Source organism: Dendronephthya gigantea, unplaced genomic scaffold (assembly GCF_004324835.1).
Source record: "Dendronephthya gigantea isolate DGI-Jeju-01 unplaced genomic scaffold, DenGig_1.0 000189F, whole genome shotgun sequence".
Taxonomy (NCBI): domain Eukaryota; kingdom Metazoa; phylum Cnidaria; class Anthozoa; order Malacalcyonacea; family Nephtheidae; genus Dendronephthya; species Dendronephthya gigantea.
In genome coordinates this window covers 98,027-170,115 of record NW_021163199.1, presented here as the reverse complement: position 1 = coordinate 170,115, position 72,089 = coordinate 98,027, and the positions used below count along the sequence as shown (strand labels likewise).

At 36.2% G+C, this 72,089-nt stretch overlaps 1 protein-coding gene and 2 long non-coding RNA genes across 4 annotated transcripts; 2 read left to right on the top strand and 1 right to left on the bottom strand.

The window, feature by feature from the left end:
- Positions 1-25,134: 25,134 nt before the first annotated feature.
- Positions 25,135-26,964, bottom strand: LOC114538599. Of its 2 annotated transcripts, none has more exons than XR_003688772.1 (4): positions 26,790-26,964; positions 26,297-26,377; positions 26,060-26,153; positions 25,135-25,847 (listed from the first exon to the last, which is right to left on the bottom strand). It is a non-coding gene; the product is annotated as an uncharacterized LOC114538599 (long non-coding RNA). The 2 variants fall into 2 exon arrangements; XR_003688773.1 differs by lacking the exon at positions 26,790-26,964 and adding an exon at positions 26,618-26,659.
- A 3,733-nt stretch (positions 26,965-30,697) lies between these two features.
- Positions 30,698-37,326, top strand: LOC114538601. The gene is made up of 3 exons (XR_003688775.1): positions 30,698-30,822; positions 32,345-32,434; positions 37,221-37,326. It is a non-coding gene; the product is annotated as an uncharacterized LOC114538601 (long non-coding RNA).
- Position 37,327: 1 nt separating this feature from the next.
- LOC114538605 (angiopoietin-1 receptor-like) lies at positions 37,328-57,338 on the top strand. Its single transcript, XM_028559733.1, has 16 exons — positions 37,328-37,481; positions 38,217-38,558; positions 40,254-40,327; positions 41,737-41,801; positions 41,908-42,056; positions 42,523-42,810; positions 43,173-43,324; positions 43,903-44,149; positions 44,730-44,840; positions 46,056-46,231; positions 46,784-46,906; positions 48,528-48,598; positions 50,533-50,573; positions 51,525-51,621; positions 55,108-55,207; positions 56,717-57,338. The coding sequence occupies exons 1-16, from the start codon at positions 37,328-37,330 to the stop codon at positions 56,804-56,806; spliced, it is 2,280 nt and encodes a 759-aa protein (XP_028415534.1). The 3' UTR covers positions 56,807-57,338.
- The last annotated feature ends 14,751 nt before the right edge of the window (positions 57,339-72,089 follow it).

Genomic DNA, 72,089 nt, shown 5'->3' with positions numbered 1-72,089 from the left:
ACGTGAGCCTGCACTGGAAACTGCTGGACACTTGTAACTTTGAAGTAACTGTCCGCCATTTTTGTACATTGTCTTTACCGGCACATGGTGATTAACCCTTAAAAAGCACTACGCGAATCTACAGAACCACACTGAATTTATATGAAGAACAAACTGAATTATACTGCATGAGATTGTTTTTCTACGGAAAGAGTTTGTGCGTTAAGAGCATGACTGTATGCAGCAGGGCGTTTACGACACGCGAGACAATAGGTATTACGTAAATTGTGATCCCGTGGGTATTTTAAAGTCCTAGCAGTATCATAAGAGCTAACAGCGTCAGCGTCGTAGATCGTAAACTCCCTAGTAACTTCGCCTCAATGTCGCATTGTGTCCCTTTCCTGAATACACTGTACTGCAAACAAAACTTCCACCGTGGCTTTCTTCGTTAAGAGGTTATTGAGTCATAACATGGTTATGAAAACAGGGACCTTTTATTATTTTTATCATGGACATGCCAGCCGTTACTTTACTTTACTTTCCCCAAGGTTTTGTGAGAGAAAATCGCCGCATAAATACTATGTTTATAGTCTTGAATAATATAAATGATATTCTAAAATTGTTTTTTTAGATATTAATGAATGCCAATCGCAGCCATATTGTGGCTGTCAGTTAAATCCAGAAAAGTGCGTCAACACGGAAGGTTCTTGCAAATGTGAATGTGCTGAAGACATTCCCTCAAATGATACTGAATGTTTTAGTAAGTGCAGTATTAAGTACAATATTATTTAACCGTATGTCAGATATTCTTGTGCGTTCTAGCGAAGACATTGATAAATCACTGAATTGCAAAAAACTTTGTGTAACTGGAAAGCACTTTTGATATTTAGAATATCGCATACAATCTTCTAAAACACCTTTTACAAAGCCTGATTCGAAAAATATACGTCCAGCTAGCTTTTCAAGGAACGATAAAAATCTTGAAAAATTGAATTCATGGAAAAATGGCACGTCTTCTCCATGCATCTCTTGATATACAGCTAATAAGCACATTTTCGAGTCTGCTGAGAGAACTGCCAGAATGTTTTTCCAGACGCAGATCCAGCCTAAAATTCAGACAGGGGTATTCCAGCCAGGTGAATTTTAGAGAAGCAAAATACGAGACGCTTTAAATATTCATAAAAATCATACGACGTTCTTAATTAGACAAATTGAGCAAATTGTTGCCAAATCGCTCTTCTCTAATCAAACCACAAAATACCGATAAATATTTTTCTATGAATATTATTGATAAATATAAAATATTTACCAAAAAACGCCACCACCATGTATTAAGTGCAATAGCTTACAACAGAAATCCGTCGGGCAGAACTGAATATATGAACTTCTGGTGTATGAAATCAAGCATTTTGCTAGAATTTGAACTCATTATTATGCTAAACCCCCGGATGTGTAAACTTGAAAGCGGTACGCTTAATTTAAGCGCCTCAACCAAGTTACTATGCCATTTGTACATTAATACGTTAATCATGCATTCAAATTCCAACAAAATCGTTATTTCAATATGAGTAATTTTTTATACACCGTGTAGTTAACACAAATGTATATATAACACAAATTTGCGCACACAAATGAACACATATTAGGGGCGTGTGTTGCGTGTGATATCTTCACTAAGGTTGACTTGTCAAGAGTTTTCGACAAAGTCATTTTTTGTGGGTAGCCGCTGCGCATGCGCGGCTAACCACTATGTAGTTGAAAAGTGTCTGTGGGTCCGTGTGTTTGTCCGTCCATCTTCGGCCATCGTCGGACGTACGAAAGATGACGGACATACTCGCTCGCGCGTTCTTCGCTGCTTTCGGAAAACTTCGTGAGTTGTCTATTGATAAAAAATCAAGATATCCAGGTTAATTTATATCGTTTGAGCTTCGAAGGTATTTGCAAATTTGTTCTTCGTTCGAAGGTTTTGGCAAATTTTGAGGCCAAGGTAAGATATTTCTTAACATATTTGTTTATTTTGATCGCTAATTTATCCATTGTTCCATTGTGTTCGAGAAATTTCGATCACAAACGTACTTATATATACCAAATACGCGAATTGATCTTTTCAGACTTTTCGCACGAGGCAAACTTGCCTCACTAGTGTGAAGCTACCACAGGATTCACCACAGGATTCGCTCTTCCTCCGAGAACAAGAAAATCAAACATATGCGAAGCTAGCACGATATTCATCCGCACTAAATTCGATACGTAAACACAATATATTATTTTTTATTTTGCCGTTAAAAACAGGCAGTATATCAATGAAACTGGTATCGATAGAAAGCTTACATAACACAGATTCCGAATATGTAATTTTTATCCTGGCCCAAATTCGTTGTCGAATCTTACAGCTCCTGAAACGCAGACGTCTGCCAGCCTGAGATTCGAAATCGCATATAATGATGTACGTTAAATGCGCGTTGAAATACGAGCGAAGTACGCACCCAAAAACGGGTTCACATTCAATGAAACTAGTATCGATAGAAAGCTTACATAACACAGATTCCGAATATGTAATTTTTATCCTGGCCCAAATTCGTTGTCGAATCTTACAGCTCCTGAAACGCAGACGTCTGCCAGCCTGAGATTCAAAATCGCATATAATGATGTACGTTAAATGCGCGTTGAAATACGAGCGAAGTAAACACCGAAAAACGGCTTCAAAATTTATGAAACTACTATCGATAAAAAGCTTACATAACACAAATTCTGAATATGTAATTTTTATCCTGGCCCAAATTCGTCCTCGAATCTTACAGCTCCTGAAACGCAGACGTCTGCCAGCCTGAGATTCGAAATGTCCGTGAAATACGAGCGAAGTACGCACCCAAAAACGGGTTCACATTCAATGAAACTGGTATCGATAGAAAGCTTACATAACACAGATTCCGAATATGTAATTTTTATCCTGGCCCAAATTCGTTGTCGAATCTTACAGCTCCTGAAACGCAGACGTCTGCCAGCCTGAGATTCAAAATCGCATATAATGATGTACGTTAAATGCGCGTTGAAATACGAGCGAAGTAAACACCGAAAAACGGCTTCAAAATTTATGAAACTACTATCGATAGAAAGCTTACATAACACAGATTCCGAATATGTAATTTTTATCCTGGCCCAAATTCGTCCTCGAATCTTACAGCTCCTGAAACGCAGACGTCTGCCAGCCTGAGATTCAAAATCGCATATAATGATGTACGTTAAATGTCCGTGAAATACGAGCAAAGTACGCACCCAAAAACGGCTTCACATTCAATGAAACTGCTATCGATAGAAAGCTTACATAACACAAATTCCAAATATGTAGTTTTTATCCTGGCCCAAATTCGTCGTCGAATCTTACAGCTCCTGAAACGCAGACGTCTGCCAGCCTGAGATTCGAAATCGCATATAATGATGTACGTTAAATGTCCGTGAAATACGAGCGAAGTACGCACCCAAAAACGGCTTCACATTCAATGAAACTGCTATCGATAGAAAGCTTACATAACACAGATTCCAAATATGTAGTTTTTATCCTGGCCCAAATTCGTCGTCGAATCTTACAGCTCCTGAAACGCAGACGTCTGCCAGCCTGAGATTCGAAATCGCATATAATGATGTACGTTAAATGTCCGTGAAATACGAGCGAAATACGCCCCCAAAAACGGCTTCATATTTAATGAAACTGGTATCGATAGAAAGCTTGCATCATTAAATATAAATAAAAATTAAGTAAATATAAAACTTCGGTTAAATGTGTATCGATAGAATAATGCATTTTTAATAAACTAGTGTTTCACTATTTGAAATGTAGTTAAGAATTTTACACAACTGTTGTAATGTTCTATATAATGCGCGATTTGCCATCTAGTGACTTAAATGCAAAAGACGCAAAAGTTTGAGTGCATCCTGCATTGTTATAGCCGAACCCTATGAGTTGATGTGATTGGATATGACCAGTCGGTGTACACTATGCGACTTTCCTTGCAAATCGCAATGCAATTATATTTCAGAGGCATCTGCAAATGCGAAAATTTTCTTTCAGCATTTCAAAAAATCTTTATTAATGAACATCACTCAAAATTATAATTGCGTTGCAAGTTAGAAGGAGAATTGCATAGTACCAGAATAAATTTTTAATTATGTATTTTTTCAATTTACATGATGAAATGACATTTTGAGGATATAATTAACATTTTAAAGGGATAGGGCAATAAAAAATAAGTACTGATTGAAAAATGTCTCGAGATCTAGAATGACAATATTTACTATTTTGGATGTGCAGGTCAGCCATGTCTATAATGTGTATGACATCATGAACCATGTAAATTTTCGATTAAAAACGTCAACCCGGCCTTTGACTTCATGTAGTTCAAGTCTCTTAAAATCAAATGTGGTCTACCGTTATTTTATTGTCATATCCCTTTAAGTCAGCATTTTAAATCTAAATAAATGTTATGAATGTATAATTGCATGAAAATAGGTACACGAACTATAAAGTCTACACTGACGCGACGTTGGAGGACTAGTTAAAACTTCTTTGATACGTTCTTAGCAACATCACAGCGATGATATATCTGAAAGAGAAATGCGACAAAACGCTTTTGTTAGCATGACATGATAATCTTTCTGAATGACACAACTTCAACTGATTTCAAATGGCGGATTGTAATTTTACCAGAACGGTTTGCTTTTACTTTTGTAGTCATTTAGAATGAAGAAACAAATTCAGGTTGTTTTCACTCCGTTTTAGAATGTGCACGCTTCATCTTTCCTTAGAGAGAATTTTGGATAGGAGATTTTTTCATAATTGATTGAATATAAACTTACTTCGTTTGATAAACGCGATATTTACACCAAGATATGATTTTGCATACCATAATCCATATGGAATAGTTTTGTCGTCCTTAAACGGTGGATAAGCCAAAGTTTAAAAATACTCTCATACATCAAATAAACTATACACATTGAAATACAAAGATGCTTACGTTTACACCACACAAACGTCACGTATTCGTTGAACCATAATTATTCATTCTTTAGATTCTTCTGCCTCTGACCTGCTTCTGATTGCGGGCACACTTCGGTCTTTGAATATGAACTTGAACCATACAGTCTAAAGAGCAATAAAGAAACATACTTTCGCCGCTATAATATCTCTACACTTAAGTTAACAAATAATTCCGGAATAAGGCTTAACAAAAAGAGGTTTAGATACAAAAATCACATGTATGTGAAAATAAAATGGTCATCATTACGAATGTTATGGTCAAGTGTTATGGTCAATATTGTAACCTCATATATAACTTACCTACATGGATGCGAATATAGAGGACGGAGGTTATAAGCAGGTATGGCAGGTTATTTTTTCCGCGCGATGGAATTCAACACTCGCCCGTTACATCAATGGTTCTTCATGTCACTACCGCAACGGCACTGGATTTTTTTTCTCCAGTTAGAGACGCCAGTTGCGCAGCGCAGTGTTGATCCTGACTCATCCTATCGCGCACATTAACACTCGCCCGTTTTTCAAAGGTTTTTCGTATTCTATAAACGCAACGGCCTCGGAATTTTTTCAGTTGTAGAACCGCCAGTTGCGCAGCGCAGTGTTAATTATCTCTTCTGTGATATCATTATCATAATTCAATAACATATCTCTCCAGAATTTTCTTCATTTAGATCTAACTTCACAGTGACATGAGTTGATAACCACGCCGTTCGCGTATGTTACGCGACAAAAATATGTACCCACATTGTCTTCTCGCAAAAGCATTCTGCACGTTTGTTCGCAAGAAACGTTCTTACTTTTAAAAAACCATTCAAACTTCAATGGTTTTTCTCCCGTAAATAAACATCTGATGGCAACCATTTTATCGATCCTTTGTTCATAAACCGTAGGTATTATACACCCTCTGTTGGAACTGGTTGGTACTGATGAAGTCAACAAATTTCGGTTTACGAGTTCATATGCTATTGTCGGTCGTGATGCATTGATAATATCGCTGTTTGGGATACCATTGAACAAGTCCAATCTGTATCTTGCATATGCCAATATGTAAACACCGCATGATATGAATTCTTCTTGAATAGGAAATCTATCTTCCCAATATACTTCAAATTCTGAAACGAACTTTTTATGATTTATTTCTACGTTGTATAATCTGGATAGATATACTTCTTTAAAATAATCCTTGACCATTTTCAGTAGAGTTATATGTTGTACACCACGTTGTAAAGGATCGTAGAAGAATATGAATTGTTTTCGAGGATCGATAACAATTATTGACCAGTGTCGTCCATTGCCGATATTAATTGGTATTATCATGGCATCTTGCAAATCGAAGTATACAGAACGATAATGCCTTGATATCATTTTCTTATATTCGTCTTCTTTACCTGCTGTAGTAACGGATCGTAGTTTGGTAATGAACTGTGTGGTAAATGCATAGCATTGTATTCCCATGCTTCTACATTTCTCTACCAAGAGTGATAAGTAAGCATCGATTATTGCATCATTTAGCCATCCTGGATCTTCTAATGTGTAAGATTCATTCGATTTTTTTTCGACTAATGGTTCAAGCGTTTTAAAATCTTTGCCATATAGTTCATATCCATGTTTATCTTGATTACAAATAAGTTTATGTCGAACTGAGACATCACATAGTTGGAAAAATTGCTTCTTCATATGTACGATCTCAGAATCACCTGGCAATAGAAAGGTGCTCTCTTCGATACCATCCCCTTCTGATTTTTCAGACTCATCGTCAATCAAATTCACATATTCAACTTTTTCTCGTTTATCTGGCAATAGAAGATTCCCTCTTCCAAAGCATCCTCTTTTGACTTTTCAGAGTCATCGACAATCAAATTTACATATTCAACTTTTTCTCGTTTCTGGCAAGGCGTGGGATTGCATTCATCATTGACATCGTCCATATCCAACTCCACCGTTGCCGTTTCTTCTTCAGAAGTGTAAAATGCCAAGTACACGGAAGCTGCCACAACGTCTTTCCATGAAGATGAGATGTTCCTTACAGTTGTATCGTCAATTTCATAAGCTTCATTGCCTTTAAAAATAACAGCAGTGTAATGCCCACATTCTATGCGTTCGCCATGATGAAGTGCACAAGAAGATAAACTGTAACATTTACTCGATCTTTCCACTGAAATACGTAAATTTGAAGGCAAAAACACGCTGGTGTCACTTTTTTGGCCAACATTTCCATTGTTGATAAACCTTTTAAAAACTAAGTAATCGTTTTAGGCAAAGAAATAAAGAATCCAATGCGAACGTGAGGCGTTTCAGTTGCACAGTTGTCGCAATTCATCTCTACACCATCGACAAGATTATCTTCAATGCTCTCAGCAAGGTTCGTAACTTCGTCGTCTAATGAAACGAATAGGGTGTTGAAAGTTTCAGGACCAAGTTCCTCTTTTTTGTAGCATTTTGTGCAGGTCTTTGTGTACTGATATATCCCCGCAAAATTCTCTGTCATCTCTCCGTCTGTACTGTCGGAACACAAATCGGTGTAACTCTCGTGTATGTCTTGTTGTCGTCCTCTCGTATATCCAAATTGGTTTCTAAAGACGTTGTGAAGTTCTTGTGGATAAAAGGGATATTTATTGTTGCTATTTAATTTCCTCAAGGTAGACTCTAAAGCGGCGGTTATCTGGGTTCGAGATGAGCTTGGATTTTTAGTAAGTACATTCTTAATCGGTAATCTGTTTATGCATTGAACAAGACTATTCAGCCAGCAATCATTAGCTTTATTCTTCAGACCTCTCGTTACATCGTTAACGTTGGTTCCGGTATGTTGTTGGCTATTGCTTTTCCTACAAAAATCTGGTATCTTCTTTTGCTTTCCTCTGCCACCTGCCTCTTTATAACTAGTTTTCTTTCTCTGTTTCCTTAATGGCTTCTTTCTGAATCTCGTTTTGTCTTCTGTTGGTAAATCGTGCCAAAGCTCTCCGGCTTTTTTCGCTAAATCAGACTGCTTTCGTCGCCCCTTTGCTCTATTTTTCTTACCACCATTATGGAAAAAGTTAAAAAAAGAAGAAGAAGTCCCGCTGCGCTTCTTTTTCTTAACGTCAGGTGTCTTGCTGAGGGGAACAGAAGGTGACTGTTGAAACTGTCCAACATTAGGATTTCGCCTTGGTGTAAGCGGATCTTTCTTCCCCCATGTTTCCGTCACGTTTAAGTAATCATTAGTAACGACCGTTGGTGACTTGTTATCGCGGCATAATGGCTTCTCGTCAGCAGCATTCACTTTCAAAGACTCGTCAACTTCAGTTTTTACTGTAATAGGTGTCTCTGCGTTATTTGGGTCGCTGCTAGAGATGTCCTTTGTAACGGATTTCTCGTCAATATTGCCGTTTTGTTTGTCGTGCGTTCTCCGCCTTGAGATTTTCTTACTTACAACTCGGTCGGAAAAATCGGTTAATCTTCTTCTAATCCTTGAGTAGTTTTCCAACACAAACGCGTCTGGTCGCAATCTACGTCTTCCAGGGAAATCCTCTTGCTTTAAATTTCGCATCATGCCTTCAATATAACCTTCGGTCCTTGCGTTGGCGGACTTGAATGATAAATACGGGTAACCGTCCAAATTGTCGTAATTAGTATCACTCTCACATATGTATCTATCCAAAGAGCCTAAAAGAACACCAGACAATAGAGGCATCTCCGGGAAATACGATTCTAAGGTGTCAAAAAATTCTGGGCAGTAGCTCCGATTCTCTGAAAATTCGCATTCATCACTCATCTCTGTGCATTTATTCTCTGACGCCTGTTCTTTACACTTCGTAATCAGCTTGCCATAATGTGTCTTAAACGGATTTCGAGATTCTTCAACTCTTCTATTGATATTCCCGTCATCCTCCTCATCGTCAATTTCTTCTTTTACGCAATCATTCTGTACATCAAACACTATCTCTCTGTCCTCCATGTGATGAATCATATCCCATAACCTGGTAAACGATTTTAAAACATCGCTATTTTGACGCTCGTTTAACAAGCACACCGCAACATTTTTAAGTATTGAATCAAATTCATTCAGAGTTCTAGAATTTACCAGTAATGATGCACAGTACATGTTAAAACGATACCACACGTCGTCATGGTGACTGGATTTGGAACCTTTGTATGAGCGTATAATTGCTTTCAATTTTCTGTGAATGATGCTCATGAAATGACTACACCCGACGTGTATCACCGTAAATTCGAAATCTTCTGTTGATGCTTTTTTTTGCAGTATTTTAAATACTCTAATGAGAAAGTCGTCCAGAGATTCACCATTAAATTCTTTCAAAATGGCTAATATTAATGCTTTGGAATAATCTGTATTTATTTGTCTGGGAATTTGTTGTTTTCCTTTAAACACTTTTGATTCATCTCTTCGAAATCTTTCTATAAAGGCACGGATACTAGGCGCACTGTGATCATTCGTTATCATTTCCGCAACCGGTACAGGAGGATTGTTCTTTCTAGGATGTCGGACAATGATGGCATAATACAATACTCTTTTCCCCATAAAGTCTCTTACAATCGTTCCTGTCGCATCCAAATAAGCTATATCTTTGCCACACAAGTGGTGCCACAACCGTATTTCGTCTTCAGTCCACATATAAACATGGAGAGGAAAAAAAGAAATAGCATGAACAAATCCTTCTATAGCATTTGGTGGCATTGCACGCTCCCTTTCTCTTTTCATCAACTCCTCTCTAACTTTTTGTAATGAGTGAACAACATCTTTATCAAGCTGTGTCTGTTGTTGTCCTTCGCTTGCAATCTTTCTAATAGTACTCGGTTGATTCCACAACCAGTCCTGTTACCGGATGCTTTAGCGTTAACTGACAGGTTTTCCTTTATTTCCTGATACACTTTGGACGGTTTATCTGGGCCTTTATGAAATTTGGTCGCCATTTCTTTTCGTGTTTCACTTTTTATAAATCTTGATTGTCTCTCTCCGGCGGCATGTTTCACAGATCCTTCGTAAAAAACTAAGATTTGTTTGGAAACAAAATTTTCACGCCGCATTTGCAACTGGAATGTGCAAGAACAATCTTCAAATATGCAATGACCCGAAGCAGAAAATACAACAGGAGTGTTTCGCTTTCTGGAATTCTCTTTAATAATATAATGTCGTTCGAAGTGAAAAGTACAAAAATCGTTTGATTCCTTCATATATCGCGCCATTATATCAGTCCAAGGACATCTCAAAGTATTTGGCTTCTCCGACGTAGGGCGTATTATAGTCCATTCAGCTTCGGTTAAACGGAAGGATGCTGTTCTGGGAATGTTAGCCAAAAAGAATGTATTACCGGGTGGCAAACCAGGACAATCCATCATCCTGCGCAATGTTTCGTGTGGCACGGGATTATCATCATTTTTAGCTTTACTTACGTGTTTATCGAAATTATCAGAGTCACATGTGCTTGACGTATAATTGGATTCGCTACCGCTTGTTTCTTCTTCCACCAGCCTGTTGTATGTCGACTCTTGTACAGTATCGTGGTCGTTTTTGGCATTGTTTTCGTTATTATCTTTTGTGTTGGAATTGCACGTGTCTTCGTTACTTATCTCATCTTTTATATCATTCCGAAATCCGAAAGAATTGCGAAATAACTCGTCATCAGTTGACTCGATACTTAAGTCATGCTCGGAAATATTTTCAGCGCTGTTGATCGGCGACAGGGTGTCACAGTTATCTTCGCGAGTAAAATGTTCTATTAGGAAATCATCGCTTTGTTGACTTTTCTTTTCTACCATGTTTTTTCTCGACGTATCAGTGGAGACATTGTAAACGGTGTTTGTAGTTTTGTCACTGTCGCGGATGACATTTACGAGATTATCTCTATCCTGTTCGTCGCACGTACTTTGTGAAATTGACAATTTGTCGTTTGCTGTGTACCACTGTTTACGAGAAACTTTATTTGCACAGAGAGGACAAATATAAGATTTTCCGTCGGAGCAGTTGCTGTACTTGTCGCCATCATTCTTTGAAATTAAATGATTTAAGCCTACACAGCTGGGATGGTAAAACTCTAAACATCCAGATTTCTTAGCGTCGCATACAATGTAAAAGCCAGAGTCTTCTTTTTGACACAAGCACCAAACACTCTTGTTATTGCTTTCCGGAGTATAAACTTTAGGTATACATCTTCTTCTTTTGGAAACTCTACTTTCCATAGAATCTTTTTCATCGTTGTCCCTTTTCTTATCTGAGCCATCTTGTTTTTTTTCATCTTCATTGTTTTTCTCAGTACAACTGAATCCTCCTGTAATGTCATCTACTCTTTGTTCATCGGTTTCAATAATCATCACAGCATCATTATCGCTTTGTTTTCGAGTAGATGTTGTATTTCTGTATAATGGGTATTCTTCGCTCATTGTACTACCGTCATCGCTATTGCTATCATTTATTAAATTTTCAACTAGTTCTACATTGGCAATATCGAATGGATGGCAAGTTCCGGCATCCTTGTGAAAAAATGAAAATGTAAAAAATAAAATTTGTCTCAAAAATAAATACAATTGCATACACCGTATTGATATAGTCATTCATTTGATTAAAGCATATCCGTGATTACTTGCTAAAGGCAATCAGCGTATCGAGTCTGATTATTACGGATTTGTCGTTGTATTTTGGCTCGCGTGATCAAGTTACAACGCTTAAAATGAAATCTACCTTCGAAGCCGTCTATAGAGTATTAACAGGAGCGATATACACTAACATTTGTAACATAGAAAATGTAAGATTATAGACCTAAAACATGCAAGGAAATGGTGGTAATGATGTATAACGTACCACAAGGTGATATATTACAACTTTCATTTCTATCCATATAGGCAAGTGGCGTATATAGTTTCTGCCCATATACAGATATACTCATAGAATACACGGCACGCCAGTTTCAAAATTGTGCAATATTCAAAATTTGTATTCAGGGTTGAATTTTTTTCTCGCATAGCTAGATCGGGCTAAAGATCCAGGGATATATTGCAAAGTTTTAGTGTCCCCCCCCCCGACACTTAGGCACCCGACGTCTGTCGCAAAATAAGCTATAAGATTTTGAATTCTGGCGAGAAAAATCTAAAGAAGCATGATAAACATAGCCCTGAATCGAACGTGATCAAATGGAGGCTTCATTGCTAATATTCAATTGCGTGATATTGCCATTCAATATTTTTAGTTGCTCATTGCGGTCGGTCGCCATTTACCTGCGGTGTATGTATATTATATATTCTTCTATTTATATCTTTGTATATCGATGTAAATCGAAGATTTACCGGTGTAGCTATATTATATGCCTGGTCTGGGGCTTTATATACAGTCGTTTCACAATGATTAGACTATGTATTTAAATATTCTGTAAATTATGCCTGCACGATAGGCAGTATAAATATCTGAATTGTTTCAAAATTTTAAATTAAAATTGCTACAATCTCGTTCCTTTCATCTCCGTGTATTAATACATGGCGTACTTCCTGTACACCGCCAAAATGATTTCGGTACACTGCGTCGGATGTCGGGGCTTAATGGTATCAAATATGTCCATATTCACGTAAGAGATGTATATACATAAACAGCACAACGTTGTTACTTCCTGGGCCTGGCTCTCTGACATATGTTTAATCAATTTATTGTCTAAATTATATCTGTGCCTTACTGAATGGTCTTAATGTATAACACAAAACTCAAAACTATACATTCGTAGAATATCGAGAATTTAATCGATTTTTGCGTCACAAATGTTAAAAGCAACACTCTGTCACTCCTTGCGTTTTCCATTTTGAATACTCATCAAGGCCCGATGTCATAAACGCGCATTTGCGATGTTCGGTAAAAACGGGTGTTCAGGAGGTAAATTCATTTAAAACAAAACCATTACCACATTAGGACTTAGGAACATAGACATAGTAGATTCATAGTAGACAAGTAAAACGATTTAAAACCCTTCATAAAAGTTTCGCTCTAAATATCAACCTGAAATTGGCAAAATTGTGGCATCTCTAGGCTTTCATTTCAAAATTTCGCGACTTGTTTTGCCTCGTATAAATGGGTCTATTCATAATGATGTACATGCCATTATACCAAAGCAAGCAGCATGAAAGCAGCCCTGTTGTTCGAATGGTGTTAATTTAGCGTAAAATATTTAATTTTGAATGGAAGTACGTATTTTTAAACTTGGCTCATCAACCGTCAATCTCTCCTCCAAGTTGAAACGTGACGTGAACGACCAATCAGAATCAATTCTGATTAAATCGAAATCAGAAATTATTCTGATTGGCCGTTCACGCTGTTTCAAATTTGAAATACAAAAAACCGTTTAACCGTTGGATTATCCCAAAGAGATTGATCCACCGTTTACGCTAAACGCCTTTCGAGCAACCGGTCTACCTAATACATTATTAAAATAAACTCACGTGATTATCGGTGTTGGGCGTTTCATCACTATCAGGACCAAAGTTCTTCAAATAATTTCTCCTTTCACATTTCGATCGTAAACCATCTCTGTCTTCAAACCAACGAACGTACAAATTCTTGCGGACTAGAATCTTGTTTTTCAACCTATCTCCAGCACAACCTTGCCCCAGAAACCGTTTACAGACCTCCAAGACTCTCTCGGGTCACCTTCGACATTCGTTATAGCAGCGACAACTTTATCTGTGCCAAAGTTATACTTCAAATTCCGGCCAACCGTCTTCTGTTAATAATGAATCAAGAACAAGCTTTATAAAGCCAATATTTTCGCATAATAATTACATATCTCACGATAGTTCATTTTAAAATTAATCGTATAAAAAGAAAATAAGCGTGGAATAAAAATAAAACTTACCTTCATCTTGAAAATGTTTTTCAGAATAATAAAAACAGCAAAAATGTTGAGCGTGACAATAAAAATGTAATAATACAATAGTTTATCTCACTGAAAGAGAGTTATAAACCGTCGAGTTCAACAATCAGTCTCAAAAGACGTTAAATACACGTCATCAAACAATTTTATTAATTTACACTGAACTCCATACACTCTGCATGCATATGCAATATGTAGCTATATTTAAAATCCATTCTTTTAAATGGGGAACACTTTGGGGGTTTTTTGGGTTGCTTTGAATTTTATCATTAGCCATACCTGCATGCCCTCGTGAATTCATGGCGTCGCAGTACTGGCAAAAAGTCGCAAAGTGTCCCACGTGCAGATTGTGTTTTATAATTGAACCTGACGTTTGAACTTTGAAGTCTGTCATTTGTGACTGTGGTGGTAAAATCGAAAGGAACAATGTCAGAGGCGACAAAGCAAATGAAAACGGCTAAAGAAAGTGAGCTTCAGTTTTATACATCAGTTGACTTTAATGCAATTACAGAACAGTTGTCTGTAGTTTTTTTTATCTTATCCCAGTTGAGTAATACAAAAGATTGGCGTTTCTTTTTAGAAGAAAATAGCACGCTGTCAAAGACCGGCGGTGGCGGTGGTGGAGCCGATACAAATATTCCACGCCGAAAAAAAAATGGTATGTGCACTAAATTATTTGATCTAATTATGCTCGAGGGCTAAGAAAATAGTTATTTATTAGACATGACTTTTCGGATGTTATTGAACGAAAATGTATAACATTTGTCTTTGCCTTTGGGAAATACAAACCGGAATAAAGGCTAACCCGAAAGCGTGCGATTATTCAAGGCTATGGCAATATGACAATTTTTTGAAACCTTTATTTCTACGTAAAAATGCTGTTCACTATTTAAACTGCGTGCGCGGTATTGTGTTTTCCTTTGGCTTTGTAAGACTTGCAACTGAAGACATACGAAACATTTCACTTTTGAGTGCTTTTGGCTTTTCGGAGACTTATATAGAAATATCGTTATTCTCGCAACTGAATACATACGAAAGTAACGAAACATTTAACTTTTGAGTATTTTTGGCTTTTCGGAGTACTTATATAAAAATATCGTGTTTTTTTCGTTGTAACGACACGGAATTCAAATAATTTAATTACTGGTTTTAGTTCAAATGACGAGACTTTATTGGCTTCGGCTGTAGTCAACCTTCTACTATTGGCTAATCCAATCAGTTGTGAAATTTGACTTATCCACCGTTAAAAACGGGCCTGATCTTCGATGTTTTTTGGGGCCGGTTGTTTTTCACGTCTATCAAAACAAGAAAATCGCACATAAAATCGCAGCAAAAATCGCAAGTGTAAACGGCCTTTTGAAACTGGCACACAAATTTCTGCGCTACGTATTATATATATTCATTTGCTGTAATATAGGCATGTTTCCTTTGATTTGTGTTAAAATTTGGAAAATTATGTTCATAGACAAGGAAAGCGATACACAAAATAATCAAGACAGGTCTAAAAGACGTGAGTTATAATCTTATTTTTTTGCTATAAAAAATTTCAAAATCTCTCTTGCATGTATATTTAACTTATTTTTTCACCGGTACCGGCTATATACATTAAGGCTATGATATTTCAAAATCGTTTTTGTCTATTTTGTCAGCTAGCTATAACAATAACTATAAGTGTGACATTTTATTTTAGAGATAGGGCCAGGGGGAGAGAGAACATGACAAATGCCCTACTTGAGAACATGACACCTGCATTTATTGATTTTTTATATCCCCTCATTTATTGACAATTACATTAGTGATTACTGCCAATTGTCTCTAACACAGATAACAAAAAAAATTCAGATTTCACTTTTAAAGGAACGAGCATTCCATCCTTTAATAACTTTTGGTTTTGTATAGGAAGAGAAGAGGAAGAGAGAGAGAGGAGGCGACGCCAGGACAGGCGTCGCGACTACGACTCAAACCGGCGCACTGATGATAGGCGCCGGCATAGTGAGTCGGATGAAAGGCGCCGGGAAGATCGCCGGAGAGACCGTAAGATGATTATTACTTCCATATTTATAGTTCAAACATAAAAATGGGCAATTGTGTAACTCAGACAGTAGAATCATACGTACACATGCTCATACGATGTTTACTGTATTACTGATAATCTGATATTTGCCCCCCGTAAACGGTTCCTGTCTCTTAAAGTAGTTTCTTAATCTATATATTTATAGGTTACTACTGGAATAGACATGGCAGCATTAAAAGTAAGTGTATCCGATTCATTAAGTTGAACCATATATTGTCTGGCTGGTAAAATCTCATCATGCGCTCTCAGAAATACTGCTTTTTCTTTTAAGTCAACTATATGCATGCGTGTGCGATATCCTATAATAATAATAAACAAACTTATATAACAAATGACAGGGTGCCACATATGTAGACGCACAGACCATTTAAGGCGAGATTGCCCCAGTGGAAAAAAACGGGGCAATCGACGAACTAGAGATAGCTGGCATGGTGGCCAAGATGGACGAGGAAGCCGCGGCGGGGGCCAGATGGTCTTTAACATCCGCCTGTAACCGAAGAGGTATAACTGAAATTTTAAAAATACACTCTGATAAACAAATAAAAAGTATGTAGGTTCCCCCAAACACATAACATACCAGTTCTCTATGTCACAACAGCTAACAGCTTGTTTTTTTTTCCTCTTTTAGCTTCAAATATCCACATGGTGGTGGAAATATGTTAATTTGTTTACTGTTAATTGCATTTATAAAGGCTATTTTAGAAAGAAAATAGGTAATATTCACTAGATTTTTAAAAAGTTTTTGAGCAGGTTTTTTATTATATATTACAAATTGTAAGGTCTTATGTATCCGGAGCCTATTTTCTCGTATAAATAGCCCTTTAGCTGTAGGAAACTGTCACTGAAAAACCCAGGAATTAAATTGTACTTTTCTCAATCATAACCACTTCCTTTTTACAATTTTAAGGTTTTTAATTGACACATGCACTGGCCTTGCAGCATTGAGAGGGCAATGATAAAAAGCTAAAACTTTTACTTTTAGTGATTTAGTAAAATTCAGCACAGTGACTTTTTCCTCGCCTTTTTCATCAGAAATGGTGACATATTATTACCACTTGCGTTCAAGCTTGCGACGTTGCGTTTTAAAACGTACGTTTGACTTTTCAAAACGTACGTTTTGTTACGCCCTCTGTTTTGTTTGGGTAATGAAATTGACATGTTTTTTGAAGTCCAAACAAACTTGGGGAATCAAACATGCCGAAAGAACTTCAAAAACATGTCAATTTCATTATCCAAGTATGACAGGGGGTGTCACAAAACGTACGTCTTGAAACGCTACTCTAGTAACGTAGGTTTTATCTGAACGACTTTGTGGTCCTTTGTGGCAAGCTTGAACGCAAATGGTATAATATAGTAAACGTGTTTTGTTATTATGCGTTTCTATTGGGGAAAATCTAATTAAATGCGAGATGACATCTGAAATTTGTTTAAACTCTTTTATCTTGAAATAAAGACTGTCAAGCAAATATACACACTATTCATGAAACGATTTATTGTGCAGGAGTAAATATGCAAGTTTATATATATTCATGTTCACTCACCCATCAAAATCTCTGCAATTAGATGCGATTTCGAATCTCAGCCGGCTGGCAGACGTCAGCGTTTCAGGAGCTGTAAGATTCGACGACGATTTTGGGCCAGGATAAAAATTACATATTCGGAATCTGTGTTATGTAAGCTTTCTATCGATACCAGTTTCATTAAATATGAAGCCGTTTTTTATTGTTTACTTCGCTCGTATTTCAACGCGCATTTAACGTACATCATTATATGCGATTTCGAATCTCAGGCTGGCAGACGTCAGCGTTTCAGGAGCTGTAAGATTCGACGACGAATTTGGGCCAGGATAAAAACTACATATTTGGAATCTGTGTTATCTAAGCTTACTATCGATAGTAGTTTCATAAATTTTGAAGCCGTTTTTCGGTGTTTACTTCGCTCGTATTTCAACGCGCATTTAACGTACATCATTATATGTGATTTTGAATCTCAGGCTGGCAGACGTCTGCGTTTCAGGAGCTGTAAGATTCGACAACGAATTTGGGCCAGGATAAAAATTACATATTCGGAATCTGTGTTATGTAAGCTTTCTATCGATAGCAGTTTCATTGAATGTGAAGCCGTTTTTGGGTGCGTACTTCGCTCGTATTTCACGGACATTTAACGTACATCATTATATGCGATTTCGAATCTTAGGCTGGCAGACGTTGCGTTTCAGGAGCTGTAAGATTCGACAACGAATTTGGGCCAAGATAAAAATTACATATTCGGAATCCGTGTTATGTAAGCTTTCTATCGATACCAGTTTCATTGAATGTGAACCCGTTTTTGGGTGTTTACTTTGCTCGTATTTCAACGCGCATTTAACGTACATCATTATATGCGATTTTCGAATCTCAGGCTGGCAGACGACGTCTGCGTTTCAGGAGCTGTAAGATTCGACAACGAATTTGGGCCAGGATAAAAATTACATATTCGGAATCTGTGTTATGTAAGCTGTCTATCGATAGCAGTTTCATTGAATGTGAAGCCGTTTTTGGGTGCGTACTTTGCTCGTATTTCACGGACATTTTAACGTACATCATATATGGTGATTTCGAATCTCAGGCTGGCAGACGTCAGCGTTTCAGGAGCTGTAAGATTCGACAACGAATTTGGGCCAAGATAAAAATTACATATTCGGAATCCGTGTTATGTAAGCTTTCTATTGATACCAGTTCATTAAATCTGCCTGTTTTTAACAGCAAAATAAAAATTACGACACAATATGTTGTGTTTACGTATCGAATTTAGTGCGGATGAATGTCGTGCTAGCTTCGCATATGTTCGATTTTGTTGTTCTGCTGGAGAGAAGAGGCGAATCCTGTGGTGAATCCTATGGTAGCTTCACACTAGTACTTGCCTCCACTGACTTTTGGTCAGGCGCCCTACGTGTCAGAGGTGCACGTATCGAAAAATCAAATAAACGGGAGCCATTGTTGCTCGCACTGGTCGTCATAGATCGGGCATCATTTACGTGAAAGGCTACGCACCAAAATTAGACCTTGCCATTGTGCAGGTATTGAAATTAGACCTTGCCATTGTGCAGGTATTGAAATTAGACCTTGCCATTGTGCAGGTATTGAAATTAGACCTTGCCATTGTGCAGGTATTGACATTGAACCTTGCCACTGGGCGGGTATATAAAGTGACAGTCATTGTGCTGTTACATTCAAACAAAAACCTTCCATCTTGCAGGTAAATCTACAGCGGAATATAAGAGAGCTATTGTTTTATTATTGAAGTCAACATTTGAAACAATATGGGCGTTACTATTCAAGTTTATTGCTCCAGAATTGGCTCACATCACAATTGTACATACAGTCGCAGCAGGATGTGCCGCCTAAATGGCAAACATTGGAATCAAATACTATTAATGTTCTACCTTAATGTGTTCTACTTGCCTTTTTTGAAAAGTCAATTAAATGAAAGGCAAAATAACAGTGAATTGTACATGTGGTATGTTCAAATGATGATAACTGTCATAATGTGTAGTGATTGCTACTAAGGCTGTCAAATGATGTGGAGAAAAATCCAGGCCCTATAGGACTATAAATGATATAGTTGATGCTGTCTGTATAGTACATGCTGATTTTAATCAGGGTAATGAATTAATTTTTGGTACAAATGCTGGTAAACAGTGTGGGGCTATGTCATTGTATGCAATTGTTTACATTGAAAGTAAATTGGTGAATATTTGGGATCAGTCAATTCTAAACACAATTTTAATAAGTGGGAATAGTTTGTATGGTGTTATCAGCCAAAGTGTAAATAAAAGCTATTTATTGTTAACTGATGTCCCTGAGTTTGTGGATATAGATAATCATACTTTTAATTTGCAATACAGTGATTCCTGTTCAGGAGCATTATATTTAAGTGAGAATAGTCCCCCATATGTGACTCTTGAGCATGCTTTGAATGAAGTATTTTATTCTCTAAACTTTAAAAGCTGTTTGAGCTTACAATTGGTATGAATACTGTTGCAATTATGATGTCCTTTCCTGATGTATTTAAAGTGTTTGATTCACACTCAAGAGATTTATGTGGAAGACCATCAGCATTGGGTTACTGTGTTTTAATATCTGTAGAAGGAATAGAGAATCTTAGACAGTATTTTCAATTAACTTCAAGATACAGTGAAGAAAATATTGTGCTGCCATTTGAGTTAAAGGGTGTAAAATGCATTAATTCTAATATGATACAGTTGTATACAAAATATGTTAAAAATTCAGATAGGACTGATTCTACTGAGCTATTTGAACAAGAAAGTCAAACTAAACCTGAAAAAAATAAGGGCTTATAGTAATTTGGGACGACAGAATGAGCCATTCAACAAAAAGAAGCCATACTTGCACAAAATAATAATGCTAAAAAATGCAAAAGACAACATGAAACTAGTCAACAAAGGGAAGCTAGACTTACAATAGAATACAATACAATAAAAAATATAACATAATTTTTATATTTTGCAATAAAATCGATTTCGTTATAACTGAATTCAACTGGCTATAATTTTTGCCATTGCGTATGGTATTAGAAAGTAAAATTATAAGCATTAGTTTATATTTACTCGCCACTATAATAGCCTGTAGTTGAAATTTTTTGCCAAGCCATAGCTTTATCGCATCCAATGTTTTGCAAAATTTTAGAGGCTACCCACATGTACGCACTGCGTACCTATTTTTTATACAAATAGCGAAAAGACTATTGGAACTGCAGGACACTCCAGTCCTCCTTCGTGCGCAGTCATATATTTTACTAATGACATTGTTTTGAGTGGCAAGTGGTTTTCTTCATTTTGCATTAAATTATTCAAAATGATTCCTTTATATATCTCGGGATTAGGTAACATTTTATTTCTGCAATATGGTTGTTCTATTTATCCCGAGGTCGTCAAACAGTGGGCAATGCCCAAGTCTTAAGTTTTGCACTTTTACTATATTAGTATATTTTAAGACTTTTTATAGGGAGATCATGCATGTGTATTTGTATAGTTGCCCTTTCCAACAAAATTTTAGGTATTTTCATCACCTGGGTGCACATGCACTGAATAATATGCCATGAAACAGCAAGGCGCATCATTCGAATTGCTGATCAGAATGATATAGTGCCCACTAAATATAAATTTCACAAAACCAAGTACCGAAAGCATTATTATATAACTTTTTTATGAAACGATCAAAAACTCATGCTCACTAACTCTAACTTTACGCTAAGAGTCGTTTCTTGTGCGCCTTGGTCAATAAAAAGCAAGCATGTTTGGAGACGTGGTACCCCCTTTCCCAAAGGATGTGTTATTTTCCGTTAGTTTGTTGACACAACATATCAACCGCGTTAAGTCGGCATTATGTTCATAATTACTCAACCACGTTGTAATTGTTATCCCAGCTTGCTTTTCGCGTGCGGATTAGATTTTTACACTGCCCGCAAGGACCAGTGTCTTGAAATTTCCAGCGATGTCACAAAAACGGCCTACCGCCTACGTTCATGAGATCGTATGATTGGGATCATTATGGTAATAATAATGGGTTATATGATAATAAAAGCTAGTGATCTCGTCTGCGAGCGCAGCAAATCGAGTTTAAGCTACCTATTATATATATATATAGTATATATATATACTATATATTATGTACTACACCGAATATACTTTCTTACATGCGTAATTGTCTCAATTACAGCCTACTCTGATCTACAAATCAGGTTGAATGGTTCGAGCAACAATATGAGCGGAAGAATACAAATATATCATCCCAGACTTGGCTGGGGAATGGTTTGTAGTAGAATCCATATTGGTGATAACGTGTATAAACATTTGAAAAACACCGCAGCCAACGTCGTCTGTCGTCAGCTGGGTTTCTCTGGAGGGACTGTGATCAGAACCTTATATTACTATGGTAAAAGAAGTGGTATTTCTGTAATTCTCTCGAATGTTCAATGCTCTGGTGATGAATCATTCATCTGGGATTGCAGTCATGATGGATGGAATTTTTTCCCGCGCTGCATTAGTTTTAGATATGGACCTGTCCGTGTAAATTGCTACTGAGGTCACAATGATTCAATTAAGTACCTTGGGTTATATATAACAGTGGCGTAGCCAGAACGATAATTGGGGGGGGGGCAATATTCATATATTCGTGATACGCAGGTTTAATTTCTTTTCAAATAAATTGTCTTTACAGTCTGTTAACATGAATATATGAATATGGGCCCCCCAATTATCGATGCTGGCTACGCCACTGATATATAATAGACTAGATTTTCCCTTTTTTCCCTCATATACGTATAGTAAATAAACACGTGGCCCGGAAATTCGCTTCCTCAAAAATTTTTATCCATTTCTATTCCAAAATCGAATGCCATCAATATTTGAGACTAGATCGAGCACAAAACACGCACGTGAATTCAAAGAAGTTTGGTTTAGCACAGACGACAGTACCATTAACAGACATAATGTCATTCCTATATTGTCTACCTGCATCTATTGTCTATCCCTCTACTGTCTACCATTTTTGTTGTACGATTTTTGTCGGCCGATTTTTATCGGCAAATATTAAGGTGTCGTTCGGTTTACGAATTGCTAGAGAGAGCTCAAAACCATAAAAAGAGATCAGATATAAAAGTATTGCTTACCAAAAATCGTCCATTAGAGTCTCGGATATATTATTAGATCAACCATTTTAGACGTAACTTTCTATCTTTCCGCCGGAAAGTATTTACCTTATAGGAAGCCCATGCAATGGCGATCCGATATATATCAACAAACATTCCAAACACCCGCCATGCGTCATTAAACAGTTACCCGCAGGAAATAATTAACGCATATTATCACTCTCGTCTCACGAGCAATATTTTAATGATGCAGCACCTATTTGCCAAAACGCACTAAGGCACGCAGGAGGAGGCAACGCAACATCATTTGGTTTAACCCTCCTTTCAGTAAGAATATGAGGACCAATGTTGGACGCAACTTTCTAAACCTGCTAGACAAACATTTCCTACCTATAGCCACAAGCTGCATAAGATTTTTAACGAGGTCATGTACAATTTTTTTTCTTTTTGTTTTTAAAAATATAAAAATCTTTTCATGCTTTCCATGCCATATTGCTAGCCAAGTTGCTCTTAGTTAAACGACGTGTAATAATCTTTAATCACCATGCATAGTTACCCAGATCAGACACCCCCAATGGAGGAAAATAGACAATTTTTGTAAAAAGCGATAACAAACTAGGTTTTAACGCCAGAACGAGGGAATTAGTTTTATTTAGTTCTAAATATTTTTGCCTTGGAACATGATCGCTTCGACGTTTGAAACAACGTCGCGCTTTGTCGTGCTTTGGTCGTTCCACACGACCTAGCCAGTTGAACTTAATGCTTAGGTCGAACTTAATTCAAACAGTCGAACTTAATCGTTTCAAACGTCGAATTTATCATGTGCTTAATTAAAACTATTACGTTCGGCACATAGAAAGTTCGACCTCTGAAACGGGCCTTAGGAATGCATGCATTGTTTGATCGCAGCATTTCGTTATTTGCAGTGGAAACAAACTGCAGTGGACCATTTTTGGTAAGCAATATTTTAAATGTTATTGTGCACGAGCCGCGCAATATTGATGGTAGTATAACCTATAATAAGTTTAATAGTAGCAGATGAGGTTGAAAATTTTGCCATTTCAACTGTATATTTGTATCGCGATTTCAGTAACAAATTAAAGTCGCATGCCGTGTATGCCTTGCCAAAAAAAATAAACCGGAAAATAGCACTTTCTAGTTTTCTCGACCTTCCTCAGAGACTGAAATATTCGTAAACGTACAACGTAATATAACAAAAAACGAAAGTAAGAAACTTTCACCGAGTTTCCAGAGCATTAATTACCGACCGGTTTGTGTAGCAATTTAATCTGTATGTAACGATGTAATCTTAGCGATGTAATCTCGTGGTATAGCGATGTTATCATATTGCATGCATGCAATTATATGAAACTAAACAAGTGGCTGACTCGGCTTTAACCTCTCGTTGTTTAAGGCGAATAAAGACAACAAATCGGGTATTATATTTTCTGAGGTTCAAAATGATTTTCAATCAAGTGGCAACGGAGCAATATGCTATAAAATTTATCTTCTTTCTTTTTGAATTTCTATGATGTATGGACGACAATATAATCAAATGAAAAAATGCTGGTATAATGCTTTGCTTTGCCATAATAATTATGTCACAATTCTTTCAAAATTAAACGTAATTCTCCAAAGCCATATGCATTGGTAAATAAGCGCAACGTGGCCTAATGGCTTACTGGTTTATAACTTTTGATTTAGCTTAGTTTTTAAAGGATTTGTAATTTATTGTATACAATAGTATTCATAGTTTTTATACGCGTCTCAATAAGACGCCACCAGTCAGTCTGTTCTTACACTAAACATATGAAAAAATGGCAAGTTTCCACTCAGGAAAATCCTCCTTTGGATCGGATAGGACAGGAAAGTTTCCTTTGTATAAACGCCGCCTGAGAACTCACCGACAAAGGAAATTTTCCGGGATTTTTCAAAGGGGATTTTTCCTGAGTGGAAACTAGCCTTAAGCTGTGTAAGAGATCATGGTGGATATTTTGAGTAGGCGTCATTAACAATAATTATGTTCTTTCTTTATCATCATGAATGATATAATTAGTATAGAGCTCTAGCTGTCTGTCAGAGCACACTCTAAATCTCCAAGTGTTGTACAAACACCAAAAAAGGTGTAAATTCCTGCCTCCCTGCAAACACCCAAAGAGGTGCAAATATACACCTTCTTAAAGGTCAATATACACTCAACCGGGTATATTTACACCAATTTTGGTGTAAATGCTCTTGCCTCTGTATGTACACCGAATAGTGTATAGTTACACTGTAAGGAGTATATTTACACTTTACAGTATCAATATACACCATGAGTGTATTTATACACCAAGTTGGGGGGAACACTATAAGTGTATATGTACCCCGAAAAGTGTATATTTATACTTTATGGGGTCAATATACACCATAAGGTGTATTTGATAACCACTGCATTCACTGATGTAATGATCGTTACATGATGAACAGACGTGAACTTCTATATTGAACAAACAATTTTATTAAAGATAAATAAATTATGTATTTGTTTAAAAACCTATGACCACAATAAGCAGGAACATAATAAAGCATAAAAAATTACAAAATTGAATGGACAAATATGCCCTCTAACCTACTTATACATTTCTTTCATTTCTAGCAATGAAATTAAGTTATTAGTAGGCTTTGAAATATCACATAGGCAAAATTATACATTATTCTTATTCCTTATCAGTCCAAAATATTAAAACTATTTACTTAGTGCCCATATGAATGAATGAATAAATTCTAAATATTTACATGTAGAAATAGTTCAAAGTACTGCTAGGTTTGTGCATACCTTGCTCAAAAAAACAAGTATTTCAAGGACTTAATTAAAAATTGCCAATTGGCAAGTTTAGGAAACTAGCTGAAACAACTCAAATTATTGAAATTAAGCCCCTGTATAATGAACCCAGAGGTAATTGAATAAAAATATTTATGAAAGAAGACAAGTGCATCTAGAACTATGCAAACTCACTGCATGTCTTCAATTATTGTTATTAACACATAAGCTAAAGTAATTAACTCCTGAGCAATGTTCCTCTTTGATTACTGACTAGTTGTTTGTAAAGTTGGTATACGTCCTCCCAAATATGAGCATATTTATAAGATCACCTGGAGTATTTTTGTCCTGGAAAATTAAGTTCTGCAACACTGTGAATCCAATTAACCATTAACAGAGGAGACTTTCCACTCATCCACTGAGTTTCTCGCACACTAGTACTACCTCAATTAATCCATGTTCCTAAAAAAAACAAAAAAGCAAGCATATTAGAAAATTTAGATAGCAAATGTTCATCTGGTAAGCTGTCAATGATTTTTGATATATCTATTACATGATAACTAACTATATAACCAATTGTTTATAAATAAGAAGCAAATAATGGAGGTGAAATTAATACACAATGAATTTGCAATTTGTATGACACATGAACATTGAACTGATCTTTTCCTTACCTTATTTCCTTAAACCAAGTCAAATGGCTTCTTTTCTTGTTTCACTGAACTAATATCAAGTTGATATTTTTCATCAAATGAAAGACCTTGGCACCTTAAAAATACAAATACAACACAGGTATTTTAGGCATATATCATATTGGTGCTATTATTATATTATTATACAATTAAAACTGGGCCATATGGTTGGTGAATAATCCAACAGCATTGCACAATTCCTTATAATGCATTACTTACCATACTTTCCTGCTCGTTCATTACAGACTTAGATGACTTAGACTTATAAACATCACCACTTGGCACTTGTTAATCCACCATCTAAGGATGCATATAAAAATTATTTAAAAGGCAATAAACAGCTATGTCATTCAAATTCTTAATCAAAATTAATGTAGATCCTAAGATTCCGTACATCATAATCCTAAGATTGTAAGTCTGTTATGGCAGATGTTTCAATCAGTTTCATGTTCATATTTTAATATATAACATAAATTCATGTATTTGACCATGGTTTAGCCAACATCATTACATCAATATCACACTTAATATGCATAGTACCTATAGTATAACCACGGCATAACATATTTCTATAAATCATTCATTTTTTTTGGTGGAATGAGTAGCAAAACTGTGAATATTTCTGTTAAATACGTACACTGTTTACGCGGCAAATTCGAAATTCAAAATATATAGCTTTCGTCTGTTTGCGCGTATAATTTTAAAACCTTACCTCTGAGATGACTGAGATTCCCAGTCACTTTTAAAACAATTTCCTCGATCTTCTCCAGGCAATCTTGTATCATAATGTCCAGTAAAATTTAATATACATTCAAAATACTTCTCGATTTATACTTTGCAAAGGAACAAACAACAACGTGCGTCGTGCGAACTGCGAAGCGACGCTATCCCGGCATGCATCGAGAGCGTGGTGCAATCCTATCAACATTTCTCTGCGCGAGTTACGGCGTTACGGGATTTATTCAGAATGTTGAAATAAAACCGTCAAAACCGTCGCGTTTGCATCAAAACCGTCATCTCTTCTGAATATGAAAAAAGATATAAACAAAGAACAAATCTTTTTTCCAAGACTTTGGAATTAGCTTTGCTTATTTTAAGAAAACAATTGCTTTTTGCTCCTGACTTGGGACTCTTTGCCCAGTTATTTAGGAATATAAAAAATGATAATCCATTTGCAATTTTTTTCCGACAAAAGCTTCCAATGCATGCACACCCAAGCTCTCACTCAACACAAAATTATAGCGATAATGTTTACACCAAAGTGGTGCTTTATTACACAAGAACGGTGTTTATTTACCGACTTTTGGCGTAAATTTACGCCAAAGAAGGTAAACTTTAGCTATACACTTAATCGGTGTTGAGGAAACACAATATTGGTGTAATAATACACCTCGAAGGGTAAATTTGCACTTTGTGGATGTAACATACTGATTTACACCAAAATTGTGTGTATTTACACTTATTTGGTGTTTGTCGGACACTTCGAAATTTAGAGTGCAGGCATTTGCTATTAAATTTTCTCCCAGTAAAATCAATTAAATACAATCTGTCGCTTGTTGTTTTATATTCTGTCACCGTACTAAACTCCTAAGGCTCATCAAAAGCAGGTTAAATATAACCCGGGTTAGTGCTAAACCTAGGTTAAAATCCTTATAACCCTGGGTTCGTTAAACCTGTGGTACTGTACTGTTCAAAGTAGGCCAGTTAAATAAGACCAGTAAAACAATTTAACCTAAGTTTAAATGTAAATTCAGGACAAATTGGATATAATAACGCTTTGGATTGGTTAAAAACGAGCGTCAAAACTGTAACTGCTGAGGAAAAATTGTGTGTCGAAAAATGATAGTAAAAAAAAACGAGAGCAATTACGTCCCATTGCAATTCCATGCATGGATTTTTAGAAAGTTTCGAAGTTTAAGGTCCTTTGTGTGATAAACAATCGATTTTATAATTTGCAATGCTTGAATATTAAATTTCGGAACGAACTTAGTCTCGCCACAGCCAAACAAGAGAATCGAATTTTGACGTTTAAAACTCATTGCTGTTTCGGTCGGATGATCTTTAAAAATATCGTGCTCATTGTATATTCATAATACAAATTTTAGCGGAGAGAAATTAAAACTGAATATTTGAAATAATAGGCAAAAACAGATTTAAAACCTATATAGGTCTTTAGCTTTCAATTCGAGCATTTAAAAGATTTTCCCCGATTTTTTATATAAATATTGATAGACACATAGTCGTGATTATTATTGCATGTATCACTTGTGACAAAATTTCACGATAACATGAAAAAAATGGAAACAAATTTCGGCAAAAAAATGTCCCTGAGATCAGTTTTACGACAGAAATCGATCTTTGGGCCCATTTCTACTTTAGAGCGCAGGCACTAGAAACTTTTGTCACATTTTTTGAACACGGCAACTACATTTAAGCAGGCGCTTAGCAACGCCGATCGATTGGATGACGAAATTTTTCTGATTGTTCTCTACCTCCCCCCAAAATTCCCAAGTGTCTTGACTGAAAGGTAAGATATGAAGTTCAGAAGAATTCATATACTATAATATAGTAGAAATACATGCATGCGACAACCCCTCGGTATTTTAAACGAAGCAGTATATATTTAACCTGAGCTAGCTAGACCCAAGGCTATATAAGCTTTTAATTTTATTATGAAATGATTAAAATGAGTGGAAAGCCGATGTTTCTATTTTTAGAAGACATATACCGTGATAGAAGTGAAGTATAAACATCAGTTATTATACATCACCCGTTTTGCTGCTGCATTAAGCAGTTTACATATTTTCACAGTCTTAGTAAAAGTTATAAACATTCAAATTAAATCCCCATCTGTCCAAGAGAATAATTGCGTTTCCTTGTTTGACAAAAGATATGGTCTTTCCATTAACAACAACGACCTCACTTGTTGAAATCGAAGCCTGGTGATGTGGCTGGATAGTGCTGATTCTTGCATGAGGTGATTGGTTTAAATCCCTGTTTAGTGTAGAAAATATTTTGCTAAAGAAAATGAGTAAGCAGTAAAATAAATAAGAACCTGTAATACTTTTTGCACTTTGGTTTGAAGGACAGTATCATGCTTTTTTTCAGCTGCTTTTCTGTGACTAGTTTGTCAAGCTGTTGCAGGATAAAAGTCCTGCATCTTTTTATTATGTGCTTATTTTTTGAGATCTATAATAAATTATGATTTTTTTTCAATACGGTTCAATACGGTTAAGAAAAGACTAGTTAACTAATATAAGTATATCAGGAAATACCCAGGGCTTGCCTGAAGTAGGGAAGAATGTGTAGAAATGCCACAGTGTCTGCCGCTTTTCATTTTTCGTTTCTACGATATAGGTCCTTTTTGATTGGTCTCTATGAGCTGAAAGATTATGTTAAAAAACAAAAACTGCTGGATCATGTTGATCTGCATACATTTGCATCAAAGAAGGGGTATACAGGGTAGACTTAGATTCAGTCCCCACGTGCATGGTGTCTGTACAAAACCATCTGAGATCTGGCAATCAAATTAGCCTTTCTCACGATGACGAATATCCGCCATTTTGGGGGTACTTTCAATTTCAATGCGTTTAAACAATAGTAGAAATGTTTAAGGGTCAATAGACTATTTGAACAATAAATTAAGCCTAAAATTAAAGACAGCCGCCTGACAAGTCTTGAGCTCACAATTTAAAAAATGTAACTAAAAAATGGCGGCACATTCGTCATCGTGAGAAAGGCTAATTCTTTCGAATTCTCACGATTCAATATTTTTTTCAACGTTTCTTCATTTAATTTTATTTCTTCAGAATCGTTGACTGGAACTGTGCCAATTGGAGAGTTTTCTTTCACCCACACATTCGTGAGTTTGGGAAATACAACGGCAACGGCAACCGCAAGTTCGCAACGGCAAAATATATTCACCTATAATTAATATTGTGGTATTCAAAGAAAATACGAGTTAGTATGGACTTCATTTGCCTCTTCGAGTAATCAAGTTTCCTCTTTCTCTGAAACAGTTATATTAACTGATATAAAATTAACATAGTCGATCAGTAAAATTGCTTCTAAGACTGCAAACAACATCGAACGCATTAACTGTTGCCGCGTTGTCATGCACCGTGAAATGGGTGTATTGAGTCGCGATGCCGTTTCAGCAACTACGGCAGTGTTGACAATTAAAGGCCACGCGTAATTTACATTTTCTTTTGTCTTAAAGGATCAATGCCATTGGTGATAAGGACGTTGCGGTTGCCGTTGCCGTTGTATTTCCCAAACACATTAATGTCCTCATAAGGACATGAATTTTCTTTGCTGTCAGAAGTCTGTGAAATAATGTAGTAAAACACTGATATCAAAAGCTGGACTGAATAAATTCTAGTAACTTTAAATCCGCCAGTGAACTCCAATAAGTGCATTTAGGAAATTCTTACAAATAATCTTAATTGCAATTGTAACAACGCAAGGATTGAAAGTTTGCGTTTTCCCCACTTTTACCCCCCGTTTCTTTACACGCTTTCGATTATGCATCGAATAATTATCATATGAAAGAAAATTAATGTTGCATGATATTGTTGATTTTCTCTTTCCTTATCGTTAATACGAGGGTGTCATGTTACTTGCTATTCGTCTTCCGCATTTATTTGATCGACGACAATATTACAACAAATCAGTGTGTTTGTTGCTTATACATTTACTCTTGTTGGAGGAAATTCGTGCTTAACTTCATATATTGGCTCGTACAGGTAAGGCGCCTAATTGAATGTCACACTCTTGATGCAATATATTAAATAAGTGTATCGTCAAAATCGACAGGGTTGTATGAAATGCACAGAGTTTCACTTCTGTTTAATACCGTAAATATAGGATAAGTTCAGGCTTAATATAATATACTTTATACCATTATCGATTTAATTCAGTCTCGTAATCATAATCTTGGCTTACAATGTATTTTAATGAACTCTCGCCGTCGAAATTTATCGCATTCCTTGAAATAAACGTCTAGTGTTCCAAGCTTGGCGTCTGACTGTTTACATATATTGCCTAATTATGCCAATTCGTAAATTTGTACTTGCACACTATGAACGTATGCATACAAAGACTTAAGCCCTCCCACTATAGACAAAGAATCGTTTTAATTTTGAGCTGTGTGATGTATTCAGTTTAACGACGATAGTCACGATACTATATATATACCGCCCAATGCTTACATTTATTAGCCGTTGGCGTTGCTGTGTATTTGTAGTATTTTGTACATTATAATACCGTAGAAATATGATCTGTTAAATCAACTTTTCTGAGACTTACTAGATAACAATGCATGTGCGTGTTCAAACCTAAACAAACATCATTCATCAATTTAAACAAAAAACCGTTACACATGCCGAGTTCATTCAGTCAAAATATAATTCATATACAGGCCACGCTTAGTATGAAATCACGACATTTAAGGCGACTCTAAATAGTTTCTTGAAATTGTTAGAAAATTAGGGGTCTAAGAATAGAGGATCAAAATTGAATATGTCTGTCGGGCAATTAATACATCTATATAGCCAAAACCAATTTAAAACTTGTGCCTGTGCCGGGCTTTGGCAACTTTGCTACAGCAACAGAGATGTTTTAAAATGAGGAAATTAACAATTTATCAATTTTCGAGCAATTATAACAAAGGAACTTAAAGCTTAGCGAACTAACAATGCGTTGGATATACGCTGTTCGTTGCATGTTCGCACATAAACCGCTTGTTTACGGCTGAACATCCTCGTTCAAGTAACAAACTTATTGTATTCTGTTAAAACAAACGCCCTGTTTATTTGTGTGAGATTGTCGGCGTAGACGAGTTATATGGAAGTTGCAAAAGCCCATTTCCTAAATATTGGTATCATCCCGCTTTCAAATTTGATAGTAACTATAAGCATAGAACATGAACAGAAGCAGCCGAAGGTACCCTTAATGGCGGAATTCCAGCGGTTATGTTCACATATAATCCCGAATCCCGATACGATTATATAAAAAAAACAGATTGATAATATATCTTGAAACAGAAACTCATGGCCTTAACATCGCATATAAGTGATATAACATGCGAATTGCTCTATATGTGCGCAGTTCATTGTGATATATTAAGAACATCTAGCTTTGTTTGACATGTCAATGGATCTTTGTTGTTACTGTACTGGGTGTTTTATACAAAACAAAAATGTTGTTTTTTGATGCAAAATATTTATGCCTTCACAGTAATTTTTATTTTTTTAATTTTTCAAATAGGTTTTAGTTAATACCAAATGGATGCAGTACTTCTTGCGGTCTTTATAGTGAAAGTTTTGATCCTATTCTCACTCGTCGGGTATTCCCACTGTAAGTAGAAAACAGCCACGGCTCTAGTGGTACTGTGCTGTGGTAGTTGTGGTAGTAATAAAAAAAATACTACAGCTTAATATCGTAATCGCATTGGTAGATTTGTATTTTAAAATACTCTTTTGAAATCCCTAACCGTTGTTGTTAAGGTGTTTATACCGTGTTTTGAATTTAAAATTTAGCTATGTGATTTATTTTTACTATATACACCTAGATCCGCCACTTGTAAAAAATTTGTAATAATAACGTTACTATACTTATTTGATAGTAGTTTACCTGTACCCTTTAGATAGAAATAACCTTTAAAACTTTTTAATCTATAACCCATACAGAAGAGCAGCATAAAGACACGTGTTAGAGCATTAATTATATAACTAAATCATTTGCAAAATATTAGTATCTCTATAAAATAGATAAATTCTGTAACTTCTTTTTCTGCTCCAAGTTTTGGACGTATTTTTTTAGTAATTACTTTATGTTTAACCATTCAACATGCCTAGGAAGTCACAACTTTTCATATTTAATGTTCTCTAGTGCTAACAAAAAATTGAAGCTGCTTTTTCATTTATGGAAATGTGTTTTTAAAAACAACATGTTGCTCCTAAAAACGGTTTTGCCAACACTATATATTGAATCAAATATTATATCAACAGCAAAAAACGTACGCGTCAAATTACGAAAAATATGGAAGAAATAATTTATTTCAAATATTTGATGACTGAATGTTAGTTCAGGAAATTCCAAAATATACAAAACGGATAGAACAAACAATCGTTAGAGCGTTCTAGCATTTACAGTACCCAACGGCAACGGCCAGGAATTCGTTTCGATTTTCTACTTTTTAGCAGCTTGGGTTTCAAATAAAAAAACAAGAACTCAAAAATATTGAGAACATAAAGATTTCTCATATCCGGTGACAAACTCACTTGAAAGCTCGGAAACTGTCGTTCCTTTTTTTAAAAAACAAACTGTTTTACACAATAAATTCGTCAAAGTCTCCTTTAGCCTCAAATTCTTGTGGCACGCAACTACAGTACTGTCCAGAAATAACCTAAAAAACCGCGGTGAATCTATAGGTCAAACCTCGGTCTGATCGCGGTTGTACCCAGGTCAGACCGAGGTCGAACCGCGGTGACACGGAGTTTTAACCTCGGCCTAACTCATTCTGACAGACATTTGTTAAGATGTTTTCGATATGATTATTCTGTTGTCGTTCTCAGCTGTTCATAACATTACGTTGGGAAGCGAGCGGCAACCGCGATCGTATTTTTTCCCTTCCGGACGTCTGCGGTTTCTATCTGTCGACCACAACCGAACTGCGACCGAACCACAACCTATAACCGCAGCTGAACCGCAACCGAATCGCAACCGCAGTGTTAGGTTATTTCTGGACAGTACTGTACTTTAACTTTCTGTTCGCTTTTATGCTCCTAGAATGCTCCTAGTCATGAGGTATCTAGAATGCAATGTTCACTGAATACATGCGCAATGAAGTCATCCTTTGCAACTTAGTATAGAACCTGTACAGAAGTTTGTATGCATTTTATTTAGGACAGATTATCTCAACTGTTTTAGGGTAAAATGACCATGGCAGTCAACATATGTGCCAAAATCTGAACCTGGGATGAAAGTCCTGAAAATGACCTCTAAATCCTGAATTATCAAAGCTAAAGTCTTTCCGAATTGTTTATATGGTTCAGAATGGTTGCTTTTAGGGGTGGTCACTGGAGGGTGAAATTAGCCTAAGTCCCATATTTTACAAGAAAATAAATGTTTACTATTCCATTCACCTTGCAAAGTCTAATTTTTCCTATTTTCTAAAAATTTTTGCCATATGATGAAAAAACATGCTTATTTTAGTATATTTAAATATAACCACAGAGCAGCGAGGCAGCGTCTTTAAAAACTTAGCATCAAATGTGGTACAACCACTGTCTAAAATAGATTATTTTAGTATATTTATTTTAAATTTCTTAGGAAATAACAATGTTTTGTCGGGATACGACATATTTCATTTCACTTACCCCCCGCCAAAACACGATTTCAGCCATATTTTGCAAATTTCATCCCCGTTTTTCGCCGTCCGTCGCAAGCGTCTTTCAATTATTGTACTTTAACACGATTCTATTTCACTAAAGAATTATTCAACCAATTTTCGATGGGTTTGAAGTAGTGCTATGTAATATTTTTTTCATTTTTGTGTCCTTGACATTTCATCAATTATGTCACCATGGTAATGTTTCGCCACTTTTATGCACGATAAATGCCACTTTTTGATTCCTAACTGTCTATCTTTCACAGCATCAATAAGTAATTAATAGTACAATAGCAGCTATCCAAAATTTAAAAGCATTTGTCCCACCTGGAAGTAAAAAACCTCCCTTTGTTCATCGGGAGTGAAAAAGTGCGAAAGATTCAAAATAATTTAACAGTCTAGCGCACACTCCAGGCACAGAATACCTAACAAAAGTGGAACTCCTGTACTTTTTTCGTAAGTGTGATTCGTCATGATTCGTCACTTAGCAAGTGCATTTTTTTGAGGCTGTCACCCCCCTGCCAATAGTAAATATGGGTTAATTTTAGACATTGGCAGGGGGGTGACTACCTCAAAAAAATGCACTTGCTAAGTGACGAATCATGACGAATCACACTTACGAAAAAATAGTATAGAGTTCCACTTCTGTTAGGTATTCTGTGCTCCAGGACAAATGCTCTTGGGCAACATTGCAGGGGGGGGGATATTTTCACGAAACATTTCTGGTTTATTTTTTAAGCTTTGTGAAAGCAAGAACAGACAATTTAAACGTGGAGACTCGTTAATGTGAAATATTAACAGCAGGAGAAATATTAACAGCAAAACGGACAAATTTTACTCGGGCTGTTGACTGATTGTGGTTGTGAACAAATGTATTCTTGAAATTTTTGTCCCCCTGTAATCCGTAATGCTGTCCACGAGAACTCGTCGCGGAGTTTGCGCGAGACTTCGCACTGAACTTTCGCACTTGAATTTCATTCCCGATAAACGAAGTCAGGTTTTTTTACTTCCAAGTTGGATAAATGCTTTTAAATTTGGATAGCTGCTATTGTACTATCAATTACTTATGATGCTGTGAAAAAAATACAGCTAGGGATCGAAAAGTGGCATTTATCGTGCAGAAACTGCCAGAAAGGCGACGAGACATGGCAATGGCGACATAATTGATGAAATGTCAAGGGACACAAAAATGAAAATTATTACATGGCACTATTTCAAAACCAGTGAACTCTACAAAGACTAGATCGATAACTTGGCCGCCATTTTCGAAGCCAGCACTGATGGCGGCCATGAAGGCCAAGAGTTGAAATTACACCACCAAAACAACGCCGGTTTTTATACACAAATCCATCTCATCTGATCATGAATAAAAGCTTAAAACAAGCATTGACACTTAGATTTTACTAAAAAACAAGTTTTATGAACGTGAAGAGGTGCAAACCTATTTTTTTTGCGAGTTGAAGGCGAAGTTTTTTTTCGGCCCGTTCAAATTCTTTAAATATTTCAAGTACAAAGCTGGTACCTCGCCGGTTTTTACAGTAAGATGATGCCGATTACCTAGGTCTATCCAAAAAGGGGAAATTCGTTGTTTAAAGTTGAAGTGGTCAAATAAAAATTGCACTTTTCTGGCAAAAAATACGATTTTTACGGAATTCTTACTCCTCCCAGTTTTTTTGAAGGCTTGTATTGCTCGCGCGGCTGCCGCCTTAATCAGCAAATTATATTCAAATCGGCTTCATCCAATGACTAGTCTTTATTGCTGAGTTATCGTTCCAGTCTTATTAGAGTTCACTGTTCAAAACCCATCGAGAATTGGTTACATAATCTTTAGTCAACTGAAATCGTGTTCTGGCGGGGGGTAAGTGAAATGAAATAATTATGTCGTATCGGAACAAAACGTTGTTATTTCCTAGGAAATTTATAATAAATATATTAAAATAAACATTTTTTCATCATATGGCAAACATTTTTAGAAAATAGGAAAAATTAGACCCTGCCAGGTGAATCTGTGTAATTTTATGCCTAATTAGCAGTTGACTTGGAATGATAAACATCATATTCTTGTAAAATATGAAACTTAGAATAATTTCACCCTCCAGTGACCACCCTTAAAAGCTACCATTCTGAACCATATAAACAATTCAGAAAGGCTGTAGCTTTGATAATTCAGGATTTAGAGCTATGTTGACTATGCCATTTCTGGGTGTGGTAATTTTCAGGGCTTGTCCTGGGTTCAGATTTTGGCACATATTCCATGTTGACCACCATGGTCACTTTACCCTGAAACAATTGAGATAATCTGTCTTAAATGAAATGCATACAAATACCTTTACAGGTCCTAGATTAACTCTGAAACCTTTGCAACTGCTTTTTAATGCTAAATACAGGCAGTTATACCCATGTATGCGCAGATTTTTCCGCAGTGTTTACTAAATCAAAATATTCACTGTGTCTAGATTTTTTAACGTTTCTATAATCGAACAGGTTTCTTGCAGAATTTAGGAGTCTCCGGTGTTTTTGCTTCACTGACATAAAGAAACAAATTTGGAATTCAATTCTTAAATCTTTGTGTAATGACTATCACTTTCAATATTGTAAAGTTATGTAAAATTTTAAAATCAATATAATAAATAGGCGAAATTACACTTCAGTGGAATTTTGCATGAGATCAAACTTGTAATTCCAAGTCACACGCGCCTCACGGAATGCAATTACTATTATTATTCACAGAATGATTTGCCTGTATTTTAGCCTCAAACTTCACAGAGAGTGTGACGATATTAACAATTGCTGAAGGCAAAGCTTCAACATTAAACTGCACACAGCAGGAAGGGCGTGTTCTTTGGAAAATAAATGGAATGCCATTAACAGATGGTGTTATGAATTTTCAACTTGGACCAAATTCAACATTAATGATCAGGAATCCAGTTCATGGAGGAAAGTTTGGTCAGTTCAATGTGACATGCACAGATAATATTACAAATGCGACTTTCCATGTTTATCTTACTAAAGGTATATCGTTATGATTTATGCAGATTTTATACAAAATATTACTTCACTAAAATTTTTCATGGTCATCTCAGCATGGATGCTTTTCTAGTGGCATAACTCGCCTGACAATTTAATCCTGCTCTGCTAATATCTATAGTGTTAATAAGATGACCATTAATACCTAAAGAAATTAATAATGATAGATATAAATTTTAAATTTGCCAAGAAAGACTAAATCATCAGGCTGGCTACGCAACTATTTACTTCCAAACTTAACCTATTATTTGATTTCCCAGCCATGTAAATCCTATGTGGAGTTCAATACAGTTGTTAATTGAATCATGTATTTCAAAGGTTTTTGCAGCAAATAACAAGGGTTATAACAAAGGTTATTTGCTCCAATAAGCAAAAAATAAAGGTTATAATGTGAAATACAGTTCAGTTTATGAATGTATAGGATGAATATCTCAGTGCTTATCCAAGCAGTGAAACCATTTGTATACTCGTAACTGCCAGCTATGTTGGTAAGATTCCCGTGCGGAATTAGTACTCTCATGCACGGTGCTTCGAATGTGCCGGCTCGTGAATGATTATATTAATTTCTTTATAGAAACGAGCTTTCTTTACAGCTAACTGTGAATTACTTAACGTGAAATTATTAATATAGCGAAACTAAAGCCCCAGGCTGACTACGCTGCTTACAGGAGTTTTATATAACTGTTTTTGAACAGATGTTTTTGTCATTTCTTACAACAGAACCAAGATTATTATCAAATAATACACTGATATCGGTAATTGAAAACACCGTAGTTCTACTGAACGTTGATTGTTCGGCTGAAGGATACCCAAAACCCAGTACATGGTGGAAAATTGGTAAAAATGTCCTGACCAAAATGAACGGTACTATTAAGTCTCAGTCATTAAAGCACCATGATGATAACGTGGGATTCTCGGGGACATACCGTGTTCTAAGCAATGGAAGTTTAAGTATTCATGGATCGTTCAAGAAGGCTCCATCTGGTCGGGATTATTACACTTGTATTGCAAGAAATACAATCGGAAATCGTAGCCAAAGCTATTCTATTGAAATTGAAAAATGTGAGTTGTTATCAACTTATTAAATCATATATAAACACCTTTATTGACCAATGTTGTGTTATAAAATAAATCCTGTTTTTTCATGAAATGCAACTTTACACTGAAAGTTTTGAACTTGAAAGATACGAAGGTCAAAATCGTGTAAGTGTGTGCTCGCCTGTTTAAAAGAACTGAACCTGAAAAAATTTTACTCATTTTTCTCATTTTACTAATTTTCTCATAAAACCTATTTTTCTCATAAAACCTATTTTTCTCATAAAACCTATTTTTCTCATAAAACCTATTTTTCTCATATTATTTTTGACGTTTTTAACGCACATTTCAATTCCTCGCTGTTTTTAAAAGTAACATGAATCACTATAGTATAATTAATATTAGACCTTGAGCCCAGACGGGTTAGAAAAGCTAGGTAACCAATTCGTACGCCAATAGCAGTCGTATTATGATGATGGTTATTCTGATGGTTATTCCCATCATCAGAAAGCTCTCAAAAATAACATCTGAGACCTTGAAACAGTTTTCACATTTCTCGAATTATTTTCATGTCAGATGCTATCATAAACCTAGTATCCGATACTTTTTGCGAGATTTTGGTCCAATCTTCACATTTAAAAATACATTAACTTAAGACTAATTAAATCGTCAAACAACTGTTTCAAAGTCTTAGCTTGTGTTGTAAGCTTTTTTAGATGCCCTGAATGCATTTTAATAAGCGAATAATTTTCTTATGGCACTATGACCATATCCACCGTTCTAAAACTGCTTGAAAAGTAATAATTTTTCAGCTTTGCAACCAGCAATTATTAAAGAAGATCCTCAATCCCCAAGTTGGGAATACTAAGATTTACAGTACTGTCCAGAAATAACCTAACAAAAACCGCGGTTAACCTAGATCAAACCTCGGTCTGATCGCGGTTGAACTTGGGTTAGACCGATGTCGAACCGCGGTGAGACGCAGGTTAAGCATTGGTCTAACTTGGTCTGACAGACATTCCAAGTTTTTAAGGAATGTCTTTTAAGTTTTTCGATTTGGTTATTGTGTTGTCGTTCTCAGCTGTTCATAATAGGAAGCTTTAGCAGTGACTACGAGTACGACTAGGAGTACGAGATTCGTCATTCTTTTGCGTTGTTTGCTTACGCCATCAGTCAAAACTCGTGTCGTCGAGCTTTTGAGTACGAGTTTTTTGATAAATTTCGTACTCGAAAGCCCAACGACTACGAGTTTTGGCTGATGGCGTAAGTAAACAACGCGCGAGAATGACGAATCTCGTACTCGTAGTCGTACTCGTATAGTCACTGCTAAAGCTCCCTAATATTTCGTTCGGAAGCGAACGGCCACTGCGAAGGTATTTTTTCCTTGCGGTCGTCTGCAGTTTTTATCGGTCTACCGCAACCGAACCGCAACCTAACCGTAACCTAGGTTATTTCTGGACAGTACTGTAAGGAACCGCTATCCGCTGTGTTTACCACCATCCGGCTTTGATGCAACTGGCCCCACTGCTCTATATCTTCTGGCTTAATGTGTGTTACAGATTAAAGAAAGTCTCTAGAAGTGCATGTAAATGCCGTCTTTTAGTAGTCTCAAGTGGTTGCCATAAAGATTATTGATAAAATTTCACTTTTCTCTGCTGTTGATTGCAGTTTCTCTGCTGCAGTCGTTACTCTCCAATTTAACCAAACTTTTTTTTATTTCAGTGGAGACCTATTCATTCGAAACAATATTGCCGCCAGAACAGCTCGTTAATTTGGGCAAAAGAGTGCGTGATAAGGTGCGTTAATAATTACCATTCTACTTGAAATACAATGCGTGCAGCGACCCCACACTATTTCAAGCCAAAAAAGCAATTTCCCTAAGTGATGGTTTGATACTGTCTTTGCAAAGCGACTTAAGTAAGCTTATAATTGTGAAAATAAACTACATTCGTAGGAAGAATACGAAATAAATAAAATGAAATTGACGCGTTATTACTTAAAAAATTAACTGTACTTGATAGAATTAAGATTCTACTTATATAACTAGCACTTCAATCGTTACGAGTACAAATTCTAATGGTAAATTGATACTAAGTTCTGGTCCCAGGGCCGTTTGGGACTTTATATAGGGAGTTGAGGCTGGGGCAAGACAAGAGAAGAGGAAAGGCCCTGGTTTTGGCCGTTCAAAGTACCCACATTAAACCATATTGGAATTGTACTATTTCGGAATAATTACAAAATATTCCGCTAATTACACATAAATTAGAAAAAATGATAAAACCAATCAGAAGTCAGAAGCGGCTGGCCGATCCCAGGCCCTTTGGAAACGAGGTTGCGTAGTTGTAAAATGGACCTCTTCGATAATTACTTCACAACATTACAGTTTTAAATTTAGAACCACCTTAACTGAAATATCTATCTTCAAGTTTTGCTCTCACAAGCTATGTCGAAAGATGCAAAACATCCTTCTTCAACATCTGCATGAAAAATAATTTTTCATTTTGACAAACAAGTGTGAAAATAAGCCATAACACAACAACAAGGCTGCCGGGGGTGGCCTGGTAACCTCGTTTTAGTGTTATGATTTATTTCCAGATTTATTCTCAAAATTAAAAATTCTTTTTCATGCTTGTGTTGAAGAAGGATGTTTTGCATTTTCCACATAGCTTGTGAGAGCAAAACTTGAAATTCATCTCAGTTAAGGTCGTTCTAAATTTAAAACGGTAATTTTATTGTGACGTCAATAAGAATATCATTATACTTACGTTATTTTGTGACGTCATAACATGGACATTTTTTAACACGGTTGTTGCAAATTTTCGAACAGCCTAAATTAAAGATATTTTAGCCAATTAAAAGGCGGGATAGACACTACGTAACCACAGGTTTCCTACCCAATGCTTTGCAATCTATGGAAAAACATAAACAGGATGACAACAAGCAGTAGCGTAGCCAGCCTGTCGATTTGTCCCGCTATGCTAATATTTTAGTGTTCACTGACTGTGAAAACAATAGATTTCTAAAGGCATGAATAATTATAATAGCTCGAAAATTACATAGCGGGACAAATTGTCAGGCTGGCTACGCCACTGACAACAAGGCTTTCTAGTTTGCTCGCACTTTTAAGCTAGCTTTCAATCCAATCGAATCATCCCATATTTTCATGCACACTCTTAACTGGTATGTTTTGCTCCTGTTTTTCTAGGTCGAAAGTGTATTTAATCAGGGAAAACTCTATCATTCATTTAACATCACTTCTATTGATCCGTCGTGAGTTAATATTGATCTGCTATTGTCATAATTATTCATGTAAATCACTTCATTAAATTAGAGGTCTGTGGACCAATTTCTGCCCTTAAATTGTGAATGCTTTCAGAACTGGTAAGGTGAAATTTGATCTAACGTGGAAAGAGAGGGTTCTGGATAATACTTATGGTAGGCCAAGGGACATTACAAAACTAGCCGATGATGTTCACAGGGCTTTGGTAAATGGAAAACTTGGCCCCAAGAAACTTATAGTCTATGGTTAGTGTCGCTTGAATTCAAACTGTCGGAATACACACAAAAGTTCAGCTTGCGCTTCAGTTATGTATAGCGCCTCGTACATTGGCGTTTATCAAGGGGACCATATCCATATATTCTGCTATGCCTAGCTAATTTCTTTTGAAAACAATTTCACTACCAATAAATCAGCATGGCATAACAGAATATATAAATATGGTCCCTCTCAATTAACGTTCCATTGAGGCCCATAGCCGCGTAAAGTAGTTGGAAAGTACAAAAAAATGGATCAGATTTCAGTCTTGAAAACTAAATTCTCTTGGATCTTTCTACGCTAAGTTAGTTAAGTGGCTTCAAGTAGTTTTAATTGGGTTTGTCATCTAGCTTTATTGATATTTTGCCCTCATGACAGTGATCGTAATAGTAATCAGGAACATGATTTTCAAATGACGTGGATAAATCTTCGTTAAAAGTTATACTTTTTTATTAGGACCACCAGCACCGCCTACACGCCTTACTGACATAGACACGGAACAAGATAGCGTCACTATTGGTTGGGAACATCCTAAGTACTTTGAGATCGACTATTATCATATTCAAATTTGGCAGGCGTCAAGCCATACGTGGCAAAACACCAGTAAAGTTCGCGGTACAAAAACGAGAGCCACTATTGGTGGTTTGGAATCAGATACATTTTATAATGTATCAATGTACAGTGAAAATAAATACGGTGTTAGTCAGAAAAAATCTAACGTTATTGAAGTGAAAACAATGAAAGGTATGTAATATTTTGTATGTAATATTTTGTCCCTCTGGCCCTATTGAATGTAATGACTTCTTCAGAGAGTATATTTGTGAAGCTGCTAATCCAACAATGGATCCACCTGTATTCATCTTTAACAAAAATATGGTGAATTTTAAAATATGGAATGAGTGGAACCTAAAGAGAATGAAACCAATTCGCCCTATAAAGAATTCTATCAATCTGGCTAGTAAATTTGGTCTTTAAAAAAGCGCGAAATCTAAATTTCTTGCATTAACCCCTCAACCGCTAAACAATACCTTAAAACAGCTTCAATTAGTAGCATTATTAATTCTTAAAAATACTACCTTTTCACTTCTATTAATTTCTTGTTGTAGAAAATAATAAGGGTTCGGATAGTGTGATAATTGTAGCCATCGTTATTCTAATAATCGTGGCCGCTTTGGTAGTTCTACTTGGATCTTTTTACTACTTTCGACGGAGACGATCTTTTTCTCAAGGGGATGGAGCTAATCTTTCACTTTCAAACGTAAGTTTTATCGCCTATACCAAAGTAGCATAATGTTCCCAGAAAAATAGTATCAAAACATGCCAATTTTTGCCACAGGTTACTACAGTTCTATAGCCAACATAGAGCTATAAAACAACCGCGTGTACCGCAAACTGCAACCTGTAAGAATATACTTCTAAGTTTCCATCCTTGTTTTAAGACTAAAAATACAGTTGTTTTTAGGTAATCGATTACTTTCTTGTTGTAAAACTAGAGATAATTAATTACACTAAGTACCAACTAAATACATTTATTGCGCCAAATTTTTATTGGTCAAAATAACTGAAAACGTGGTAAAAGCATCAAGTTTTATCGCTGTACTTGCAAAATATAAATTATAGAATTGATAAAGAAGACATGGGTCTGAGATAACCAGGTTCAAAGTAGTTGTTACCTAAACAGTCAGATAAATGGAATGCATTCATACTCTTTTAAGAGTTGTGAAGAAATTAACTTCACTACGTTCCGCGAAGCTTGTTTAGGCTAAAAACGTAATTCCTAAGCGAGCGAACGGCGAGCGTTTCATCGTGTTTTCATTTATTACTTATTCTACCTAGCCGTACGAGCGATCGATTCCGGGCGTTTCGCCTCAAGAGATTTACATCGAAAATGAAAAGTTATTTTGTCCGAGCGGGCAATTTGGAATTGGGGAAAAGCAAGAATATTTCTCATGGAAGGAAGTATCACGTGATGCTTTACTAATGGGAGATATTTTGGGTCAGGGGGAGTTTGGCCTGGTCATGAAAGCGGTGCTGACAAGCGAAAAGTCTAGTGACATGACAGTTGCTGTTAAGAGTGTCAAAGGTATAAGTAAATGTAATTTTTTTACCGAAAGTATGAAGAAATTCATTATTCACAACACGATTTAGAAGCAGCGACAGGGCCGCCGGAAATAATTCTGGTTACGGTGTAAGTTCCACAGCAAAAACGCACAAGCAAGAAAAATCGTAGGGAGACAGAGCACTATTCGGGGATTTGGGGGAATATTCCTTAATCAAATCTTGAAATCTAGAGTACAACAAATGAGATTTTGGGGATGAGATTTCGTACGATACCGAATGTATATGTTACAATATCTGAACTATAAATAATCCAAAACTACAAATCTGTTTTCGAAAGAGGGCTATATACTTCCAACAATGGTTTGATTTTTTTCCTGTAGCATTTTTGGGCTCCTTGCATCCCTGGGCTTCGGGAAAAATTACCCCTTTTTGCCAGCCCCCCCCCCCCGCCTCTTGGAGGCTCTGCATGTTTAAAAGAGAAAATAACAATAACAAATTTACAAACATAGACTGATAATAAGCATGAGGGAAAAGGTAGTGCCTCATGGTTAGTAATAATTGAGGGTTAAAATTGGCTGAAAACTTTTCTTGTAAATTTACAGACATTGCTACTGATTCTGATCGCAAAGAACTTTTCAAGGAATTAAGATTAATGGCCAATGTTGGCGATCATCCGAATATTGTTAATTTAGTTGGAGCTTGTTCAAGAGGAGGTTGGTAAAAATCACGACCGAAACTACAACGATAGTTGGTGGGGTGTCCGTCGGCCAGAACTCAATTTTTGTGTAAGAAGTATTAATATTAGTAGCTGGTGGACGGGCGGTGGTCGGGCAGACGTGGGTTGAGAAGTAATCTAACGGGCGCCTGCCCATCTCCCGCCCGCCTGCTCATCTCCCGCCCGCCTGCCCATCTCTCGCCCGCCTGCTAATCTCCCGCCCGCCTGCCCGCTATTCGTTTTAATGCTTGGTTACACAAAAACCTCTGCGAAGGAGAGTATCCCTGATACGCAAGGCTTTTCGATTGGTGTTCGCACACCGGTGGTGAAAAATTATTGCTGCCGCGGCTATGGCAATCTTTGGCGCATTGCATGATGGTACCATTTGATTTTTCCGTCAGGTTCCGCGCTGTGTGATACAATTCCACGCGTGCCCTATTTTTGCTTTCGTGAAGGTATGCTGCTGCAGTGAGCGAGAAAGCCAGTAGATCCTAGTTATACAGGGTGTCTCAAAAAAACCCCAACCACTTAAATATGCAAGAACATCAATTCTGTAGATAAGCACCTCTAACTCTGGGAATTGAAAATGGCTCTTAATCCTTCATTTAAGATGCTAAAAGTCATTTTAGCTGAACTATGGTGCAAACCCGAACAATATTAATATTCTGGCATATCTAAGTGGTTCCGTTGTTTTTTTTATACACCCTGTACTGCAAGTAAAGCCCCTTTACACTACAGCTACGGCACGGCTAAAATTGGTACCAGCACCCGGCAATTTTATTACTCCTCATGCTGTCAATACAAAGACCGGACACGGACAACATCGATCGGCACGGGTGCCAATTTTATCCCTTAGGAGAAACGATGAGTTGAGATATACGGCAGTAATATGTGAAATACCATGAAATTTTCAAAGCTCTTGATGTCAATTCACAATGACGCGCTTCCTTTGATTTTACTTGACCATGTAACGAACACACGCATATAGCGAACAAGCGCGACTTTTCCAGGCAGATATAAAATATTTACCCATGTGCACAACTCAAAGCAATGCATAAAAATACGAACGCATTTCAGTTTACCATAGTTGTTCGATATGGGTATATAGCTGCATCTTTTATCAGCAATTGCAATGCAGAAGATTCTATCTATCGGACTTTTTTGATATTACGGATTCATGGATTTAAACGATATTTTAATGCAAACATTTTAGGGCGATTATTATTGATTGTGGAATATTGTGAGCACGGAAGTTTGTTGGACTTTCTTAAAAGTCATCGACAAGACGTAGCTGAGAATGGAACGTTTCTGACTTCATTAGACCAGTTGACAAGATTGAGATTTGCATACGATGTCTCGAAAGGAATGGCCTATCTCGAGACCAAGAAGGTCAGTGAAAATAACATTTGTAAAAGAATGTTTTGCAAATTGTATAAATTTGTATCTTTTATAATTTTTTTGCACATTGTATACATTTGTTTATAGTGCATTTTACATGTGGATTATTTTGCATGCGGGTTTTGTTGTGGACAAGAAGCACGGGAACACCAATTTTGTTATAAAGCTGTCAGGAATGAACTGGAAACGCGAATTAACACGTACAATTACGCTTAAAAACACGTCATAGCGTGAGAATTTGCTCATTCTAGATTTTTTCATTCTTCTAATGTTCGTGCCCTAATAGAAATGGTCACCTCTCAGTCTTTAAGCAGGGTTTTTGTATAAGAATTAAACTGAAACACATCTACGCACTGCTTCTTTCTAACAACAGTTGCACGAATCAACATGATACAAAAAAGTTTGAAAAGGGACTGTTCTCAACATTATCACGTGTGCAATTAATTTTGAGTCATGAAACAGATTTTCCGTTTGTTGCCATTATATTTTCAATCCAGTTCCTGTTTACAAAACGCCGTTAACACATTAATCAAAATTTAATAGATTGTCCATCGCGATTTGGCGGCAAGAAACGTTCTCTTGGGAAAGCATAAAGTTGCCAAGGTGTCTGACTTTGGTTTGTCGCGTGATATATACGAAACTGGGTTGTATCAGAAAACGACATCGGTAAGGTGGATAGTATTTTCTTATGACAGCGGCTAGAGTTACCCGTAGCAGTCTTCCCTAGCACCATTTGGTTGAAAGGGTGGGTAATTGATAGTCGAAAAACGTTAACACAGTTATAAAACCAGGTGCAATTTTCCAAATTAACGTTATTTACGTTATTTATAATGTTCTCGGCCTTGAATGTTTTGCTTGATATATCCTAGGCAATCAGATGCCTCTGAAATTGATTTTACGGTAAAAATAATTCAGGCGGTATATTTTTGTGTAGATTTACGAACAATTTACGGCTTTTTGCATTTGTAGAGGTCTGTCTGCCCATAATTCATCATGTTGTACTTAAATACCGCCAATTAGGCAGCAGGAATATTAATGTAAACAAAATGTTCGTTTCGTAATGGAAATTTCCACATATGCATACAGTAAATACTTTCCAAGATAACCTTGTGCAAGGAATAACGTGCGAAAATCAGTTGGGATTCCTCTGGTACGATAAAATTAGTATCAATCTGTCTGATTTGAGTAGTCATAGATTTTTTACTCATTATATATTAATATATAGTCAGCCAATTAACTCTCTTTAATTGCTATATTGTTTGGATTTCCTATTGGGTTGGTCACTTCATTTTTACATGTTTTATATAAGCTGTCTCTTCTTTCAGTAACTAATTTTACACTATCTGCATTGTTTTGAATCTTTTTTACATTTCCGGTAAATTTGCTTTAATAGAACAAACGCCATTCTTAAATTCTGGTGTTATATAGTCTACATGCAGTATTGATTTTTCCAAAATTTCGTCATTTTTTTGCATGGTATTAACAATAAAATCCTTAATGTTAAAACTTTTTTATTGACGTCATCTCTTTTTTGACTATCGTCACAAAACATTATTACACCTATGTTACACTGACGTAACAACGGTTCGTGTGGCCGACTAGATATAAATTTTTAAGAATTTCGTCCAAGATTGCTACGAGGTAGATCTTTGGCATGTTTATCTTGAAAGTAATCCTAAAGAAGATAGTAATAAATAACTTCATACCCATTGTCATCACATGATCCAACCATTTCTTTATGGGCAGAAACAAATTTCGTTCGGACAATGCTCTTTGATTATAAGAGGAGATTTTTTTATATATCGCGTATTTTGGCGGGAAAACGCTCAAAACCTAAAATCGTTTCGGCGTACCACTCAAAATCCATTTATTTTACCGTTATTCTTCAGATTATGTTGTGAACTAAGTTTTGAACTGTATTTGGTGAATGCAAAACACCAAACAAAGGAGTTATTACAAAATATGCGGCGGCTATCAACAATGTTATAATGTCAACGCCATTATAACTGAAATGAATACAAAAGAAGCTTCGATTCAAGTGTCATTTTCTTCTCGGCGTATCCCGAGAAATCTTTTCATTTTCACAATATTTTGAGATTATACAGTAAACATACTTTGTGGATGCTTTTCAGGTTTGCAAAACATTTTTGATGCTGAAAATTTTAGTGCTGTTGCATGAAGATATAACTGAGGTTTTGAGCATATATTACGCGACATAGAAAAATATCTTCTCTTAAATATTTTTATAAATATTTTTAATGATTATTCCACCTCTTTCGCCCCAAAGGGTAGACTACCGGCAAGGTGGATGGCAATCGAGTCGTTGCAAGACGCAAAGTATACTTCAAAGAGCGATACGTATGTATGCACTTTTAGACTTTCAAAGATATATTCGTCAAATCATCATTGTGCAGACGCAAAATTCGGCAATGTATAAGCCATTCCGTGTTAATTTTGCGAACGGGATAGAGGTGTAATTTACACAGTATTTTTTCCTATTGTGGCATAGATGGGCACCCATCACCACTGACTTTGATTACCATAACGCCAGGATTTAGCAATCAAAGATGGCTGCCTTGTTATAATAGAATTATATAAGGCAGGAGACAAAATTTGAAATGAAAGCAGCTAATACCTTACATATTGCCGTTGTGGAGTTCGATTCAAGCGGGCGGATACTTAGTACTATTATGACAATTTTTTTTCATGTTTTGGCCTGATCATAATGTCATTTCAGCAAGCGCTAGCAGTCCGCTACACATGGTAACCATTATATTGCAAGAAACTAATGCGTTGCTGATATTAAATTATTCGGGAACCTGTTAACGGTAAAGCAAAAATATTATTCAAAAATTGTCATAACAGTACTGAGTTTCCAATTGAAATATGCAAGATAGTGGTTGCTTTCATTTCAAATTTTGTCTCGTGCCTTCTATAATTCTATTATAACAAGGCAGGCATCTTTGATTGCGAAATCCTGGCGTTATGCCCGTTATTGAAATCAATTACTAATACTAACCTCGCATTATGTTTGGTACATGCAATTTTAAAAGAGGCTCCAGTAAACAAAGATTCGTATAAAAATTACATAATATGAGAAAAACAGGATGATTTGCAACACAGAACACAAATTCTCTGTGTTGCGTAAGCATTGTTTTATTTAAATATCTGTACAATTGTCAAAATTTGATTACATTTGTAATGACTGAGCATCAAATGTGGTATAACAACTGAAACAAAATAGACAAAATACTTCTCGATGTTTGACGTTTCGACCCGAGGGGCTTCGTACTCAACATGATCATTTGCTAGTAATTTTACACAAGAGTTAGTATGAAAATAAATAAGGGAGAGCACATATTTTGTATGGGGACAAAACACGTGATAATAATGGGCCAATAGAAAACAAAAAATCAAAACGAATTGGAATACATTACGTTGCCAAAGTGACGCCCGATGGGCTAAGAATAGCCCGCAATGAGGGAAGTCTGATCAGCAACGAAAACGTATTACAACCAGCTTTGATGTAAACAAAGAAATTGAAGTCATATTACTGTGGGTGAAGTAGGTTAAATGAAAAAGAGGGATGGACAGTGCCAAGAATGTGGATGAGTCGCATTTCTTGTCGTTTACGACTATTCTTAGTACCGGAAATAGGACAGATGGCTCTAATTTTCATGTCCGCCGTGACACAATCATTACCACAGATAAAGTGTCTGGCAACAGCCCAGGTGTTATCGTGCATGGTTGTTGAGCGACCTACGGCATTCACCAAACATTACCCTTTTCCAGTTTCACCCATGTTTAGTAAACCACATTTGTTGCATGAGATGCAATAAATGAGGTTGTATAGGAGAGGCATGTGAAATGGTGCCTGATGAAAAACTGTTGTACCACATTTGATGCTATATAAGTTATTTGAACACGCTGCCACGCTGCTCCCTGGTTATATCGGTACGCTTGTAATGGCATACAGTAACTATTTTCCACAGCGGAATCGTTTTCTCGAAAAACCATATCAAAACTTGATGAAATGCAATGAATATCACTGAAAGACTTCAAGGTTACATTGAATTAACATTTGTCGGGACCTGCTCCGTTTATATTAGATCGTTTGAATACAGAACATTTTTTTCACTTATCCTGCATTTACACGAATTAGAATCGCCATGTCAATCAGCTCATTGCTTCGGTTTCTCTGAAATACTGTGCTTGTCACACTCTTCTATCTTAATAGATTATATTTGGCTAGATTTTCCATGCAGTGTATAACTGTGCAATCATTTTTTTAGATGGTCGTTTGGTGTTTTAATGTGGGAAATTGAGACAGGAGGTTTGTAGACGCATTCCCTACTTGATTCACGATACGAATTCGTCAGAATAGCTCAGTAACCATGTAAATTGCAGTCTTTAATATAGGCAACTAAAGCCTAAATTTGATCAAAAGTAGAAGTATAACCTCATTAACCGATTACGTTTTTCTTGATCTTAAATTTGGACATAATTATATACAAATATCTGAATATAGCGATATTCCAAAGCACTTGACAAGTTTCAAACTTTCAAATGTTGGTTCCCAAGTTTGATAATATTATTTGGTGTGCAAACCGGTAAAAACTAATACCAAACACACAACGTACTTTGATGCTTGCCCAATAATGCACTGTTACACTATATGCAATTTTTCTTCCTTGTAATTTTGAAGAGAGAGAAATCAGTGGAGCGTTAGAATTAAAATGTTGTAGCTGTTTGCAACTGGCGTATAATTTCGTTGCAAGTTACAAGTAAAATTGCCTAAGAATAAAAAACAGCGCCTTTAGGGTTAGATTGGTGGAGTTTTATTTTAATTTTGAAATAAATGCAATTCTTTAAAAATGCATGACCATGCAATTGCGTTGTTATTCAGGGACAGGTTGTTCAAAAGCAAGTTAGCTTAACCCTGGGTTAAAGCAAATCTTTACGTTCTTTTAATCGATTGTTTACAAAGTTGAATATCTTTTTTCATAAATGTTTTCTGGGCCGATAGAAGTCATATATTCTAAAGTTTTAAACGAACAGTGGTTCAGAAGCACATAAACCAAACCACTGGATTAAAATTTAACCCAGGGTTAGCGCTAACCCAGCTTTGAACAAATGGTCCCAGGTATTTTGAATTTAAAATTAAGCTTTTTAATTTATTCTCCCTAACCATAGTTCCGCCACTGAGCGAGGTTGCTTTTAGCAAACAATATACCACCCACATACCTAACATCTAATCGATTGTAATTATATTTTTAATCTTTAGGAATGGTGCCGTATGCTGGCGTGGAATCCCAAGAATTAATATTATACTTATTGCGTGGTAGCCGTTTATCTAAACCGTCTGAAACTTCACCTAAAGTGTAAGTTTACTGTTCATCTTGAATTATTTCAAGCAAAATGAGCTAACCTCGAGATAGTAATTAAAGACGTTTAAGGCCAGAACCCGTCGCCAGGATTTACGGCCGGTTATTTTGTTCCATACTTTACAAATTCCCTCTTCCAAGAAATACTTTACTTAAATGTATTTAAACTACACCCTGAACTTTGAGCGATTGATGATGTAGAATTAAGCACCAACATTGTAAACTATAGTTTAAAATTAGCTTTAACGTATTGAATACCATATTCGAAATAAGAAACTAAAGGCCGTTGCCATGGCAACGATGACGTCTCAATATGGCCACCAATTATCATTAAATTACGATTATTTCACAAACTCCTCCACTGTCACTGAACGTTTTGCCAGATGGTTAGTAATTGACATGACAATGTTAAGGAAACGTTATCGTTACAAAAAAAAATGTAAAAAGATGTTTCTACCCATCTTAAAAATATCCTAATACACAATATTGGTGTTTAATTCGGTACCTGCAACAAACCTGCTGTCTAGAATTTTACAAAACTCTAGGGAGCCACCTTAAAGTTAATTACACATTCTCACGCTTTTCAGATCAAAACTCCGGATATTATGTTATAATTCCTGCCTTACTAGATCTAGCATTTCATGACGTAGTCTGGGAGGCAAACCGCTGATTTTTTAGAAGTAATAATATTGCAGTAATTATATTGCAGTTATTGCTAGTTATGCGACTGTAAATTAAATAACCATATGTTATTTTCGCTCTCATGAAAGCACCAGCGTCTAGCCTGATAAGAAAAGTCCTTGCCTTAACGTATATGTGTTTGTGTAAAATCAGAAAAAAAACCCGAAAAAAAATTAAAACTGATTTGAAAATTTAAATATTTGTATTTTGCTTAAAACGATTACAACATTAATTGTTTCCACATTCAATACCAATACAGCGGTACCATTTGTTTACTTAATGAAACGTAAAAATTGTAATAGAAACATTTTGTATGTATGAAATTTTTACAAGTTTTAAGATTCGTAGTTGATGTGATTTAATCGTTGGCTGGCATTATCAGTGTATGGTATTGTTATGGCATTTTAATATACAATCTTCGTGCACTGGCCTAAATCTAAGCACGCGATTGGTCAAAATCGATCACGTGGTTTCTTGTTGCCTAGCGACAGATCATGGAAATCCTAATTTATTCGCAATAACCCATGAAAATCGTGGTTTATTCGCAATAACCCACGAAAATCGTGGTTTATTGATTTTATTCAAAAATGGCAGCCCGCATGAACGAAGCTGGTTCAACGTCAAGATTTTCCGAAGTGAACGACGAAGAAATTCAGCAAATTATCGATGATTCTATACCGGGTAGTACCAAAAAGCAAACAAAATGGAGTGTATCCATCTTTAAAGGTAATTGTAAAACACAATAATTGCTTCTTGTTTGCCCTGAACATTTTGACAATTCACATTTACGTTTGTGAAAAACTTATTTATGGCGTTTTTTATTTGAAGAATGGCTGCAAGTAAGATATCCTACTGAGTACTTGGAATGTTTAAGCAAAGAGACACTGGCAGAACGACTAACCAAGTTTTATCAAGAACTGAAACAAAGCGACGGGAAAGACTATAGTCGTTCAGCTCATGTCGCTGTGAGAGCAGGAATCAACCGATATTTATCCTCAGAGACAGTAGGAAAGACGTTTTCAATCATAACTGATCCTTTTTAAAACAGCAAATAGGTCTTTAAACGCAAAGCTAAAGAAAATTAAGGAGGATGGGTCGTCCAAAGTGAAACATCACTCAAGTATTCAACCCGAAGACATACAAAAATGTTATGACAGTGGTGTTTTTGGGAGCGATTCGCCTATATCATTATTGCGAGTGAACTGGTTCAACATAAACTTATATTTCTGTAGAAGAGGTCGAGAAAATCAAAGGAAATTGACAAAGAACAGTTTTGTTTTCAAAACAGACGCCAATGATTTAGAGTATGTTGAAATGGCCGAGCAAGAGAAAACTAAGAATCATCCTGGCGGTCTTAGCGACAAGGCGGACGAAGCGGATCCTAAAATGTTTTCGACTGGTGACAGCCATTGTCCTGTTCAATATTTAAAGAGGTTGATTGAGGTACTTAACCCAGGAGAAGAAGCACTTTTTCAGAGGCCAAAGAGAACATTTTCTGCTAGTGAAAAAATCTGGTTTGATCGAGCGCCTCTTGGCGTCAACACGTTAGGAAATATGATGAAAGAAATATCAACAGCAGCAAAACTGAGCCAGGTGTACACAAACCATTGTATAAGGGCAACTTCAGTCACTTTATTGGATAGAGCTGGAATTCCTGTCCATCGTATAATGCAAGTTTCCGGCCACAGAAACGAGGGAAGTATTAAGGTGTACTGCGAAAGACAAACGATACAACAACAAAAGGAATGCTCGGAAATTTTGGGCAATCCAGTGGCTTCACTTGGCTCAAAGGACCAACCATTGCAGCAAAACGAATACAACAACAGAAATGAAATAAGTTACAAAAACACCTTTGCCAAGACAACATCCCCCAAATTTGTTGACTTTGGAATTGCAAGTTTCGAAAACTGCAATTTTACGTTTACTTACAATGGCAAGCAGGGACAAAAAAATGACATGCTGCACTAAGCGGGCTTCCCGCGGTGAGTCCCCCATTGGTAAAACTTTGTTTTGTTAATTCTTAGCTTATTTAAAATGTTTTATTGTGTTAAACTATGCTTGTCAGATAATTTGATAATAAATTGTTGAACTGTTTGAATTCCCTTCCTTTTATATTTGTCTTTTCAATCTCAATTTCTCATATAAATATAGTCCTTGCCTTGGATCATCATTGCAGCAATCAGTGAACTCAGATTGTATATTAAAAGTGTTAGAGACTTTATGTTCGTGTTTTGTTTACAAATAAACGCACTTGCTGATCATACAATGAACTCGAAATTTCAATATTGCACTCGGCCTACGGCCTCGTGCAATATTGAAATTTCTCGTTCATTGTATGGTCAGCGCGTGCGTTTATTTGTAAACAAAACACTCACAACAGTCTCTAACCCTTAAATATTACCCATTAACATGTACCGATCCCAAAATTATCGCTAATATAAGATTCAGAATGCACGAGATTATCTCCCTTTCATCATTAAATCAATAACATTCGAATTAAATAAAAAATATAAACAGGGCGGATACGTTGAACAATGCGATGCTGTATTTTACCGTTTATAAAGCCACCACATGCGATTATGGAGTTGATTGCATAACCTAAACTGGTTATGAATAATTAAATAGTTTTTGTAGTATATATAAGTCTCTATATTTCCTTTTATCTACGAGACTATGAAAAATGGTTTTCATAGAAACTGTTCGGTATCATACGGACAGCTTTCGTAGCCAGTCAGATTGAAAACAAAAACTTAAAAAGTGGTTTAATAGGCAAAAATATATATATTGTCGTTTTCATTTCAGATTTGAAATAATGAAATCATGTTGGCAAACCAATGCAGATTCCAGACCGGATTTTAAAGACTTGGTTTTCGCATTAGAAAAAAAAGTCGAGGATGGCTCGGTGAGAATAACTTTCTTTGTTGTCTGCAATAAATGTACTAAGGGTTTCAGACGCCGTTTGCTAGTTGGGGCAAGTTTAGGAGCAGTTTACTTTTGGCATTCTGCTCGAGTTTCCTTAAAACAATGGAAAAATATATAGCTCAATTATGATTGATAAACGAGTTTTTGTTCGTAGAATAAAAAGTGTAAAGACAAAGTCAGTATGTTTTGTCTTTATTTTAAAGACATCGTGAGACAATATTACGGTTTATCAATAGCGCTTCTGGTAGTATAAAATATCTTGTGTAGGTACACCACGTAGATATATATTTACTTGAAATACATGCATGCAGCAACCCCTTGCCTCGGTTAAACTAAATTATAGTTAAGCATATGGTATGTAAGAAAAGAAGTATGGATATATTTCTCGGTAAGTGAAAGCACTGTAGTTATGGCAACTTGCAACGGCCGTTTATTTACGACGAGTGAACTCAAATAAGACTGGAACGCTCGAGCGTTTTGACTCAAGAAGATTTTGACTCACGAATTGAATTCAGACATAAAGTCTGTAAATCTTGTATTCTCAAAAGGTTCTTTTATTCATGCCATCCGTGTTTTATTCTCTCATCCCTGTTTTATCCTCTCATCCGTGTTTTATTCCTTCATTCGTGTTTTATCCCCTCATCCGTGATCCGTGTTTTACCCCAACCCCATTGTTGGCGTTCAGCAATCATTCATGCATTAAATCATTCGAGAATGAAGAAGGTCGCGCAAGCTGTAAGTTGAGAAAAAAATTAACCAAGTTTACGCATCTGCTTGGCGTACATATTTTTCATCAAATTTTCTGAAATTGCCATAATTATTTTGTATACAAAAACCTGAACCTTTATTCCGTAAAATCAAAATTCACTTTTAACAAGTCAATCATGCTTGCACAGGCATGTGAAAATGAGGTTTTTACAACCCCCTCTTCCGTTTTTCGAGGTTAAATTTCATGTTTGTTTTTGTAATGTTACATCTAACGTACCCATATTTGCACGATTCTTTGCAATGTTTTGATAACTTCATAGTTTACGAAATATTTCATAATTGTCTACTTTCTTCTGATACATCCGGTAGTGCAAATGAGTTAAAGTTCTTTTCTTTTATTGAACACAGTGTTGAGTTCAGCACATGTGTCTCCCAAAACATATGTTATCTGATTAAGGGCTTCTCACAAGAATGAATTTGCTTTACAAGTATACGGCATGCCGTGTTAACATCTTGACAAAAGTATTTTTTGTCCTTATCGAGTTATGATTTAATTTGATCCAAAACGAAACAAACTTCCGGTAAACCCATCATTTTTCTTAAATTTTTACTTTTTATCACGGATCTGTATTTTGTTTAAGACAACCTTCTTTGAATGAACTGTATATTGCGCCACGTTAATGCTACCGCGAAGCTTAATTCGGTTTGAAATTCTTTGCGAATAATAAGTACATGTTTGCCAGCTTTCTCTGATATACCCATTTAATTTCTTTCCTGCTAGAACTATGTACCAGTAGTTATTGATGATGGCATGAAAGATTGCGAAAAGCAAGATAATTCCTATGTCAACTGGCAACCTGGTCTCGTATAGATCAAGGAATGGAAGTAGCAAATAACTATAGGAAACTATATATAACTATACACTGGTAAAAATATTGAATCACGCTGGTCCAAATTAACTAAATTTCTCCAACTCGTGTAGGCTTATATCGTCAGGGGGCAACCTACATAAAATTGAGAGCAGTCCGTAAAATGAAAAGCTTTTAATTTTTATTGCTAAGACCGCTGGAAAACTGAGCCCACTGTACTGGGAGAAAATGACAACGAATTGCAGTGTATTTTGGTTTAGAAATCCTGGGAGTAGAAATAAAAGGAGAGTTGACTTGACTGTAAGCTTAACTGGGCCCGGCTGATTTCTTTTGTACGCCGTTGCTATTGTGATTATGTAAAAATGAATATAAACCCCCAATTAAGCGATCTAGCGACGGCCTGACCTCATGTACTACACAGCGGCTTGTAGCTACGATACTTTTCTGAGGCTGCCTAGCTAGACAAGCGCAATAATTGAGTCAGTACAAAACAATACATGCTAGAAACGTCTGCGTATGCGTCAGTAACCAATGTCGGAAAAACTGATTGTCAGTGAACATGGCCAGAAATTGCGGACATGGAATATGCAGATTGCCGTAGCAAATTTGCATATCTGTTCAAATATTATTCGTTTGCAGAACTATAAATGATATTGCGCATTCTTAAATTTCGCAAAATTTAAGAAAATCATTACATCTTTGCTATTTGCCCTGGTTGTTTCTCGTAATTCGTGTCATATTAAAGATCCTGAGGTATTTTTTTGCTGGTAAAGGTTTATGTCGGCTCTGCATTTTTATTTTATTTCTACGCTATTACGGTTTTCGTTTTATATGGTATTCAACGTGATAAATGACCAAAACTTTGTTTTGAAAATGCAGGACGAATACTGATAAAATATTTTGATATATCATATAAAAATATTAAGATTAACTTGCCCTGCAACGAGCAATTAAGGCAAATTCTAATCGACCTACCTAAAGGTGTATTTTTAGCGTTTAGTACTTTGCACATTACAGTTTACTATAAACTCACGAAGCTTTATTTTGACACCATATGCAAATCTAGGCGGAAGTAGAATGTTAATTATGTCCGAATTTTCTGGCCATGAATACGGTTACAGGAATTTTTTTCAGCCGAGATTTCTAAAATATTTGATGACCTCCGTACAGATAAATAAATTGGTAAAAAATCATCGAAACGCCTCCAACAGGCCGCAACTGTAAATCATTATTTAAAACCAAAAATCTAAAAATTAGTGTTTCTCATCAATATCTCAAACCCATCACTTTGAAATGCCAACGTTAAGATAGTGTATAAACAAATATATATAGGTCTAGAGCAAAAAACAATCATACATAAAACTTAATGTCATGTGACATATGCCAATAAACAGTTACATTGTTGTTAAATTATTGAATTAAGTTTCATTGAAGTATAATGATGATGTATAGTTATACTAAGTAGAGACTAAATTACATTTTTACTTTCAAAGTTCTGATACCAAATGTGTGTGTGTATTTATTAAACTAAAAAACCTTAGAGGGTTCTCACAGTGTCAAGTAGGTAAATTTATCTCACAAAATGTCTAACAGTTGTCAGTTTTGCCTTAATCGACATTAAGTAAAGTGAATTAGCAAGCAACATCTGCATTGATAAAGTATAGTGTCAAGTCCACATTTAACTTTATATTAACTTACCAAACTTAAAAACCGAGCTGAGCAAAAAGCCGAAAACTGAGCAAAAAGCCAGATTTTCATTGTAATGTAGAACTAGTTGACAGATCTGCCTAATTAGAATATTACCAGGGAGCAGCGTGGCAGCGTCTTCAAAGAACTTAGCATCAAGTGTGGTATAACAACTGCCTAAATTAGACAAAACACTTCCCGACGTTTCGACCTGAGGGCCTTAGGGTAGAATACATGTTTTGTATGGGGACAAAACACGTGATAAAAAGGGCCAATAGAGAACAAAAAATCAAAACAAATTGGAATACATTACATTGCTAAAGAGACGCTTGACCGTGGGCTAAGAATAGCGCGCAATGAGGAAGCCTGATCAGCAACGAAAACGCATTACAACCAGGTTTGATTTAAACAAAGAAATGGTAGTCATATTACTATGGGTGAAATGATTTAAATGAAAGAGAGTCTTTCATTTATGCCAGAGGGATGGAGAGTGCCAAGACTGTGGATGAGTCGCATTTCTTGTCGTTAACGGCATTTGTTAGTGTACCGGAAATGGGACAGAGGGCTCTAATTTTTATGTCCGTGATACAATGATTACCTTACCCTTAGAGATCTTCCAGTTTCGCCGATATATAGTAAACCACATTTGTTGCATAAGATGCAATAAATGAGGTTGGAGGGGAGGCATGTGAAATGGTGCCTGATCACAAACTGTAAATTAGGAATCGAAATAAAAGTGCTGGAATCGGTAAATGAGCATGTTTTACATTGGCCAATGCCACATGGGAATGTGCCATTGGACTCTGAACAGTTTTGCTGTAGAGAGGTGTGAACCAATGTGTCCCGGATATTTTTGTTGTCCCGAATAGAGACTAGGGGTTATCGGTGGAAATGGAAGATGTCTCGGGATCATTCTGCAGGATATGAAAATTCCTAAGTAAAATATCCCTAAGAGCAAAATTGAAGGGATGATGTGTAAGAACTAAGGGAGTAAAATTACTGCTAGGGGTGCTAGGGACTGAGTCTCTAAGGGTGTCTAAGCGGGAAATGTCAGAGGCCTTAGATAAGGCAGTGTCAATGTGTGGGGAGGGATAGCTGCGCCCGACAAAGAATGTTTTCATCTCCAGACATTTGGGCTGGAAGTCATCATCTTCACTGCAAAGGCGGCGGAGACGAAGGAATTGTGAGAAGGGGATAGACCTCTTAGTGTGGCTGGGGTGGAAGGAGGAATATAAGAGGTAGCTATGGGAGTCAGTGGGCTTGTAGAACACTGAGGTAGAGAGCCTATTGCTAATGATGGAAACCAGGATATCTAAGAATGATACGTTGATCTCACTGATCTCCCAATGTGAATTGGACAAGGACAAGTATTTGACCATTAAAACAGCGTGGTTATCCATATAAAAATATTTGACATCATAACCAAAGCATGGTTATATTGTTCAATGTTTGTATATGAGCACCAAACATGCTGGAAACTTTACATAGGACAAGCATTTGACCAATAAAACAGCGTGGTTATCCATTTCAAAATATTTGACATCACAACCAAAGCATGGTTATATTGTTTAATGTTTGTATATGAGCGCCAAACATGCTGGAAACTTTACATAAGACAAGCATTTGACCATTAAAACAGCGTGGTTATCCATATCAAAATATTTGACATCATAACCAAAGCATGGTTATATTGTTTAATGTTTGTTATGAACGCCAAACATGCTGGAAACTTTATATAGGACAAGCATTTGACCATTAAAGCAGCGTGGTTATCGATGTCAAAATATTTGACATCATAACCAAAGCATGGTTATATTGTTTACTGTTTGTATATGAGCACCAAACATGCTGGAAACTTTACAAAGGACAAGCATTTGACCAATAAAACAGCGCGGTTATCCATTTCAAAATATTTGACATCATAACCAAAGCATTGTTATATTGTTTAATGTTTGTATATGAGCGCCAAACATGCTGGAAACTTTACATAGGACAAGTATTTTACCATTAAAACAGCGTGGTTATCCATTTCAAAATATTTGACATCATAACCAAAGCATGGTTATATTGTTTATTGTTTTTATATGAGCGCCAAACATGCTGGAAACTTTACATAGGACAAGTATTTGACCATTAAAACAGCGTGGTTATCCATATCAAAATATTTGACATCATAACCAAAGCATGGTTATATTGTTTATTGTTTGTATATGAGCGCGAAACATGCTGGAAACTTTACATAGGACAAGTATTTGACCATTAAAACAGCGTGGTTATCCATATCAAAATATTTGACATCATAACCAAAGCATGGTTATATTGTTTAATGTTTGTATATGAGCGCCAAACATGCTGGAAACTTTACATAGGACAAGCATTTGACCATTAAAACAGCGTGGTTATCTATTTCAAAATATTTGACATCATAACCAAAGCATAGTTATATTGTTTAATGTTTGTATATGAGCCCCAAACGTGCTGGAAACTTTACATATAGGACAAATATTTGACCATTAAAACAGCGTGGTTATCCATATCAATATATTTGACATCATAACCAAAGCATGGTTATATTTTTTAATGTTTGTATATGAGCGCCAAACATGCTGGAAACTTTACATAGGACAAGCATTTGACCATTAAAACAGCGTGGTTATCCATTTCAAAATATTTGACATCATAACTAAAGCATGGTTATATTGTTTAATGTTTGTATAAGAGCGCCAAACATGCTGGAAACTTTACATTGGACAAGCATTTGACCATTAAAACAGTGTGGTTATCCCTTTCAAAATATTTGACATCATAACCAAAGGATGGTTATATTGTTTAATGTTTGTATATGAGCGCCAAACGTGCTGGAAACTTTACATAGGACAAGCATTTGACCAATAAAACAGCGTGCATGGTTATCCATTTCAAAATATTTGACATCATAACCAAAGCATGGTTATATTGTTTAATGTTGGTATATGGGCGCCAAACATGCTCGAAACTTTACATAGGACAAGTATTTGACCATTAAAACAGCGTGGTTATCCTTATGAAAATATTTGACATCATAACCAAAGCATCGTTGTATTGTTTAATGTTTGTATATGAGCACCAAACATGCTGGAATCTTTACATAGGAAAAGCATTTGACCAATAAAACAGCGTGGTTATCTATTTCAAAATATTTGACATCATAACCAAAGCATAGTTATATTGTTTAATGTTTGTATATGAGCGCCAAACATGCTGGAAACTTTACATAGGACAAGTATTTGACCATTAAAACAGCGTGGTTGTCCATATCAAAATATTTGACATCATAACCAAAGCATGGTTATATTTTTTAATGTTTGTATATGAGCGCCAAACATGCTGGAAATTTTACATAGGGCAAGCATTTGACCATTAAAACAGCGTGGTTGTCGATGTCAAACATGCTGGAAACTTTACATGCTATCTATTATTTTCCATTAATCCTTTTGAGAGGCATTTGCGGCGATTTCAGAGACCTTATTTCAAAATTTTCCCGGACTCTCCTAGGAGGCGCGCGGTTTCGAGCCCAGCAATACGAAAAACGGTCCGCGGTCCCTGGAATAGATATATCTAACCTTCTAAGAGAGATATATCTAAGAGTTATGTTGGGCATAATGTAAAATGTAGCCGAGAAATTCGAAGATAAATTTTATGCAAATCAGGCGAAATCTTATCCGCAGTTACAAAACTGTGGTTAAGAAAATGCAGCAAAATTTTTTGACTCATAACTCATTGACTCATACCTCATTGACTCATTAGACTCATTTCAACATTAATCTCAAATCGGGTTGATCATGTGTTCTGACAAACAAGACTTGCGAGCATGAATACGGTTGTATGTTGGTGACATTATTATAAACCTTAAATTAAATGTCATGCAGCTCGCAAGATGGAAGTAAATATGGCAGATATCACTGTTTGTTGTCGTACGGTTTGCTTATCGAAAATACGGCTTATTTTGCCTCCTTGTTATTGTTAAAACACTCCCCGATAAACCGAAGTTAGTGGAAAACATTATACCAATTGGGCAAGAGAATATTGAAGACGGATGGACAGGTGGTAAGTCGTGTCTTTCTAATATATTTCTCGCGTTTTGACTGTGTGAACAAGACTAATTAAATATGCGTCTTTTATGACTCAATTTTGTTGTATTCAATTTCTGGTCATGTCAGAAGCAATGAGGCGGTGATGTTTCATGTGATGTTCACTTCAGTCTTACCGGGCAAAAAATTTCTTTGGATCCCAATTATCCCCCTCCAATTTATTTCGACCTGGTGCCGCGACTTGTCACATCTACATAATTTTATATACTTGAGGCCTAGCTATATATCACTAAGTCTATAGGAAGTTTGCACTAGTTTTTCCATGATAATTATGGGGACATGTCATGGACCTGCAGGAGGTTCGGAAAAGAGAAACGGTTTATGATTTAAGGATTGCTCATATTGGCAAAAGTTTCGGACAAAACAAATGGTTTTTTTTTCTGTTCATATGGCGAAACTTTATCCCGCATTCCCCGCGCATAAGGGGAAAAGTTTTTAGCTATGAACAGGTGTTCTGGTTAGCTGAAATCGTCGACAAATTAAGAATTCGACAAAATTGTTGACCAAGCGCTAGTGTGTAAAAGACTAGTTAGCTTTTAATTGTAGTTAAAGACAAAATTGGCAAATGAGACTCGTGTATTTTTTGGTAAACTGGGATTTAGCTTTGCAAAATGTAGTTAAAGAGTTTTATACATGACCGGCCCCAGACAGAAAATCACCCCGACAAGCGGGAAAATGACGGTCATGTGAGGGAAATATTCTCCCGCTTTTATCAAGCGGGATCTCGTAAACGGGAGAACATGCATTTTGTGTCATATGAACACCTCAAAGTCCTCTCACGCTTCGTTGAATATCGGGTGACCGGGCTCATGTAAACAGGCCCTAAAAAAGTGATGCCTAATTTCAAATTAAAATTAGGACATAACTAAACCGAAGTTATTATAAGATAAACGCTTGCTTTGAGGGATATTAATGATTAAATATCCCGAAAACCGAGGCTTAGTAAAAGACTCTTACTAAATCTTCCGAGGCTTAAGTGTACATTTGATCACCAATATCGTTAAAGAATGCTTTGAATTTGTAATAACATGGTCGCCGAGGGAAAAAAAACAATGGTTTAAATGCTTGTGTTTATAACGAGATCTCTTTATCGAAATGGTTCAGTGATAAGAATATTTATAACCGCTAATGACATTCAAAGCTATGTGTTTATTTTGTAATAAGATGATGAGCGAGGGAATAAGGAATTCAATGAAGGTTTTTGTTTGTGAATTCTGTTATTGAATTGATTCAGCGAACGAAGATAAAGCGATTGAAAGTTGTATGTAATTGAATTCGTTGTTTCAGTTCATCATAAATGGTTCAGTTTTGAACGTCCCTCATTAGAACTAAATATCCGCCATCTCTGTACTTGGGGAAACACGTCGTGTTGAAACAAAAGAAACCGGGGCGACCAGGGGCCTGTTGTTCGAAAGGCGTTTAGCTTAAACGGTGAATAAGCCAAGTTTAAAATTACTGTCATACATCTTGTGAATCAGTCACTATAAATCTGCGTCTTATGACTTATGCATTAAATATGTACTTCCATTGACAATTAAGCTATTTGCATCGAAACATTTCGGGTAAGCTGTCCAATAAATAGATAATTTTGTTTTCCATTTTGAACTTATCCACCGTTTAAGCTAAACAGCATTCGAACAACCTGCATGCCCCAGGTTATTACAAAACTAACACTTTTCTTTCTTTAGAAATTGAATGTTTTGCCGTGAAGGAACATCAAATTACTGGCATAACCAGGAATAGGTAGCTAAGAGAAAAAAATGGCATTTTTAATCATTTTAAATCGGGTTGATCATCTGTTCTGACAAACAAGACTTGCGAGCTTGAAAACGGTCAGTGGCGTAGCCAGCCTGACGATTTTGTCCCGCTATGTAAATTTCGAGTTATTATAATTATTCATGTCTTCAGAAATCTATTGTTTTCACAGTCAGTGAACACTAAAATATTAGCATAACGGGAAAAATCGGCAGGCTGGCTACGCTACTGAAAACGAAGATTATAAACCTGAAAATGTCATGCAGCTCGCAAGATGGAAATAAATAATGGCAGGTATCAGTGTTTGTTGTCATACGGTTTGAACACTCTCTTGTAAACTAGGATTAGTGCATGGAAGACAATATAACAATTTGGCTAGAGAATAGTGAAGACGGATGGACAGTTGGTAAGTCGTGTCTAATATATTTCTCGCGTTTTGGCTGTGTTAAGACTGTGTGAAGACTAATTAAATATGCGTCTTTTATGACTTGCGCAATATTATATTTAATTTCTGGTCATATCAGGAAATACGAGGCAGCTGCCGGCTCTCTGGAGTTTCGCTGAAATTCAAAGGTGGCGTGAATTCAGCAATATATTTTCCTCCAATAAATGTCGACCTCCCTATTCATTTCAACCCGGCGCCACAACTTGTCATAGCCACTGTTTATGACTTTACTAACGCGTACACAACCCATTAGTGCGTAACAAAACAGAAGTGATACTAGAATTTAGGAATTTCATTAATGCAATTAGTGGATGCAATTGAGGAATGATAGTTTTTTAAACTTCTTTGTTTAAATTGCTATTAAGAGTTGAGCCTCGGCCTGGCGCGGGCCTAGTTTCGAACTAGATTTTCGTTTTCGTTTTCGAACTTCAATTTGTCAAATACTTTTATTACAATTAGTTTACTTTTAAGAATTATAATCATTTATCGCTTGGAGACACAACGGGAAACAACCCTCATGTATGTTATGTATATATATTGCGTCTGTTTCACATATTGTGCACGCTGAGTTCGTGAATTGCAATCCTATCCCGAAACACCTGAATAGTGAATTCCTGTTTAATTGATTAACCAAAATTGCTCAAATTACAAAGTCAGACTTGATTGGTCAAAAGATAGGATAACTTCATGTTTCATCGCCCAACAGAAATATTTATTCTGTATTGTCGCTACTATATACTAAGACAATTTGAAAAAGATCGATCGATTCACTGTTCAACTTAGTTTCATTGTACACCCCACTTATGGCTTCGACTAAAGCTATGAATTTACAGCTGACTTTGATACAATTGTTTTATATGAAATGTTTTATGGCAATATTACGCCCCCCCCCCCTACTTGTAGGCTACCTGCATGGAAATGAAAAGCGGAGAACCCGTTCCGTCCTACCAAGCCCCGCCTTATATTCAGTATCACAACGTCATACCACTCATTCAACACATCAAACTAAGGAGACGACACGAGAGAACAGCTGGGAAGCTTGCTCTCAATTCTTTAAAAACCGTGTTTCTTCGTTGGACTCAGGAAGATCTAAGCATATTTAAAGTAGTCATTTGCTGAAGTCTAAAGCTTCCAAAGTTTATTTTCGAGATTGCTATACAGGTATTTATGTAAAAAGGGTAACTGAATATGAATGTTCCTCAAATTTAACTTAGCATCAGATGTGGTATAACAACTGCCCAAAATAGACAAAACACTTCTCGACGTATCGACCTGAGGACCTTCGTCGGGAGAGTTAGTCTAACTACTGACTCTCCTGACGAAGGCCCTCAGGTCGAAACGTCGAGAAGTGTTTTGTCTATTTTAGGCATTTGTTATTTCTCAAATTTAGGCTTAAAATTTTAATAATTTATGTGCACATGCATAACAAGTCCAATGGGTCATCCTGATGACAAATTAACAGAACAACTAATCCGCCGTAGACGTGTTTTTGTGTGTGTATAAAGTCAACAAAAATTGCTAGGATTTCAAAACGTTTATTACTAAAATATCATCCAGTGGCATATGTTTGCAGCTTGTTTGATCCAAAATCATCAATCGAAATCCTTGGATGCGAGGTTGCCCCAATTGCATAGGTTGCATAATAATATCTCCGAACAGCAAAACTGAATATCAAACATAATGAACTGAATATAATATATATATATATATATATATATATATATATATATATATATATATATATATATATATATATATATATATATATATATATACTTAGTATTTAGGTATTTCTTTATCTTGATGTTCATGCAATATGTGTCCGACAATTATATTGTCAATTGCGTGCGTGTCTACGTACTCAACAAGCTCCATTTACTTAACAATGACAATCCATTAGTCAAGTGCCCTGTCCTTCATGTGTCTCTCTTCTCAAACTTGAATGTATTGTTTGCGTATTCTAATTTTCTACAGTGGCAAGATGATTGGCACCAAAGCGCGACAATTGGGAGGGTGGGGATATTTGTATATTCATATTCTGCATGATCAATTTCTTTTCTTTTTTATTAATCAAGCTAAAAAGTAGCTATAATTCAGTCAATTAGAGTTTGGAATTCTTGAAATTAAGATTCTTATCAGGTATTATCAAAATGTCACATACATCCTGTTGCATTTGATTTCCAGCTGATTCGATTAAAGAACACCGACAATATAGAGGTAGCTCCCGAGCAGTGCGACCACAATTTAGAGGTAGGCTCTAATTCTCTCCCGAAAGATTTGGCGAGAAAAGAAATTGGAAGACATAATAGATCTCATTCAGTGTTTCACCCCCTATAACTAGTAGGCATTGTTATCGTTCTTTCGCTGCGCTCGTGAGTCACTCGCGCATTTTTGCCACTTGAACATAGAATCCATATCTTCGAGAGGACCGTGCAATATTCTGTTTATTATATGGATAAAATTAAAAAAAAAATACGTACAAAGACTACAAAAAATAATGCGCGAAAGACGATGATCAATGCGAATGTTTTCTAAATAATATATAGCATTGAAATAAAAGTAAAATAAATTTTACTTATCTAAAGATGTCTTTTTAGTTTTTCGTTTTATAAACGAACCAAAGACCTTTTGTATTTTCACAACAACAACCAAAAAAATGGCTGGAAAATTTTGAAACTCGTTATATAAGACGTGACATACGGAAAATATACGCACCGTACCCCGTATGTCCTGGCGTACGAGTTCTACGAGTGTTTCAGCTAAAATACATATAATAAATAGAGAATATAATACATGGATGCGTCATGCGCAGAAATATGGAATTTATGTCGAGTATTGAGAATGATCAAACACGATAAACCCATATGTGCATGTTATTATCATGAATAATCGCACATGTTTTATTATCGATTTTCACTGAAAATGACAGATTCCTCAAAAAAAACACTGCATATTATATAATGAATAATATTATATATATATTCCGTCTTGCCTGGCAGATTTCCCGTAACACTCGATACATCCAGCTCCTTTCACTGCAGGACTTACTTTCAAAAGTTGAAAGATCTATAAATCTTCGCAGGATGGGGAATAAACGAAACGAACGAAAGCCAGTCATATTCGGCAACTGTAAAGAAGTTTTGCAGACAGTTATAATGTTTTACTTTGCTGCAAACCTCGTTTTTGGAGAGGAGGAGTCAACATTTTGTACAAATGGATGGTCTGAGTTCGTTGATGAAGATATTATCAATATGTCACATTGTTGTAAGAGGACAGCGGAGTATCTTGAAGAGAGATACGAAAGCTACATAAAGTTGTGTCCTATTGTTGGTAAGATTCATATCATTGTTTATATTTTGATTCGAAAGTTCAGTATACTATATAACGTTGTCATGCATGCATGCATTGGCGGATTAAACGTATAGTAATTATATGTCAAAGTTAATAAATGTCCATGCAGTCTGATTGTTGGGCTGCTTATTCATCCGAAAAGAAGCTTAATGACGGATGATTGCTTTTCCATTACGCATATTAGCAGATTTTTGTAAGTGAGAAGCGAGTGAAATGTTTGCGATGTTTTTGTAAAACCGAATGACATGCAGTAATAACTTCTTATTAACCACGGCGAGGTCTTTATCGAGAAATATCGGACCGAGGTCTTTTTAAACAGACCGAGCTCCAAAAGCGAGGTTTTTACAAAAAGATCGAGGTCTGATATATTTCGGTAAAGACCGAGCAAACGAAGCTCATAAAAGTTTATTATATAGCATAAGGCATGTAAGTGCACTTGAAACCAACAAGAAATGCATGACTTCGTATAGTATATAGCCTGGTACACATTTGATAAAAACAAAAACAAAATATTGAATTATTTAGTTTACCTAAACTGTCTAAGCTGATTATCCATCGAAAAAGACCGGAGATTGCTTTTTCATTACGCATATTAGCAGATTTTTCCAAGTTGGAATTGAGTGATACGTTTGCGTTGTTTTTTCCAAAACTGAATGGCATGCAGTAAATACTTGTTAATCTCGTCTCGTTGGTCCATAAAGAGAAATTTCAAGCCTTTTAAAGACTTTATCAAACATTCGTGGGTCAGTGAAAAAGTTCATCCAAGCAATCCTGCGGATTGTAAATATGTTAATATGAATTTATCCACTAGGCAGTCTTGCTTAATGATTTAAATCTCTTTCTATGGCATAGTTAGATAGACGCGGAATGGAAGACCACGCACATGTAGAATGATTTCACAATGCTCATTCTCGCGGGTCAATGTAAAACAAGCTGCGAAGGCCAGAGGAAATTAAAAACTCGATTAAGCCCTGATTCCACGTGCGAAATTTCCAAGCGAAATTCAAAATATTTCGCCTGCTTCGTTGAATTGTGGGCAATCAAACATGCAGTAGCTACAATTCAAAAGAAACAGGTAAAATATTTCTGATTTTTCCGAGAAAAAGCGCCCGTAAAATTTTGCCTGGGCCCGGTTTTTCAAAGCTAGGTTAGGACTAACCCTGCATGGGTTAAATTTTCCTCGACTTTGGTTTTTTGGTTCCGCACTGCCGCTCGTTTCAAGACTTTGCAAAATAAGACTTCTATATTTATCCACAAAATATTTATGGGAACATATTCAACTGCATAAGCGAGCGATTAAAAAAACTGATGTAAAAATTTGAGTTAATCCATGCAGGGTTAAGCTAACCGGCTTTTGAACAACCGGCCTCAGCTCAGTTTCGCCGCCAAATTTTCAATTTTGGAGAGGAAGATATTCAATTATTCTTGTTCTTCACCATCCAGTTGTTTTCAAAATAAGCAGACGTTGGCACGGTAATTGCATGAATATCCCCAAATTACCGATCTAATGGCGAAGTTGTTTTTTGCGGTTATATACCGACAAATTTTCTTAAAATCGTATTTCGTAAAAAAGAACGTGTGAGGTACAAAGACCCAGCAACAAGCTGTCGAAACCATTGTGGATGGCGCCAAGTGCTCTCCCTACATCGTGGCAGTCTTTAAAATGTGAGATTGTATGTTCAAAAATTACTCGAAATCAAATCAATCTTCAATTTGAGCTGCGGAAAAATATTTTAGCAGTAGAGGTATTCTCTTTTGTTAAAGTAGTTCGGAATGGTATACCTGATCCAAAATGGAATATATGTTGCGTACTTCGTCGAAAGGTTCCGGCTAAAACTTTCAATGTTCTTTTACTAGGAGGCATTTGCATTTGTCATTTTCAAGAGCGAAGAATAGACCGTATTACGAGGAGCAAAATGTCAGACCCAGTGTCATGGGTGAAGCCAATGATAACTTGCTCGCATAAGTTCCAAATTAATCTTTATAAAGTGGAACCAAACGTAAAATCACCGCAGCGGTTTCCTGCCGGTTTAAATAACATCAAGTATAACTTTATACTGTATGGAGGAAAGACAGTTTCATGTACCATCTTAGTCTATATTCGTTCTTGCAATTCCAGTGGTAAGTGTAATCATAGGTTTATAGCACTTCTAGCGGTGACGAATAGTGAAAGCAAAAGACCAGGACACAGCGTAGATAACCAGGACACAAATAATTCATCTGGATATCTTTATTGTTATTATCGTGGCATCTATGCATCGGGTTTTTTCATAGCTCGCCAAAAAAGGGAGGGAGCACTGGTACCTTGTCCAAAGAGGGAAATCGTTGAGAAGAGGGAAATTAAAGCCCTGGTCAAACGAGAATGAGAGTTGATGAGAGTTGAGAATGAGAGTTGATAACTCTCACAACTCTCATCAAAATTTGAGCCAGTTCAAAGTCGATGAGAGTTGATGAGAGTGCACGAGAGTGTATGAGAGTTCGCGGTCAAACGCAAGCGAGAGTTGCAACTCTCATCAACTCTCATCAACTATCATTCTCGTTTGACCAGGGCTTAACCATTCTATTAATTCAATTTGTTATTCCATAATTTGTCTTTTGCTCAGAAATTATACTTGACGGACCCAAATTACACGACGCTTCAGAGCATCACAAAGTTAGTAAAACACGTTGCGAAATGTTCTAAATTGTTAAAGGTATAGACCTGGAAATTTACAAAATTTACATACTTTTTTGTTATTAGTCCAAAATTAATACCTTTCAGTTTCTCAAAAACAGCATCAACGCTGCCTGCGACGTATTTTTAATCAATGCAAACTTCTCACGCCCAATAGCTTACAACATTTCTCAACGAAACATCAAAACCATATCATTAATATTGTGACGCTCTTTCTACCTATGTTATTAGATCATAATATGACGCGCGATTAACAAGTTTTGTATTCCATGTTCAGGAAAAGAAGAAATAGCTAAGAGAAATGGAAATAAAAGAGGTAAACTGCAAAGATCATTATCACTTTCGTAAATGTATTTATTAATGTTACATTATACCAGCTATGAAGTTCAATATCATCTGATTTCCAGTCCTTATGAAACGTTTTAAATCGTGAAAAAAAGACTAAAAACTTTACGCACAATACTTATCAAGAAGATAAAAATATCATAATCATATCAATGATTATCATAAAAATATCAGTATGCGGTAATCTTTACCGAGACGAAAACAAGTATAATGCCAAAGCCCATGTAGACAAACTTTCGCTTTGAAAGAACTTCAACGACAGTCTATAGGCTTCTGCAATTCTTCGGTTGTGTTTGGGGGCTCCATCCTTTAGAAATTGCTCAAATTTTGGATGTTTTTCACTTAAATTATTTGAGCATAAACTATCTTTTACTCATTTATGAATATAGTGAACTAAAGTAGTATTCTGATAATATTCTGACAATAATATTCTGACAGTACGGGATATTTTGAAAGATGTATAATGATGCAATATGCACATTACCGACTTTAATCTACCTTTAAAGTTTGTCTATTTTTATTATTATGCATGCTTTCCATTATTTCTGTATTCTATTTCGCTCTAGACTGTAAAAAAGATATCCTTGTTCTCCGGGACATTTCGAATTATGTTAACTCTGCGTACATGGATGATGTGAAAGAATTTCTGAAGAAATTTATCAAAAGTGAAAAGCTGCGCGTGGAAGAACAAGGCACTCATCTTGGTTTCGCTTCCTTCTCAAGCGACAACCGAACTAGAGAATTATTGGAGGTTGGCGAAATTAAGAACAAAACATTGTTGATGCAGTGGCTGGATAGAATTGACTTTGAAAATAATCCGAGCGGCAATACGGCGTTCAAAAGTATCGCAAAAAATGTAAGTGAGATGTAACCGAAAAAAATCAGATATTATTTCACAT

What these genes read in the sequence shown, in the direction of transcription:
- LOC114538605 (XM_028559733.1), top strand. Translation starts at nt 37,328, where the DNA reads ATGCCATTAACAGATGGTGTTATGAATTTTCAACTTGGACCAAATTCA. An exon ending in TTCTATTGAAATTGAAAAAT is followed by an intron (nt 38,559 to 40,253) that starts GTGAGTTGTTAT and finishes TTTTTATTTCAG; the next exon opens with TGGAGACCTATTCATTCGAA. An exon ending in ATCACTTCTATTGATCCGTC is followed by an intron (nt 41,802 to 41,907) that starts GTGAGTTAATAT and finishes GAATGCTTTCAG; the next exon opens with AACTGGTAAGGTGAAATTTG.